This window comes from Boleophthalmus pectinirostris, unplaced genomic scaffold (genome assembly GCF_026225935.1).
Source record: "Boleophthalmus pectinirostris isolate CB_2022bp ecotype Guang Dong unplaced genomic scaffold, ASM2622593v1 HiC_scaffold_13, whole genome shotgun sequence".
Taxonomy (NCBI): domain Eukaryota; kingdom Metazoa; phylum Chordata; class Actinopteri; order Gobiiformes; family Gobiidae; genus Boleophthalmus; species Boleophthalmus pectinirostris.
In genome coordinates this window covers 24,332,351-24,404,439 of record NW_026571036.1, presented here as the reverse complement: position 1 = coordinate 24,404,439, position 72,089 = coordinate 24,332,351, and the positions used below count along the sequence as shown (strand labels likewise).

The window sequence follows — 72,089 nt, the reverse complement described above, 5'->3', positions numbered from 1 at the left end:
TACACACTTTAGGAGGGGGATTTAAACCCAGGTTTTCCATGTGAAAATCAGGGGATTTTCTAGTCTAATCAATATTATATCATATGTATACATGTTTACAGCGATGTCCTAAAGTGTGTTTTCTTACCCTGTCTGTGGTCCTAATGCTGTGATGTTGATTTGTGCACATGCACTGACAGCTCGGGCTGTGACAGCGGAGCAGACACATGTATCATATCTGTGCACAAAGAGGTAACATCAGAAACATTTATATGACAATAAACTTATTCCATAATCCGCGAGAAATCCATCTGTGTGGGACCAAACGCAGTGGACCTGAGAGACGAGAATGTGAGTGGTCAGCAGGAGCAGTGGTGGACACTCGTACCTCAGGTGAGTCCGTGGGAAGAGACTGCGGGACAGGAGCGGGAGTGAGAAAGCAGCAGGTGTGTGGGAGGGGGAGCACATGAGACAGACACTGGTCTACTGCATAATGGGAGGAAAACGAACAGATAAAACTATAAAAGGTTGACGTGTGTGTGGTGCATGGACTCACAGTGGTGCGCGTGCATGAGAGGGGTTCACGTGCGCACAGAGTGTTCTGAACACAGTTCTGTCATGGCCCATACAAAATTCTTTATTCCTGGTGCCTCTGGTGTGGACTTACATCGAGGGGTTCTGGAGCTGTTTTATTGTCACATATAGAACTTTTCCCCACACTCCACTGTGCTGCCTGTAATGAGACAAAGATTACAGACATTACCCACACGGGCAGTGTTTTTAAATGCCACAACAGTCACAGATTGGTTCACATGTCATCACCATATATGTACTTGTACCATCCCACTCGAGCCTCCAGCAGTGAAGTACAGCCCCAACTGGACACGCCCACTCCTTAATAATTGCGCTTAGCGCTAAGATCAGGGGCAAGATCAGGCCCACAAAAGTGATGATCACCTCTTTCATTGAATTTTGAGTGGTTGTTACACTTTTGGTGTTCCCAGACAAAAGTGACTGCCATAGAAAATGAATGGGTGTCCAGACTATTCATCCATCAGACAGAAAACATCCTCATATACACCACCCCAACTCTGTCACACACACACACACACACACATGCTCACTCACACACACGTTTCATTGTCTTTTGCAGGTACACATCTCTTTCCTGTGCTTTTGTGCCGATCCCCCACGTGAACCACACCTTCCACACTAATCAATGTATCATCTTCACACAGACTCCATATATAGAGCTTGATATTTGCCTTGCACTCCTTTTATCTGAACACAATGAGTAGGCGACTGACCAGTCGGTTCTGTGTTGAAGAGGTTTTGGTCCAGGTTTCTGGACATGATGAAGAGGGCACTGAAATTGAATCAGAGATAGAGGAGGATGTCTCTGAAGTGGAAGACAACACAGATTTTCATCCAGACTTTGAGGAGACTGACCAGTCAACAGATGGACAGGGAGAGGCACCTGAAGAACAGGCACCTGTGGAGACATTTCAGTCCCAGAGTGGACACTTGCTCTGGTCATCATCCACTCAGGACAGACAAGATAGAGCAAGAGTGGAAAACATCATAAAAATGACGCCAGGGCCAACACGGTATGTAACATCTCATGTATGAATTATACTGGAGGCAACAAACCTGGAGAGGAAGTATGTTTTTGGGGACACCTGGAGACGCACACATACACACGCACACACACGCACACACACACACACACACACGCACACACACACACACACACACGCACACACACACACACACACACACACACACACGCACACACACACACACACACACACACACACACACACGCACACACACACGCGCACACACACACACACACACACACACACACACACACGCACACACACATGCACACAAACAAGCACACACACCCCTTCATGTTTGGTCTTTGGTTTTCCTTTTTTTTTTTTTTTTTTTTTAACATTTTTACCTCCGCCAAGGAGGTTTGTTTGTTTGTTTGTTTGTTTGTCTGTTAGCAACATAACTCAAAAAGTTATGGACCGATTTTGCTGAAATTTTCAGAATTTGTTGGAAGTGTGAAAAGGAAGAACTGATTTCATTTTGGGGTGATCCGGAAGAAATCCTGGATTCTGGATCACTTTGAAATTTTAGTTAACATTGTGGTGAATGGGGCCAAAAATTTTGTTTCTCAATATCTCAGTTAATTATTGACCAAAGGCTGATCCGGATCTGATCCAGAAGACTGATTTTATTGCAATTTATATAAAAAATGGGGGTAGTCCTTGGCGGAGGTCTACGCTCTCTGAGTGCTTTTCTAGTTTTCATTTTGTAATGCTTTCACTGCCTGTTTGCATTTTCATTGCAGTTATTTTATGTATAATTTTACAAATTCATGTTAAACACCCCCCCTTGAACCGTCACCTTATTGTGGTGGAAGGGTTTGAGTGCCGGAATGATCCTGGGAGCTATGTTGTCGGGGGCTTCATGCTCCTGGTAGGGTCACCCAAGGCAAACAGGTCCTGGGGGACGGGTCAGGCCAAGTGCGGTTCAGAAGCGACATATGATGAGTGAGAGTCAGAGGCCAGATGGAGTTACCGAGGCCCCACCCTGGAGCCAGGCCTGGGGTGGGTGCTCGACAGTAATGACATGGACATGGAGACAAGCTTTGGGGACATGGAATGTCACCTCGCTGGGGGAGAAGGGGCCAGAGCTTGTGCGGGAGGTTGAGCGTTACCGATTAGATATAGTCGGCCTCACCTCCACGCACAGTTTGGGCTCTGGAACTCCTTGAGAGGGGCTGGACTCTCTATTTCTCTGGTGTTGGCCACAGGTAGCGGCGGTGGGCTGGTGTGGGCTCATTGCTCCACAGCTCAGCCGCCGTGTGTTGGAGTTCACCCCAGTGAACGAGAGGGTCGCGTCCCTGCGCCTTCGGGTCGGAGACAGGTCTCTCACTGTGGTGTCAGCCTATGGAAAGAACAGCAGTGCAGAGTAGGGATGGGCATTCGATGAAATTTTCTTAATCGATCGTCGGAAGAATTAACGATCGATTATCGATTAATCATTAACATTTTTATATTAAAATTATCATCATTATTATTACTATCTGCACTACTAATCTGCATAAATAAATTCAACTTTACGACATATAAACCGTAACGACTCTAGAGCCACATCAATCCGTTTATTATAATGTGTTTAATTCTGTTTTGCGCAACTCTCACAGAAACGAAACTTAAAACCGCATCGTTAATTTGCATAAACTAAGTGAAGATAAAACTACAGCTCTTGTGTCACTGATGCGGTCAATTTCTGTTGGATTAAAAGACATGACTCAAAGGAATACAGGTTAGTGTGACCAGATTTGCGTTTATCAAAACCAGGACACCGTACGGGGGGTAGGAGGTGGGGACTCGTCATTCGACATTGAGCTACTCTCACCTGGTAAAGCTTTTTCCCACTGGACACCGAAACGTATGTGCTGCTTTGTACACTGTGCACATGGCCTCCCACTTGTCCCGAACGGAACGGAAAGCGTGGAATTTCTTATACAAATCCGCGTTAAATACGCATTTAAATACGCATTCGGTACGTTGCAGGCTGACCGAATGTTTCTGTTTGCTTGCTCCTTCTGAGTGCAGAGAGCTACTTGTACGGAGCCCCATTTGGTCACGCTACGCACAGCAACCTACATTCGGTTTGTTGATTAAAATGAACGTAATCGATGAAATTCTTAATGATCTATTATCGATTAATCGATTAATTATGCCCATCCCTAGTGCAGAGTACCCGGCCTTCTTGGAGTCCCTGGGAGGGGTACTAGACAGTGCACCGACCGGGGACTCCGGTGTTCTACTGGGGGACTTCAGCGCCCACGTGGGCAATGACAGTGACACCTGGAGAGGGGTGATCAGGAAGAACGTCCTCCCTGATCTGAACCCGAGTGATGTTCTGTTACTGGACTTCTGTGCTAGTCACGGTTTGTCCATAACGAACACCATGTTCGAGCACAAGATGTGAGTTGGGTTCGCTGGCGGAGGAGGAAGCCGGAAAGACCTGGCAGGCCCAAGTGTGTAGTGAGGGTCTGTTGGGAACATCTGGCAGAGCCCTCTGTCAGAGGGACTTTCAACTCCCCCGTTGGAGGCTGGGGACATGGAGTCTGAGTGAGCTTTGTTTTCGGCCTCTATTGTCGATGCGGCCGCTCATAGCTGTGGTCGTAAGGTCTGTGGAGGACACTGGAAGTAAGGGATGTTGTCAGGCTGAGGAAGGAGTCCTATTGGGCCTTGTTGGCTCGTGGGACTCCTGAGGCAGCTGACGGGTACCGGCGGGGCAAGCGTGCTGCAGCTCGTGCGGTCACAGAGGCAAAAACTCTGAGCTGGGAGGAGTTCGGAGAGGCCATGGAGGAGGACTATCAGATGGCCTCAAAGAGATTCTGGCAAACCGTCCGGGGCCTCAGGAGGGGGAAGCAGTTCTTCACCAACACTCTTTATATTGCAGGTGGAGAGCTGTTGACCTTGACTGGGGACATTGTCCGGCGGTGAAAGAAATACTTTGAGGATCAATCTATGTTCCTACCCTCACCTATGGTCATAAACTCTGGATAATGACTGAAAGGACAAGATCGTGGATACAAGTGGCTGAAATGAGTTTCCTCCGCAGGGTGGCTGGGCGCTTCCTTAGAGATAGAGTGAGGAGCTCGGAGAAGAGCCGCTGCGGTGGGTCTTTGAATCTTCTCTCCACTTAATACTGATGTGCTCAACACTTCTTCCAGTGCTGTGGTCAGAAAAAATAAGCTTTTGAGTCAGGATGTATTTATCCACGAGCAAGGCAGCTTTCGACACATCAGAAACTTTATTTTCGTTTAGATAGGTAGCCACTTTTCCAGGAAAAAATTTAAATTCCTTCATTAATATTAGATGTTTCAGATGCACAAAGTCATAAACATTCTGTGAGGAGCACCTCCAATCAAATCTCTCTGATAAACACAGCATAAGTCTGGTCCTGTTGCATAGTTGAGTTGAGAAATTTCTGCTGATATGCCTTGGGCCCCGAACAGCCACCCTAAAATAAACCATAAAGATGTGCAGAAAAATACAATTTATAAAACTTATTACAAAAATTAAGCAAAAATAACTGAAGGTTTAAATAAGCAGAAGTGCGCCCTCAAGTCTAGCCACAACCCTAAACCCTAATCTGAACTCACTGCTCTCCACCTGACCTCCTTGTTCACTCTCTCTATTACACTTTTACATATAATCATGCCAAACCCATACTGGCCATAAATGAAAGTTCAGAGAGTGTTTCTTATTAAATACATGTTCATTTTTATGTAAATGAGTGTTGTGATGTTTGTAGGTAGGTGTTGGTGAATTAGGCTCAATGGCCATTTAAGAAGAAATGTGGCTGCTTAAAGAGTCTGGTGCAGTTCTCACAGCAACCCCTTAAAATGGAATTTATTTTTTTTTTTTCAGAAAAGATTCATCAATGAATCCAAGAATATTCTGATAGGAGAACAACGTTCCACTTTTTTTAAGGTAACAAACTATATATTTTCAGAAAGCTCTTGTGCGTTAAAATAAGCTGTGTTACAGCTTCACTGTAAATTGGAGGTCATGGTACGATATTTATTGCAATATTTTGCGGAGGCTAAAAAAATGTGAATAAGCTACTTTTTAATAAAGATTTCAAAATGCTTAATAACAGTTACTTCATCATGTAGATTGGACTGAAACAGAATAAAGGATCATGGTATATGTACAGTAGTGTTTTTTTAGCTGTTGTTGCACCATAACAATGAATTTAAGCAAATAAACTTATAATTCCATATATTGTGACAGCCCACGATATTATTGTGAGACTTTTGACAATACAGTATCACTATATTTCAGTTATTGTTACAGCCCTGTTTTCTTGTGAGTGCACTTTACTGTACAGATATGTAATAGTTTTGAGAGCTTTTGCCATGCCTCTTTTTTACTCGATTAACTGATTGGCAGCACATGTCCTTAGTCCAAGTTAGTCTTACGTGAGTTGTAGTTTTCCCAAGTACTTTTAACTCTGTCATGAGTACGACTACTTTATAATGCTACACTTACTTTAGCAGAGCTTTAGACTCCTGCCACCTCTGCTGGGGCAAAGTGTGAGGAGCAGTGTGAAGTAGATGAGACGCCAGAACAGCAGGTCTCAGTGGGAGGAGGCTGGTGCATTCTGAAGCCTGCAGAGAAGCATGACATCCTACAAACACAGAGCGCCATCTTGAGTTTGTGTGAGGTAGTTTCATCAGAATGAAGCTGATTTGGGCTGTTTTTGTGTTCAGCCTTTTTGTAGATTATTTTACAGGGACCGTGTGCAGGAGCATTAATCAGGACTGGGACCTTTGTCTCCTTTGTGGAATCTGAATCATTTGGATCCATTCACTTCAAAAGGCTGTCTCTTTTTGTATTTATTTATATGACAGAAGCCGATGTGACCAAGGTGCAGAACTGTTTAAAATGGTTCAAACTGAGAGTAGGAGTGTGTTTACCTTTTGAAATTATGCACTACAAAAGTAACTATAATAAAGCAACAACAAAAATTTGAGGAGGTCCGGTTAGAGAAAATTTCCTCAAGCAGAGGTCTGGGACATCATAATGTCTAAGCTGCATAATGATTGTAATACTAGTGTAAAACTAGTGGCCTAGTTTGATCAGTGTCTGAATATATGAACAATAGACTGTCAAATCAACAAAAATACAAGTTAAAAACTTTTCAACAAAATGTGTTAACACTAAAACACACAGTAGAACTACATTAAATATAGGGTTGCAGGGTAAAATTAATTAGAGAAAATAAATAAAATGGCTAAATTGTGTATCTTAAAATAAAGAGTTTAATTTCAGAAAAAAAAACCAACAACTTGAGTTTCCCTTTTTCTTTAGCTTTCCCATGTCGACTTAACAGTCTTAATACATTTTTCAACAGATCTCAAAACCTCTTTCCTCTGTGTCTGTGTTCAGAGCTGCGATCGTCTTGAATGCTCATATTTGATTGGCTCAGTAACGTCACGATTGGTTTGTATGTTCCATGGTCCATTAATACAATGCAGGGAAGTTTAGATGTTTCATGTGAGCTTCTAAAATGACCAAGTCAAAATGATCTACCCAATACAAAGCCAAACAAACTGTTCTGCACTGAAACACTCACTCTTTTTTGGACTTTAAGAGAGCTTCCACTGGCACTTTACACAAAAAGAAAGTGCAGAAAGTGGTTAGGCTTTTTAAAGCTGTTTTTTCAAGTTCCTACCTGGAGTTACATTCTGTTCCTGGTTTTGTAGTCAGATTTAGATTCTGCACATTTACCAAACCAAACGCACATCGTGACAAACACAGATGCATTTGTGCACTTTTATTAGGCAATGTTCAGCCACATGTTGTGGTAGGCCTGTACTGTGCTGTTGGCATCCTCTGTGCCAACACTTTAACATAAATTTAGATTAGTTTTTGCTTTTGCGTTTCGTCTTGCTTTTATAATCAGCACACTGACAAGGAGTCTGTTCGCTGTACGCAGGGAGGAGAGAGAACGAGGAGCGGCACACTGACGTGGTTGGTGACAGGTGTTTAAAAAGTTTAATCTGTCCTATGTACCATGCTGAAGGCACAGAACCTCTCGGACTCAGTCCATTGCCACTGGTCTTGCTTGCCACCATCTGGACCCAGCACATGGAGTAGGGAGCCTCCAAACCTGACCAACATGGTCAGAGCACGGCACAAGACCAAGGACCGGACCCCCAGCCCCATCCTGAGGGAGTACTCACTACTGTGAGTGTCCTGTGTCTTTAACCCTGTTGGCTGCTGCTGTTACCATAGCTCAGTGCTTCTGCTCTGGGCTGATGAGGTGAGTTGTGTACAAAGATCTACATGCTGCTATTTTATAAGTTCATAGCAATAACTCGAGATGAAGACGGCCCACGGTGTTAACTGGGAAGATCGATACCTTTCGCAAGGGAAGGTCGGGCTGACCCTGTCCAGGTCCATATGGGAAGGCGGGCCGCAGTCTGAGTCTGGACCCCGGTCCACCAGTTAGTGACCCCTGTAATAAAGCTTATTTTGATATTAAATATAATACTGTACTCAAAGCACTGCTCTGTTTCTGTGCAGATTCTTGTGTTGGTTCAATGTTATATATATATATATATTTGTGACAGTGTTAGAGTTTTGAAAGAGAATGCTGATTGGACTTGTGCTGCTTTGTAGGACAGTTTTCATTTTTGTCAGACAGAGATGGTGATTTTTTGTCCCTTAAAAAATGATCAAGATATATGAGTTTGAGTAAAATTATTTGTTGCTTTTCCCTTTGAAGAAAGAGATGCTACATCTTGGCAGAAAAAACACTAAACTGTAGTACAAGTGTTGTGTATTTTGCAGTTGCTTGCATAAGTGCTGTCGACTAAACAAAGACTTGGTTGACTAAAACATGCTCTGCCCATCAGTTAGTGGACTAAACAAATATCTATAATCTGACCAAGTATCTGAGCCAAACTACACAGGAGTTCATCCAAACAGGGAAACAGTGTATTTATATGTAAAGAGGCTTCCAAATCTTAAGCTGAATCAAGGTCCTATATAGTACACAAAATGGACTCTTGTAAACTTTAAGCCATGTTGTATTTTTCTTACCTCCTCAAAAACATACCCTAAGTTGTGTTTTGTTTCATTTACACTGTTTGAATAATCCTTCATTATAATTATTTATCATTAATTATAATTATTGTCATTCCACCTCAGTTCACCCTCAAAAACTGCAATTTGAATGCTCACATTGTCCAATTGCAAAGAAAATTGGTGTATGTGTAAGTCATAGCCAAGAAAGAAAAAAATCTCACATTTTAGTTTGATCAGAGTAAAGGCTGTTGAGATATCGCAATTTAATTTTTTATCACTTTTTTGCGTGGTCGCTGAATTTCAAATGACATTTACTCAGCAACTACTGGTTCGATATCAGAAACCAAGTGATCTCTGGAATTGGACATCATAAAGAATCCAAATCTGCATTTATTTTTGCATTTGAGTTCTTTTAAGGTGAATTACCTTTTAACCTATATTTTGACCTTGAAACTGGCAATAAGGGACACGCCAGATCTGAAATGTAGCCCCATATGTCTACTTCAACATATAAAAAATCTGGAGGGGTTTTCTTTTTTATTTTCACACACACCTAGAAGTTGACTTACCCCCATCTTAAGACATGCCAAATATTCATTCTGTGTTTACGGCTGACAATCAAAGGAACATTACAGTACCACAGTTTTGTCCCCATCTCCCTGACACAGATACATGTCACAAACTCAGTGAACAGGCAAACCCCCCTGATTTGGCAGTTCATCAAGGACATGTGAGTGATGAAGATGAACATGAAGGCCCTGCTGATATCCCTCTTGTTGTTAGACCTCAGAACTTCATATGCTGCAGCTCTGATAATCTCCCATGGATTGGTCTGGTGGAGGAGGTCTCAGAAGAACTTGGTGAAAATAAGATAAAGTTCATGCAACATCATGGACCAGCCAAGGCCTTCTACTGGCCATCCAAAGATGATTCTATTTGGATGCTTGATTCAGACATACACTGTGTGATAAACACTCCTTTCTTGAAATCATCTTCAACAAGAAACTACAGCATTTCGCGTAATGACATGTCCACAATTTCTAACCACTGTTTGAAGTGACCTGCAGATGAGGAGTAAATATCCTGATTTCATGAAACAAAGACAGTTGTGAAATTTTCTGTGACTTTTGGTACTGTGTGACTGACAATTTTTCTTAGAGTATATTAACTTGGACTCTGTGTGTATAAATGTATACATGTATATACAGAATGGATATTTGTCACGTCTTAAGATGGGGGGTAAGTCTTCTAGGTAAATTTGTGTGAAAATAAAAATGAAATCTCCAGATTTTGTAGTAGACATATAGGGTTAAATTTTTTCTATTGGCGTCATTGAGGTCATGGCCCTTATTATTAAAATTTGAAATTTTGGCTTTTCTGTCTATGATTTACCTATATATGATTTATCTATTTAGTTTCAACTAAATTTGACAAAGTAGGGTTTAACTCATTGGGTGAACTGAGGTGGACTGACTCTTCAAGTAAACAGTTCCTTTTACCTTTAGTTCTAGAAATTGGCAATTATAAGGCTGAAACATCCAAATGACTCTAGTGAAGATGTGTGGAATACTTTTTGTATTACCACATGACAGCAGAACAGACATCAACAAGAGCTCAGTCTAAATCTGCAGGGTTTGTATGTGTCAGTGAAACAAAACACAGGTCCAGGTCTGTTTTTGATGAGGAAACAACATTATAATAGATCAGAGCATAGTGTAAGAAGAGCCCTTTAACTCTCTTTTCTACTGTTGTCCCAGCTAAATCTTCATAAACCTAATCTTCATAACCCCAATAAAATATTTTGTGGACTAAGACTCCATCGACCAATTCTCAATTAAAAGCCTACAGCACTAGCTTTCATCACCACAGAAAATCATGAAGCAATCTTCTGAAACCAGGAGCTGTTACTGAAGAAACCTCAATCCAATTTGATCTGATTATATCTCATTATTTCATGTTTTGTTAATGTTTGGAAATAGCTATTTGTTTTAGCCTTATTTTAAAGATGTCACATATAGTATTGCCATAATACTATAAATTCAATTTCCACACTGAGAAAAAGACTCAGTACAGATTCCAGTGCCACAATGATAAAAAACTAAAATAAACAAACAAAAAACACTATATTTAGACAATAGAATGTTATTGTCCACATTAAATCATAATACCTTCTTTTACATTCCTATGTGGACTTACATCTGTGTAATACTTCAGTGGTCCAAGTACTTACTACTAAGTTCTACTAGTCTATGTGCTCTTATACTTGTCTGATACAGTTCAAGATCATTTTAAAGCTGTGACTGGGACTTTAATAAGATACCTGTTCAAATGAGTATCTAGTTTCTATATTAGTTTTAATATCTGATTAGTATCTGATCTTTATTTTCTATACTTTTGACAACCCTAGTCACATACTAGAAACACTTACATCTGTGCTTCAGGACTCAAAGAATCCATACTGTGTCAGGGGTTACAGCTGGTATTGCCTCTCTATTGAGACTATGAGGATTCTGATCAACTAATAATATATCAGAAAATATTCTAGAGGGGATATCTTGTTTTATCACTGACCAAAACAACAGAGTGTAGAGAAAGAGAGGCTTATGGCAGGCTTTTGTGTGTCCAGAGTTCACTAAGGTCCCCCTGGACGTTGCTATGATGCTGCAGGACACAGAGGACACAGGGAAGAGACACTTTTATTCTGATGGTTTTTACACTCCTCAAACAGCCCTGGATCTGTCCTGGACACTGGATCTGATGACTCTACCTGTTAAGCTGCACTGAGACTTTTCTATTATTATTGTATTTTACTGCTCTATGTGCTTAAGCTCCCCACGGGGGCAAATAAAGTGAGGTTGGTTGATTGGTTATGTGTGTTTTTTGAACATGAGTTATGATAACTCTGGAGTCCTGTCAAAGCCGATTTTCACTGAATTTCTCAGGCCAGTGTTTCTCAAACTGCACTATGTCTACACAAGCTCCCTCTGGTGGTACAAGGACTCCTGTGCAGTCTAGCATTTGCCTAATTTAGACTCTGTTTATGCACATTTTATTCCTCTTTTAACTTACTCCTTAGTTCAATACTGTAGCAATAGGGTTATCATATTTTAGACCTAAACTGAAAGTAGTTCTGTTATAAACCTGGTTTAGATCTGGTACAAGTACTAGGAGTACTAGGAGTACTAGGAGTTTGAAAACCACAGCCTTAGACAATGAAGCTTTACTTTGTGAAGCTATCTAGCTTGTCAGTAATTTACTATAGAGTTGTGGTGCTGTGTATGTTACTGAAGTAAATATTAACATTTTGTTAACCCCTTTTCAACACTGGTCTATAACTTTGAAATATGAGAAATAAGCTATTTAACTGTTGCAGTACACATTCAAAAAAGCATGAAATGAACTAAACTAGTACCAGTACTCAAGATGTGATAAATGAATAGTTATTATGGAAGTAGTAATACATGCTAAAGAAAATAGACGCAGGAGAAAAAATAGTCAGACAGGAACAGGTTAAGTTAATGTTTTTATTGATGCTCTTCACACATTGCACAGTGGTAGTAAAACGGTATATATTTGCAATGCCTCACATAATAAAGATGTAGCGTTCACATTTGTATAAATAAAGAGCAAAGTGAGTTCGTCATTCCTCGTTCTTTGGGGGAGGTGGTGGTAGTGTTTGTTTGGGCTCCTCACTGAAGGAAGGGGAAGGGCAGCTCAATCTCCAGGCGGCCATCGCTGGCTTTCACATATTTTTGAGCCTCCTCGGACACCTGCTGCACAGCGCTGTTCACGGTCACATTGTACTGGTCGACCACGTAAATAAACATATCTACAATGTACTCCAAGACACCATTCAGCTGTTCCATGTCCAGGGCGGACACTCGGTCTGCAATGTCCTTCACAGCGGTCACCAGCCATCTGTACACCTCGTTCACATTGGCGAAAAGGGCATCCAGGTAGTCAGACTTGATGGAGTCGACAAACTCTTGGGTTTTGTCTACAACTGCTTTCAGGGTCTCGCTGATCTTGACGAGCATAGTGTCCAGGCTCTCCATGTTGTTCACAAAGTCCACCACTTGTTCAAAGATGCCTTTGCCGGTTGTTCTGACGTTGTCGATTATCTGACCAATGGTCATCACATCTCCGATAGGCATGCGCAGCTCCACTGTGCTAAAGGTGTCCACAAAAGCATTGTAGTAGTACTCCATGGTGTCATAGACCACTTGGATGGTGGTGCGAAGAACATCAGCAACACTGGTGGTCAGATCCTTCAGGACAACAGGCAGGGTGGTCATCTCCTCAGAGCCGGGAAGACGGAACTGGGTCTCCCTGAGCACTTTGATGGCAGCATCCAGGAAAACTTGGACATTTTTCTGGAACTCAACAATGAAGTTGCGGAAAAAGATGGAGAGCTGGCTGAGCTGGGCGTCGTAGTTGATGGCAGCGTCATAGGCCTCGTTGATTCTGGCCACAATGGTGTCTCTCCACTCCAGCACGTTGCTTGTCAGCAGGTTGTTGTTGATGAAGTCTTTCAGAGAGGACAGGACAGCAGGGATCTTCGCCTTGAACTCAGTCAGCATGGCTTTGGGGGCTTCCATGTTGTAGGCCACCTGCAGAGTCATCCTATCACTGTCTTTGGGAGCAGAACGCAGCACCATGATGTCAACATCAGCATCTGGGGAGGACTGTGGAATGAAAAAGGGCATTGTTAGACAATCTAAATCTTCATTAATTCTGAGTGGTTCTAAGTAGTGATGTTTTTATTAATTTCATTCCATTGTGTCTACAGATACTTACTGGGTAGCGTCCGTAGAGTCTTCCGGTCATTTGAGTTGGGATTTTGCCATTGACCTGCAGACCCAGGAATCCAGCCGATGGAGAGGACAGAGAGGCGCTGATGCCGTTCCTGCCAGCAGCGTAGCGGAAGTTCATGTCAGTGAAGGTTGGGCTATTGATGTCCATGTTCAAAGTGTGGCGAGAGCTGCAAAAAATTTAATAAAATTAATCCTATGATCATATAATGACCAGTAAAGAGTAAAAATAATAATAACTGCATATATATATATATATATATATATATATATATATATATATATATATATATATATATATATATATATATATATATATATATATATTTGTTTTTGTTTGTTTTGTTTTACTGTTTTCACTGTACATTGTTAAGTTTTGAATTACTGCTGTTTTATTCTCAAATCTGGGAGAACTATAGATGACTCATAATCTTCCAAGAAAATGAAATCTACTTAAAGAGTAAAACAGAATGTTGATATTTACCTGTCGTCAGCCTGGCGTTTTCTCCTGAAAATCAAGAAAACAACAAATATTACTTCATATGAAATACTTTCAGTTTGTGTAATGCTTTTACATAATGTTAATTATAACGCTCTTAAAGGATCCAAACTTACCTAAAAGCCTGAGTAATAACATGGGTTACATCCACATTCATGGCAGCATGGGTCAGCACAACCTTGTTGTTCATGTTCAGGGCATCCTCATAGTTTGTGGTAGAAGAAGCTGCAAAAATACAAATAATGGAAGATTAGTAATCCAGTGCTAAAATATATTTCTATGAGTGTATGTAATAGGTTGAACTTACCATCCATGTCATACTCCAGGAGGCTCAGGGGAGAGGTAGCAGAGGCCTTGGCAATAACCTTCAGGACAGGGTATGCTCTCTCAGCTTCGATCACCAAGTTGGTTGTGTAGACAGGGCTCACAAACTTGCTGGTGGATGCAACTTTGTTGTTGTCAGCGGTCCACTCAACTGTTGCCTTCTCATAGATGCTAAGATCACCAAAGTTGGTGGGCTGAGAGAGGTCAATCTCAACGTCGGCAGAGAGGGAAGAGATGGGGGCAAGGTCGATGGTTGCCTCGGCAACATGGCGCCCCTTGGTGTTGAAGCTGAACAGGTTGGCTTCATTGTTTCCAGTGTACTTCTGCACAATGTAGACACGGCTAAGAGCAGCTTCAACAGCCAGATTCTCATTTACATCAACAGCAAAGATCTTGTTTGCGCCCTGGTTCAGCTTGGTGTCAGCGATAACCTTGGCATTGGAGCGAAGACCGTCCTTGTTCAGGTAGAAGTTCAGCTCATTGTCCAGCACTCCCAAAACCAGATAGTCCTCCAGGATGGTTCCGTCCATGTTGGCCCTGTTGGAGGTCTCCACTGACAGGTATTCAAAAGTTACCTCTGTCTTGGTGCTGTGTTCTGCCTCAGCCTTTACCACAGCATTAATTGTGGGGATGTTGAGCTGACCGTTCACCCTCAAGGTGGAAGCAGCATTGGGCTTGACTTTGTTGTCTGCGACCAAGTTCTGATTGATTTCCAGGTTGAGAATAGGCAGGGCAACTTTTCCAAGTGTGGCGACAGAGACAGTAACCTCGTAGGTCTCAGTACTAACACTAACGGTGCTGTCATGAGTGCCTTCAATGTGCTGGTTCTCCAGAGACAGAGAGTTAGCCAACTTAAGTCCTCCTCTGGTGGTCAGGCTGGTGGTGCCGTCAAGTTTAGCTTTCAGACTGTCAAATACAGATGCGGTGGTAGCTCCCAGGCGGAAAACAATGTCATCCTCGGTCTCCAGAGCAGCATTGAGGTTCAGGTTAATGATGGCAGATTTAAAGGTCAATTCTGTGACAAGGTTGCCAAGATCTGGAACCTGAATCAGACCCATAATGTCAAAAAGTCGAGGAGCCATGCTTTTCTGGTAGGCAACTTTGGCATCAAGGCTCACAGACTGCTCAGTGGTGGTCAAGAGGTCCTTCAGGATTGTCTGCTCATACAGATTCAGGTTGCTCACTTCTGGTGTGCGGAAGTCAACAAATGGAAGCTCAATCTCTGGAATGCTGATGGGAGAAGTCAGGAAGTCGAGGTTGGCCTGTCCATCAATGCCAAGAATGACTGCAATGTCTTTCTCACTGTTGTCCACGGTGATGTTGACGAAGACCATGTTCTTGTTGAAGCGTACCATGTTGACTGTGTTGATCTTTTGCATCTCAGAGCTCAGGTAGGCAGAAATTTCATTCTGAGCATCCAACTTAGCTGTGAGAGATCCGAGGAGGTTGACTTTGTTGGTACCCTTGTTCTTCAGTTCAAAAACAAACTCTCTTGGGCTGATTACGTACTTGAAATCATTAGCAATGTTGCCTTGGACTGGACCGACCAGCTCGGAGTTGTGGTTGGCAGAAATATCAACCTTCATGTCGAAGAGGTTAGCCTGTCCAACTGCTACAAGCTCACTGGACTTGAGGAAGGGTGTCTCAGCCTCGTTGCGGATGTTGAATTTAAGATAGCTAAGGGTACCAGCTTCAGCGTTCACCACCTGCTTCATCTTGAGAATTGCAGAATCAGTGTCACCATTGAAGGTCAGAGTGATCAGGCTAGGAGTCAGTGTCAAGTCGAGGTTGCTCTTGTGGTTACCCTCCTCACCATTGTAGGCAGTTTTACCTGTGTTGTCAACTGTGACGGTCATCTTCAGGCCATCAAGACGCACAATTGCCTTTTGAGCTCCATTGGCTTCAAGTTTGACATTGAAGACGGGCATATCAACGATCTGATTGAAAGTGGTCTCAAGAGAAGCAGACATGCCATCTTCAAGTCCAATAAAGGCGGTGTTCATGAAGTCAGCTGTGTATGGTGCGGTTGCAACCTTCACTGTGGTCTTAGCCTGGGCTTGGGCAGATTTGCCATAGAGGTTCAGAGATCCCTGATGTTCAACTCCTAGAGCAACATGTTCGAATTTCACAGTCTCACCAATGACAATACGACTCATCTTGGGGATTGCAAGTCGAGCTGTGGAATCAATCTTGTAGTTGAAGATGTCAAAAGCTGGGGACACACCCTGAGAAGTGATGAAGGCGGTCAACTGAGGACTCTGCTCATTTTCAGTGGAGTTTTGCAGCTCAGCAGTTGTCTTGGTGGTGTACATTGGGGTCTGCACTCTGAACTCTCCGTAGAGCTTGCCAAAGCTTGGGATGGCAAATTCGCTTGGGATGGTTGGCAGTTTGATCTCGGGCAGTTGCAGCGACTTGACAAACTTCTCCACAGGCACCTCTGGGATGGCTGGGAAGGAGATGTCAGACAGAGTGAATTCTGGGAAAGCGATCTCTGGCATGGGGGGGAGGAAGTTCAAGCTCAGTTCTCCAAAGAAAGCATCCACATCCACCATCTGGAAGCTGAAGTTCATGACGTATTCAATCAGCTGGAAGATCTTGTCCTTGATGTCTGCAAAGGCAATTGTGGTGGCAGGAACAGTGTACTTGCCCAAGACTGTGAACTCAGGAAGGTCAATCTGGACTGGGATCTCAAATTCCTGGAGGGATGCCAGTGTGAACTTCATGGTAGGCACTTCAAGATCAGTCAAAGGCACAGTGAATGATGGAGTATTCAGCTCTACCTGTTTCAGTCCATCCAATATTCCAGTGACCATCTGTTTCACATCTTCCAAGAACTTTTGGTCTGGAGCATACTGGCTGATGAAGTCAACAGCACTGACGAGCACTCTGTTACCTATTCTAAGGACTTCTGTGTAGATTTCACTGACAATCTGCAGTCCAGATGTGACGTAATCTTTGATTTCCAGGCCTTCAATTTGCTGCTTCACATAGTCAACCAAGGTCTTACTGTAATCGACAGCTTGAACTGCAATGCCTTGAACAGATTTTACAATTTCTGCAACCTTGACTTCTCTCAGGCGTGCGCTGATGTCCTTAACAGTGGTGAAAACATAGTTGACATAATCCCTCAGCACCTGGAGTTTCTCTGGGAGTTCCAGTGTCTTGATAGCATCATTGATGTAAGTGGTGTACTGAGCAATAAGCTGGTTGAGGTTGTTCACCCATTCATTGTACTCCATAGAGTTCAGCTTCTGAACCAGACTCTCAATCAAGGCATTCAGGTTTGCAATGATGTCCTTCATCTCAGTTGTTTTGATGTATTCAATGTAGCTCTGGGCAGTTTGCACAACTTTAGTTGGGATGTCAGCATCTTTGACCATTTGAACAACAGCAGAGATGGTTTCCTCAAGTTTGACTTGTTTGATGACCTCAACAGCTTTCTCCAGCAGAGCCTGCACCTTCTGGTCAACTTCAAATTGCACAAGGAGCTCTCTTACTTTAGCATAGACAGCGTTGAATTTGCCCACAACATCAAGGTCCTGAATGACTTTCCAGATGTAATCGGAAGCATCGCTGAACATCTCAGTGGGAATCACATTCATAAGTTCGTCAATGTGAGATCTGATGTCAATGGATACAACAATGTCTTTCAACTGCTGGTAGATCTGCTGGACATCAAATTCCTGAACCACTCTCTTCAAAGTGTCCAAGGCCCAGGCTACTGTTTTTGTGACATCAAATTGGTTGTCAAGGTCGATAAGGATCTCAAGCACACTTCCTCTGAGTTTTTCCATGTTGAACTGCTGGATCATGTCACTCACGGTTTCGATCACATAAACAATCAGAGGTCTGATTTCATATGCCTCATCAATGGCCAAGAGCTGCTCCTGAATCGTCTGCACAATGGTGTCAGGCAGGGTCATGTTCTCCATAATCTCTTTCATCTTGGCAACAAACTGACTCACATAGGAACTGAAATCGGCAAGCACATTTTTCACTGTCTCGTTCAGGTTTCTCAAAAGGCCTTCAACATCTTCCATGGTGATTGCATACTCCTGAGTGAGGTCGCTAAGGAATTGCTTGAGCCCATTAATCTTCTCTTCAAGGTTCAGCTGAACAATGAAGTTGCTGACATGCTGAGGAATGGCTTCCAGTTTAGCGCGCACCTCCTCGTTGTTGATGAAGTCCAGGACAGCCTCTGCTACATAGACGATGGCACCCTTCAGGTTTTCCACAACAATGGGGAGTGACTCAATGAAAGGAAGCTGGATGACCTGCATGTTGGTGCTTTTGTCATACTTCACAAAGCCAGAGATGCTGAACTCCTGGTTTTCTGCATTCTCCTGGTTGAGGAGGTTTGTCAGCAAGGCACCGGCCATCTCAACTCCCATCCTCTCAGCTGTGTTGTACAGACTCAAGTCCTGGTTGAATGCATGGTTGTTCATCTTTGACCTCACTCTTAAGCTTGTTTTCTGTTCCTCCAAAGACAGAGCAGTGTCCCACTTGTTGTCGAAGGTGGTCTCAAGAGCCATGCCATTGTCAAGGGCCTGAGTCATTGAAGCTCTCCATTCCTGGGTGTTGGCAAAGGCAAGAGGCTGAGCTTTGACAAGGAACTTGCCGTAGAGCTGAGCAGAGTGCTTTCCATAGAGGGTCAGGTCACCATCAGCGTTAAAGATGGCATCGAGGTTGAAGTCAAAGGGAACAACGCTGCTGCGGACGGTGTAGTCAAAGCGCGTGGGCTGGGAGTTGAAGCGGGCATCATGGGAGAAGCGGGCAGCCAGACCAATCACCTCGAGCTCAGTGTTCTGGTTCATGTGGGTACCGAGCACCTTGCCTGTGGTGCTGCATTTGGCATTGGCGGCCATATCAGCGTAGTTGATCTGATAGATGTGTTTGATTTCTTCCTCACCATAGATGGCCTTCACACTTCCAGTCAAGTCAATCTTGTACAGCTCTGCCTGAAGCTGGGCCTCATTGATGACGTTGGCTGACAGGAGTTTCAAGTTGTTGTTAACATTTGCAGAAATAGTGTATGGTTTCATGTTGAAGGCAATGTCATGAGTGTAAGTGACATCTTCACTTGCCAGAGCTTCAGCCGTTGAGGTGAATTCAATGCTGGAAAGGGTGACGGTCAGGGAATTAGCATTGTCAACCTTCATGTCATACAAAGCAGCCTTGTTGATGATGGAAAGAGTAGCCTTGGAAGTGTCGACTACACCGTTGAAGGTGTTCTCAACAGAGAGTGGGCTCTGGAGGGTGTTGGTGCCGCTCACAACCAGACCTTCCTGACTCAGTTTGATGTTGGCCTTGTGGATAGCCTCGTTGTTCAGGAGCTTAAGGGTAGCATCATTGTTGACAGCAAGACCTTCGGCGTTCAAAGAGGCGGTCATCAGGGAGTATACACGATTCTCAGCATAGTCAGAGTTGGTCTCCATTCTCATAACAACCTCACCAGCACCGGCAGCGGCCTCGATTTGGTTCTTCATCTTCAGACCCATAACTTCAGCGTTAGCATCAGATTTCACAGTTAGTTTCTGGTCTTTGAAGTCGACTGAGGCAATATGCACAACGGTACCATCGAAAGCATTAGTGTTGGACAGCACTGAGAGGGCACCATCAAGAAGCTCTGCATTGAAGGTGTTCTGGGCCTTGACAAAAGTGGAATCGATCTCTACTGAGGATTCGATCTTAGCTTCTGGGGTGAATGGAGCAACGCTGGCAGACTGGTATGAGGTTGCTTTCGCATAGACAGCGCCAGCCTTGAGCAAACCATCCAAGTTGCTGTCAATGGTGAGCTTCTCGGTGTTCAGTCCAGCAACACCATTGTGCTCAACTTTCACACTGACTCCAAGGGGGCTAGTGGCATCAGCCTTGATGTTAGAGCTGTAGGTCAGTTTGTCAGCCAGACTTGCCTCCTCAACAATATTCACATTGGCCTCAAGGAACTTGTGCACGAGAGATCCCTTAACTTGGGCCTTCAGGGCATCAGCAGGGACTACCATACCCAAACCTAAAACAAAAATAAAATGGTTATTTATTAATAAGTTAAAGAAGGAACTTCAGATTGCACTAGAATTTTAAAAAATGTCCAATGTTACCTATCATTTACACTGTCAATATGTCTTTTAGTTATATGAGGTTAAGCCTTTTTCAAATGTGTCTATGCTTTGCTAGTTTGGACAGAGCTATACTGCAAAATTATAGAGAATATTTTTGTTAATTACCTTCAAATTTAACTGACAGGACATCAATTGGAGAGGTTCCAGTCACAGCGACAGTAGCAGAGTAGCTTGGTGTCTCCACAATGTCTTTGCCGGCTACCACTGTAGCATCCATGTCATAGAGGTTGCTTTTCAAGATGGCGGAAACCTCAGCTTTACCGAAGAGAGGGACGTAGAGAGTGAAGCCTTCGGGCACAAACAGCTCAGGCACTGGGATCTCCATGGACACAATTTCCAGTCCGATCTGAGGCACAGAGATCTGGGGTGTGTTCAGGACCTCGGGGAAGTTGAAGTCCATGGTGGATTTTCCTCCCAATGGCATGGGGATGAACACGGACCAGCGCTCGTTGTTGAAGTAGTACACAGCCTTGGTCTCACTGTAAGAGAGAAAACAGGTTGTGGGTTAGATGTTGTTTTTGCAGTTACCTTATTTACAGACTGTTTGTTTTGTTTATATTTATGTCCCTATAGCTTAATCTTTAGTTTTTTCAGGCAATCTTTGCAACTATTATTTGAATAATAGGATCTGAGGGAAGACTGAAATCTGATCTTCACACAAAAAGACACTAAGCCACCTCCCCAAACTCAAGGAGAAGTCAATCACAGCCTAAATCAGGCAAATTCTCCTGTAGTGTGTGGTGGCCCTTAGATTACTTAGCCTTGATCTTTAGATTCAATATCAGTATGGAAGACTGGTATGGAGAATAGTAGAGTAGGATAAAAACAATAAATGAATGTAATGTCTTACGCATTGAGGAAGAGTCTCTCGGGCATGGTCATCTCGGGCATATCGGGCACTCTGAAGTTCTGGATGTATGGGAGATCAGCACCATACTTCTCCATGTAGTTGTTGGAAGCCTGTAATGTGACAAATGAGTTTAGAACAAGGCAAAAACTAAATTTATAAGTATAATATCTACATGTTCTTGTCCTACCTCCACAAGTTTAGTGAAGATGTGGCGGACCTTCATGTCGGTCTGTCCAACCTGAGTTTCCAGGACTTGCTCTCCGTACGTGGCCAGGATCTCTCCCAGAGGCAGGTTGGCTGTCTCAGCATTCATGTCAGACTTGATCTCAGCCTCGACTTTGCTGCCGTCTGCAAAGATGTCAAAAGATGTTTTGAGACTTTTATTCCTTATTTAGTCTTCAGTGTTTCCCTGCAAAAGGGTTTTTATTTTTGGTGTTTCTGATTTTGATTTTAGTTAACAGTGCACTATATAACTTTTCTGGTACCTGGCCCTACACCTGTTGTTTTTATAGAGAGGTCATTGCTACTCCTGAATTTATAGCATTAAACTTTTACTATCTCCATAGAAATAAGCCAGTGATGCAACCAGACCAAGTTACAGGTCAGAAAGAAAGGATTGTCACTATAAGCATTAATGTCTTTCAAGGTGTTTCTGAGCAATAGAAACTCCTGTAACTGAATAATTACAAGGTAGAAAAGTTTAATGGCATGCTATGGAATTTTCCAAGCGAAGAAATAAAATCTTCATCTCTCAAAGTAACATAGTGGACCTTTAATTCATATTTTAACATATTTGAGTTAGATATATACTCCTTTACTTTAAAGCCATTTACCGTATTTGAGAGTGATCTTCTGCTCGGATTTGGCCTCCAGGACCTTGATGTTGCTCTTGAGCTCCAGCTGGATCTCCTCGTCGCGCTTGAGGTTGGCGGTGACAGTGGCATCGGCGTTCAGGGCTGGCACCAGCATCTGCAGCTGGAGCATGCCTTCAGTCATCTCCCTCAGCCTGAGAAGCAAAACAAGTGCACACTTTAAATACATCGAAAACTGTTGTATGGTTTGACTATAATATCTTTAGGAAAACACAGATGTAACAGTTACATACTTCTTGAATCTATTAGTGTAAGAAGACAATAAAAGTACTATATATAGCAGTTGTTCAGAGCAGAGTTCAGACTTCAGAGGAACATTTTACTACAGAGATTTAAAACACTTTTATTGTTATTGAATTATATGAAAATAAATAAGAAAAGTTATACGTTATAAGAAAGTTATATAAAAAAAAAAAAAACAGCAAAACATTTGGATTGATTAATATTAGGGAATTTTTTTCTGCCATGTTGTCATATGATTGTGCAATATGACTGTGCATGGACATGCTAATGCTGTGATATTAAACATATCTATCTGGTATTTATTTGCCTCTCCACAAATCTGCCCCATCACTTGGCCTCTGCTTGCTTCCATGGGAATGAATAAGTTTAATGCTGTACTGCGGAGACATTGGAGACAAGCAGGTGGCAGAACATCCACCTGATACATTTGTGTATTGTAGTTGACTAGTTCTTGAGTTGACACTTTTCTATGTTAAGTCAGTGTTGGTAATTGGTAAAAGGTAAAATTTAAAGTTGTCTTACTTGGCACGTCCGACCAGAGACAGCTGTGGGATGTTCTTGTTGATGAGGTCCAGGGAGATGGAGTGGGTTCCTTTGCCCTTGGTGTTCCCATCCACGATGCCCACCCTAAGTCCAGCCTCCACATCGAGGTCTGGGATCTGCACCTCGGCTGTCACCACGTTCCTCCTGCGGTTGTACTTCAGGATGGCACGGGCCTCTGTGGGCTCAGCTCCTGAGAACACAATGGTTGAACAGTGTCAATAATGTATCATCCTTATCACTGGTGAGTCATAAAATCTAAATGTGGGTCTAAAATTTGTGTTCCAAGCCTTTTTAAAGTCTTGGAAAGTGTGTAAAATGCATCCATCTGAATGATCTGCTCTACTGATCCAGTTTGTGGTGTTCTGCATCAGATGTTTCAATATGCAGCACAGACTGAAAAAAAGTTTGGCCACCCCTGTTCTAGTACATACTGTCAGTGTGTCCTTAGGCAAGACACTTAGCACTCATCACCTAGTATAAATGTAGTAATCGAGTGATTGGTGGTGGTCGGAGGGGCTGTTACCCCGACTGGCAGCCTCTCTTCCGTCTAGGGCAGCTTTTGCTTCAGTAGTATCTTACCACCAGTGATTGTGGAGTGAATTAATAATAATAACTGTAAAGTTTTTCTTATGTCTTCTGTATTTGTAATTGATTTAGACAGTATTGAACTAATAGCATCTTTGTGTCATTGTCATCGTTTTCAGATGTGTGGCGCTACCTTCAGCTCTCAGGATGAAGTTCAGAGCGTCGACCTTCTGCTTGCCCTCCTCTCCCTCACGCAGCAGCTCATAGGCCAAAGTGGCAGTGTACTCAGTCACCTCACCAGTGGGCATCAGCTCCACAGCAAACCTATGGGAACAATACAACCATTAGCACCATTTTAAACACCCAAACTGACCTTTAACATTATCACTGCTCGTATTTGCACCGCCTGATGTGTTACGCACTTGCTGTCTCCGGTGAAGGGGAAGTAGGGGGTCCTCTCTACGTTCCAGGCATCATTGTACTGCAGAGCGTAGCAGTATTTCATTCCAGAGAAGAAGGGAGTGCATTCATCTACGCTGACAACGTCCATGGGGACAGGAGGGATCACCATGGTCTCAGCTCCAGAGCGGGCCACCAGGCTGTTCCTAAAGGTCAACCAAAGAAGCACGTTTAAAACATGCTTAGAAGATGTTGAATACTGTATTGCCTAGTATATGTATATACTGAGTGGTGATATATAATCTACAACACTGTCAGATTCACATATTATTAAAAGATGTTTTATTTATTTGATTATTTTACATATTTGAACCTTAACTAAGAAATCTAAGGCATGTTTTAGTATTGTTCTGATAACTATAGCTACTTGTTTGTTCATTCTGCTGTTTATTTGTTGGAGCTCAGGCCTTTGAATGATACTGCCTATTTAAATATTGGTTTACTGGCATTATCCAACTTTGTGTCAGTGGCATAAAGTTATCAGGAGAATCCCCTCAAATGTTCAGATCATGTTCTGAGGCCTTACGTGATGTGGACGAGCTTGGTCTTGGTCTGGGGGGCGGGCAGTCTCAGCTGGACCTGTCCCTTCTCGATGGTCACCTTGGCGCTCAGTCCAGACTCATGGAAGATGTTGGTGTGCATTTCCAGACCAGAGTCCACATAGTCAGAGATGAAGGTGCCAACCTGGGTCACAAATTCGATGCCAGCAGAGGGCATGAAGGCTACCTCGCTCTGGGGATACAGACAGATAGGAAAGATAGTTAGCAATACAATAGGTTAAGTGATAAATAAAATGAAGGTACTGTTATAGAAACTGTAAAGTTGATACAGTGAAGTGGTCGCATTGTTGCACTGTATGGGCTCTAACAGATTTGAACTTAGAATCATCTGGTGCGAAAGAGAATGCTTAAAATTGCCCCACTAGTTTAAAGTGATAGTACGCAAGTTTCTGGAGGTGGAAAGTCACCTGTGTGATTCCATAGAAATAGAAAATTCAGAACATTCTCCATGGAGATATGCAAGTTTTATGCCATACTGAGAAAGACTAAAGCTACTATTTTAGTCAGAAATGCAGTCTTGATCTAGTCCAGGGTTAAATCTATACATAGTCCCCAAGTTTAGTCCCATAAATGTTGGTTCTCACCATCTCAGGGGAGATCTTGAGTCCTCCCTTGATGCCAGGTGCGAAGGTTCCGGACAGGGCGATCCTCAGGGGCACACCAGTCAGAGTGGGCAGGAAGAACTCATTGTCCATGAAGATGTAGTGAGCGTACAGAGAGGTGTCGGTCATGGTGGTCAGGGCCTTCACAACCTGCAATCACACAATACTATGAATGAATGTGTGTGGAAGTGAATACATGTGCGAAGTACGTAGAAAAGTATTGTGCTTTTGTGTTATAAATCTACAATGATGGATCTAAATATATTACAAACATTACTGCGATTAAAGAGCCTATAACATGTATATGAGCAAATGTGACAGATCTATTGTGTAAAAAGCTCTTAGGAACTCATCGTGCTGAATAGTTACGCTTTGATTATATAAGGTAAGTGAGGAATAACTTTGAACCTGTTTAGTCCTGTTTTGCACATTTTTAAGGTAGTGTAATCTAAAATCTGTTCTATCTTCAGTGTTAAGCCAAATGTCATGTGAGAAGGTGAGAATATTTTGTGCTTACGTCGACAGGGAACATCTTGAGCATGGAGTCCACAAACATGGCAGCGGAGTAGGCCATCTGCTCCATCTCGTTGGTCTTCAGGTATCCCAGCTCATTGCCGAGGAGACGCAGGTAAATAGTGGCCTCGGGGGCATCAGAGCTCTTCAGGTCGTTCACGAGTTTCTTCAGGTTCTGGCTGAGGTCCTTCACCAGGTTCTGAGAGGCCTGGAGATAGGAGGAGAAATGAGTATTCTGTTCTATTTTATTTTTACTTGTACATATACATTTATATAATTATGCCTTATTTGACAGCAGTTTCTTGGCTTTTACCTGTCTCTTCTTGCGGTCGCTCCTCAGGCCGGGCAGCACGTTCTGGAGCATCTGGGGCACATTATCTGACACAAAGTACATGGTCTTCAGGGCTGTGTCGGGGAAGAAGCCATTCTCTCCAAACAGGGCGTCCACGGTGGGCTCGAAGCCTTTGCCCTGCATACCAACCTAGAAGCAACATGGGACAAAGAGACCTGGTTTAGTCTAACCTTGCACAGCAAGATGTATTTGTGATATCTATGATATTTATAAACTCCCGAGAATCCATCGTAGTGGAGCTGTTAAAGACCAAAATAGTGCCCAATTGTTCATTTTTATGGTACAAGCATGAAACTTTGCCAGATTATTAACATCCCTGAGATTTCTGGATATTGAACCAAGCCCAAGTCGTCCCTGGAGCCGAGTACTGCACATGTCACAAAATGACTGACATGGAAACAAGGCTGGGAGCTAAATTACTGCTTAAACTGCTTTTTTTGGAAAATAATGTTAAAATATCATATAGGTTATAAAGAAGAATATGTATTCTCAAGATACAAGCTACTGCAAAGTGGTTTTCAAAGCTGTTTTTAAAGTGAAAGTAAAAATTAAATCACAACAAATATTTGCTATTAAACTAATGGTGTTTTTTAAAGGTGCACTGTGTAACTTCTCTGGTTGCCATGGAGATGTTATTAATTCATCTGGAATGTTTCACAGTATGGCATTAAACCTTTCTGTCTTCATGGAGGCTAAACCAGACCAAGCTACAGGTCAGATCTGTGGAGAGGCGACCCGCTCACAGTCACAATGTCTGTTTTTCTAGGTGTTTTTTAGCTCTAAAACCACCTGTAATTGAATAAATGTGAAGTAGAGCTGTTTAATGTCACACTGTGGAACATTCCAGGCAGAGCAATGACATCTCCACAGAAATAAGCAGGTGGCGGACCCCCAGTCAAAAAGTTACACAGTAACACAGTTAATAGTATCATTTACTGTTTCTAGTGTTTTGGGGTTCTTTTTTTTTTTTTTTTTTTTAGAACAAACTAGGTACGTTTGTAAAATAATCTGGCCAATAATGCGTAAAAATGAGCTTCCATCAGTTTGCCCCAGGGCAGCTGTGGCCACAATAGTAGCACATCATCACTGGGTATGGAGTGAATGAAGCTCTGTTCGGCATCTTTGCGACATGTGTCTGTGAAAAGCCCTATATAAATTAAGACTTACTTTTACAAATTACAAGTGAATTTATCCCCCGAAAACACATCACAGTATCATAATAACAATAATGACAAGAGCAGAGGTGGACGGCTCATTCTAGTAATCCCACACTAGACTGAGAACACCTTTGAAACTGTGGAGAGGCTGATTTGAGATTATGACCAAATTAAGGTGAGATTCGACCTGGTTTTAAAATGGTGTTGTATTTTCATTGTGATCTCTCAATCTGGAATGATCTGCAGATGTTCAGACTATAATCTCATCTAAAGAGGGAGGCTCTGTTCACACTGTACTACAGTGAGATATGGATTGTAATAAAGATATAAACCCATTATTAAGAACACAAATTTACTATGTTTTAGCTTCAAATGTTAAAATTAAAGTCAAATTTTTGTTTTTTAAAAAAATTCAGTTTAATTTTGTGCTTAAACTGCTGAAATAATGTTTTTTGCTTCCAGTAATGTGAGATACAGACTATGTAAAAGGACAATACAATTTAAGGTCTTTAAAGATGCACAATGTAACATTTCCGATGGAAGGTAAAATACCTGCTTGTTTCCATGGAGATGTTATTGCTTTGCTTTTACAGTATGACATTAAACTTATCCATCTCCCTGGTGACAAGGACGAGACCCTGCTAAATGGAAGAATGTCTGTATTTTATGTATTTGAGCAAAACACATTTTCAGTCCTTAACTGAATAAACACAGACTGATATGTTTAATGTCATACAGTGGAACATTCCACGCAAAGCTATAACATCTTCATGAAAGAAGCAGGTTGGACCCCCCACCAGAAAAGTTATAATGCACCATTAAGAATTTTAGTATTTTAAGACACCAGATCTCTCCAGGCCTGCAGACTGGGGATGGAAGCGTGATGGCAGTCACTGATTAATGTTATGGACCATGCTCCCCCAGCAGGACACATGCTATGAACTTATCAAGTGTGGATGCAGTGTCGCCTGTGCTGGGCAATGCAAAGACAAATTTGGCATGTACAGATTCATGCAAATGTGGCAGCAGCTGCACTTAAGAGCACTTTGAATAAGTTTAACGATTTAAGGTAAATCTCTGTTAAGTGTTTGGGGTTAAGCCTCACTTACAGACAAAATATTGTAATAACTTGAATTTCAACCAGAGAGAACCCACACAACTCATACATTCTGGAGGAAATGACCTCCTTAATGCTTTGGAGTTTATGAAAAATAGTTGTTCAACATTATAAAATGAATAACTAAGCAAATTAGACTGTAAAAACAATATTAACTTGAACGTCCTACCTCCATCATGTCCAGGTCGAATCCAAAGGCCTTGAGGGTCATCTCCAGCATAACTTCCTTGGGCAGGTAGCTGACTCCTTCGAAGATCACGTTGCTCTGGAGCACTCCCAACTTCAGGTTCCTGGAGACCTTCAGGCTGTCCTCCACAGGTCCCAGCTGGTTGTCTCCGGTGGCGTCAAAGATCTTCTGTCTCAGTCTGGATAAGAGAAAATCAATATGCACTAGTTAGCAATGGGAGTTTTCCCCCTAAAATAATCACTCCTAATAACTTTTACTATTGAAACATGACTGTAAAATAAAGATTGTAGACAACTGAAAATATTATTTACATTTAAAAAGTATCACTTTTAGACCATTTTGTTTTTTATTCTTAGATTTTGTGATTGGCAGATTAAAAATTAGATCTCGAGTTGATTTGTGTTGTTGTATTTTGTTAGTTTACCATTACGGTAAAACTATATAAATGGATTTAAAATGGATCCAAAAACATGAGGTCAGCTGTATTTTGTTCTAGACTAAAAGACTAATGTGTGGTCAGGCAGAAGCAGGACTTACTCCTGAGTGGCGGGCTCAGTGGAGGTGCCAATGTTCTTGATGTGGGAGATGATGAAGTTCTTGATCTGAGCGTCCTGCTCCGTGGGCAGGGCGGACATGAGCTGGGCCAGTTCACTGGGCTGAGGGTCCCTCATGAGAACCAGGTAGGCGGCGATTCTCTTCTGAACGGGAGCAGAGCTGTCCAGGAGCACCTGCATCAGAGTCTCTCTGCCCTGGAGGAGAGGAGAGAGAGCACGGGGTCATTTTCATTTATTTTATTTATTTGTAACGTGGTTAAATGCAAAAATTTAAATGTCAATTTTATTTTTATATTATTTTGAAATTAGGAGCAGTACATTTACGGTTCATTTACTGTTTACTGTACATTTGTTGGTAGTACTTTTGAATGCTTTAACTTGAGTATTTTTAATGCCTCTTTCTTTTAGGTTTGTTAAAACAGATATATTCCATTTAATTATGAATAAATCTGAAGTGACTGTACAGCCCGGTACTTTCCAGATGCCAAAGTTAGTGCTGATGTTCTCCACCAGAGCAGTGGCAGGGCTCTTACCTCCTCGGGCACGGGGGTCTGTCTGAAGACCTGAATGGCAGCCAGTTGAATCTCAGGAGCAGCCTCGGGTTTGTTGACACACTCCAGCACAGCGCCTCTGACTGCAGGGCCAGAGTTAGCCATAGCAGGGGCCATGTTTCCAATCACCTGCAAACAAGTTTAAGTATGAACTCATTTGATAATAAAGAATTGACCATTCTTGTTATAAAAGCACAAAGAGCAGAAATAAAGGAGCTAATATTCATCTGTACATCATAATGTGTATATTTGTCACATTTGACAGAATGAGCAGTTTTTATTTGAGATGTTTTTGGTGCAGACAGCGTACCCTGAGAGTGAGGAACGTCTGGTCTTTGTCTCCAGAGCAGTCTCCGAGCTGACCAACAATGAAGCGAGCCACAGAGAAGATCTCAGGCACCAGCTGACGTTCAGCCTTGTAGAATCTGGAACATGAGACAGGCAAGTATTTAGAGGTTACTCCTTATTAATATTAAATTGTATCTTCCCTCTTATTAAGGCTGCCACATTACAGCAGTCACAGAGTATACTGTGACTGGAGTGGGCATCCCGCCCAAGTCTTAACTGACAACAGTCTAGCTGGAAATAGAATATATTGTATTCTACTGTTTTCTTATACTTATATACTTTTTGTGTATAGTTTTAGTATTATTTTGTATTTATAGTATTTATTATAGTATTTTGTAATAACAGTTACATTAACTCTTCTTTTTGGTACTATACATAAGCACAGTTATGTTGGTAACTACAGTTCTATGAATCCTGGATGACATCTGAAAGCACTGAATGACTCCCTGTGCATGTGTGCACGAGAGGTGAAAATCCCTGAGCTCAGTAATAGTAGTTGTAGTAGTCGTATTAGTAATAGTAGTAGTAGTAGCACAGAACACTCACCTGTTGACCACGTTGCTCAGGGCGTACAGCACTGGTTTGCTGGGTCTCTGCTGGGCCATCTGCAGCATGTCGTTGATGAGGACGGGGGAGGGGTTGGACACCAGTCCCAGGGCATAGACGAAAGCATCAACCTCGGGGCCGCTAGTGGGGCGGGACCTCAGGAGCTCCATGATGACACTGCTGCACTCGGGGGTGCCGCACTGGGCCAGGACCTGGTAGGTGAGCATGGGGGAGATCTCCATGGCCTCGGGCAGAGCGGGGCTCAGGGTGTCCAGCTTCATGCCTCTGACCATCAGCACCAGTTTGTGGAAAAGGTGGGCTCTGGTCTCTCCCTCGCTCTCAGGCAGAGCAGCCAGTTTCCTCAGCAGCTCCAGACCGGCGTCCCTGTCCTGGGTCATGGTACGATCCTCCACCATGTCGACGCTCAGGTCCTTCACGATGGGGCCTAAAAGCAGCACAAAATAAGAGTTTCATCTGGGGCTGTGCAATTATTATTTATTATTACGTTGCCTGAAATGTTCCACACTTTGGCATTACATGTATCAATTGTCATGGAGACAGAAAATATCTACAGAGAGGTGACTTTACTCACACTGAGAAGGTCCTATTTCAAGGTAAACCAAAAAACAAAAAACCCTACGTATATAATTTTAATGCCATAATATAATTGAATGCTGTAACATTTGAAAGCAATAACATCTAGACGAAAACAAGCAGGTGGCACTACATTAGTCGTCCCAGAACATTACCAATAAAACGAATACAATATATCAGATCTACTCTTTCTACTAAAGCACTTTCTACTAAAGGAAGTCAAAGTATGGTGGCTCACCAAGGTCAAAAACTCTGTCGTTGTGGGGGGCGACCTCGATCAAAGTCACTTCCTGCTTTCCAACATTGGTTACTCCGTATTCTCCCCTGTTCACAGAGAAGTCGTGGTTAAACAGCAGCAGTGACACATGTCACCCCTTCATTCATACATGGATGATAGATCCAATAAACATAAGATGTTACTGACTGGGAGGAGAAGGGCACCAGGAGGTGTTTCTCAGTGCAGGTTCCAGACACGATGTGGTTCTGCTCTTCATCATACTTGTAGTTGCAGGTCTGAGAGCTGCGCACCAGCTGAGCCAGAGGGTAGTGCTGCCAAACACACAGCCAGGTTTATTCTCTTTACTTCAGTACTTTTATTCAAGTTGATTTGAGACTACAGGGCTTTGAATACAAACATAGCTGACTTGTTATTTGAAACGGTATGCCCTTTTTTGAGGGGCTCCTACATAATCTCAAAAGTAAATACAAATGCAATTCAAACTCTACATTAAATAATGAAATAGCTCCTCGCTCCAACCTAACCACTGTATCCATGCTCTTACCAGTCCAGTGAGCAGGGCCAGGGGGCTGGTCTGGTCTCGGAGGGGCACGAAGCGGTCACATCCGGACAGGTCTCTGGTCAGGGTCATCTCTGCGGGGCTGGACAGGCTGTAGGAGTTCTTACACAGGCCGTGGATGGTGGGCTGAGGGGCACCAAAGACAGTCCCATTTTAACTTCATACTTCTTATTACAATTGCAAATATGAACGTTTTTCAGACAATATCAGACATCTGATATCTGATTTTCTAATACTGATAATATACTTTTAAAATGAATTACAGTGAAGTTTACAAATGAACTTTTCTCTTATATTAAATACAATACTATACTGGTATCAAATTTCAGCGTCAATGCTGAAAAATGAGCTGGATCTGGTATCAGTTCCATAATATTGATTAAACCGATATCATAGTTTGTGCTTATTCCAGTTGACGTACTGTGTATTTGTTGTCCTCCAGGCCAGGGGCAGCCAGGGCGGAGATGATGCCTCTCTTGATGTTCAGGATGGTGGTGGTCTCGCCTTCCTCGGGGTAAAGCTTGATCTGGTTCTTCTCGTTCATCTGGACCTTCAGAGCATATCTGTGGAAAAGACAGATTCTGAGTATTCTGTGACTAAAGGATACTGCAAATACTAGTGAACTCTCTCTGTAAACTACGTGTAATCCTGAAAGCTACGTATTTCTCTGCATTTTAAATTAGGTATATTATGTAAAATCCACGTTTATGAAGTTCAGTTAACTTACTCAAAGATGTATTTTGAGTGATTTATGCATGTTTGAGTAATCCTGTATTGTCCTGCTTTTGAGGCTTAGTGCTTACTTGTAATGTCTTGTAACAATTTTTCCACCATAAAGCTGTGTTCTTGTAAATCTAGTGCTTGTTATGGTGAAACCATTTTGAAAAGATGGGCCTTACAGGTCTATAGTTTTAAACAGGACCTATAAATATTATTAAGTTTTTTTAGATCAATGTTGCCATCTTAGAATTAACCAAATGTACTAAGTAGTTGAAAATCATAATGTGTCTTTTCTGTAATTCTTATCGTACTTCTCCATCTCGGCGGCGAAGGCATCGGAGCTGGCAGCTGCTCTGAACACCACGTTGCCGTCGGCGTCCACAGAGTCCACCTCGCTCAGGCTGCACTCGCTGGTCCTCACGATGAAGCTACATGCCTGGGGCACCTCGACCTCAACCTGCCGGGGAACACCAGCAGGTCAGAGTCAAACACTACAGGCCAAACACACTTTCCAATAGATGCACAAGAGTTTGTTTATATCTAATTCTAAGCCAGACTCTTTTATTGCTCTGCTTTGTCTGGAATGTTTCACAGTATATCAGCAGTAGATCATCATATAGAAGAGTTGGTACCTTGCATGATCCCTTGGGTCCGTTCTTGAGAGCAGAGGCTCCGCTGATGGCGTTCAGGGATTCGGCTTCGTACTGGTACGTGTACTTGTGCAGGGTCTTGTAGCGTTTGGCCACTGAACACACACCCACACAAAATAATAATTACTCATTCAATTCTGTCAACTGGACAAACATTTTAGAGTGAATTCGTTTATTAGTGTCTATATTATAATATTCTCCTGTAGATGTATATTGGGACTTACGCTTGCAGGTTGGTTCTTCTTCATCTTGGGCAACTGTGGAAAGAAAACAATCTTTCAGAATTGGAGGAGTGCAAGAAGCTGCACATTAGGTTACATGTTATATGCTACATTTTGAGGACTTTTCCCAGTCAAGATATTCATATTTCGTTTTAAATTGTTAATCACTATTAACAGTGAATTACACTGAATAACTTTGAATAACTCAAATAGGTCAAGACAGCAAATGTTACCAATACCTCTACATGTATGTTAATGTATGTACATTAGCATTATTATTATTATGAGAATTATGGTAGAAAAATGTAACTTTAGCAAAAGCAAAAATCAATGAAAGCAATGAAACTAGAAAGCTCTGATCAGTGAGGCAGTGTCCAAAGGTCACAGACATATACAGCTGTAATATACAACTGCAGTATACGGCTGCAGTATACAGCTGCAGTATACAACTGAAGTATATGGCTGAAGTATACAACTGAAGTATATGGCTGAAGTATACAACTGAAGTATATGGCTGCAGTATACGGCTGCAGTATACATATGCAGTATACAGCTGCAGTATACGGCTGCAGTATACAGGTGCAGTATACAGCTGCAGTATACGGCTGCAGTATATGGCTGCAGTATACATATGCAGTATACGGCTGCAGTATACGGCTCCAGTATATATGTGCAGTACACGGCTGTAAAGGGCCTATGGATACACTAGAGAAGTTATGTAACTAAGCCTAACCAGAAACCCCACAACTTCAACTCAACTCCAAAGGAAAAATATGAAATAATATTTGTAGTGAAGGTTACTCCATATATCATGTTACACTTGTGCACTTGTGTTGTCAGAAAGCAATGGATTATTGAAAAGAAAAAACAATCATTGTATTATTTCTACAGAATAATTGAGCAAGACTTTAAGATTTGATTTAGCCACAAAACAGAGACACCACGGTAGTTAGCAATGGTATGTATTCTACATGAAGCAGGTTGGAATCTCAGCTCCTGTTAAATAACATGCTGCTTAAACATGTATGTAGGATTATGTTCCCTAGATTTTTAAAGAATTAACAACATTTTGTAAAGAAATATCTCCAGCTTTTTCTGCGGTGACTAACTCTAGAGGAGATATTTAAAGTACTTTTTGTGAACCTTATGAAGCCATTAAAAAGTATTTAACTCTATTTGCATGCAGGCCTAAGTCTTGAGCGTGAGCAGTGCAGAGCCGCTGTGGTACTCACAGGTCAGGGATGTGCAGAGCAGCAGCAGAAGGAAGAGCTTAGTGTCCCCCATGGTGGGTTCTCTGAGCTCTCTTCTTGGGTTGGCGAGTACTCAGACGAGACTGCAGGACCAGCGCTGGAGCAGCTCTTTTATAGTCCCCAGACAGAGCCTGGACCACAGTCCAGAGTCCAGAGCACACTACAGTGTGGAGGGACAAAGGCAAAAGGTTTGGCTCCCTTACAAAACTGATACAGAGCGCAACATGTAGAATGTATATGATTTAGATTCACATCAAGTGTGTGACATCTCCATAATAACATCTGAATACATTTAAATAGTCTGCAGCTTTAATTAAAAGAGAAAATGATTCATTCATTAGAATAGTCTGTCTATATGTCTGTTATTGTAGAGGTGGTCCCACTGCTACACTATGCAGAGATTTTGCAGAGGTGCTTGAGTGGCTGGAACTCAGGCCTCACAGCAGACAGGTCTCATACTGATGATCTGAATGTGGGCCTTATGGTGTGGAGTTTGCATATTGTCCCTGTGCCTGGATGTATTTCTTCTTGATTCCCCAGTTTCCCTCATTAACTTTAAAGGTCAGGTCCAGACTCAGATGTGCAGATGTGTTCTAACAGAACACATGTTTCCCAGTGTGTTTTACTTCATCTACACTACTGTACTAACTGAAAGCAGAACAGTTTCAAAGGCAGTAAAAAATTCACTATAGATTCTACTTTGGTTCATGCACATCAGATGTGTCCATGTTTCACAATAGACCAAATGAACATAGAACTGTGTGAATAGTAGCTGTGTAGAGGAAACACATTACATAGAAATGTGTTGCTTTATCACAGAAGCTGTTGTATTAGAAGTTGCAAAATGCCTGTTTAAGCTGAACTGCAGTGGTCTATCGTTGGAGATAGGACACATGATAAGATTACCTGTGGGACTTTGTGAGGAGCACACCTTGATCCCTCTCTCTCTCAGTCTTAGGACTTATCTCTGGCCTAATTAAGCTGCTGCACATTTCACTTTTCTCATGGACAGTTTCCCAAAAAAAGAAAGAAATGAATCAAATGTACAGGAAATAAAAGCGTCACCTAAAGCTTTTTTACAAGTGAAACTTTTGCCACAACTTTAGTTCACAACATGTGCCACAGAGCTGTGTGGGTAAACCACTTTACTCTGGTACAGGATGCTGGATCACAGATCAGTGACTGTCAGTGCTCAGGTTTATAATGGGACTGATGTATGATTATTATGAGGATTATTATTAGGATTATTATGAGGATTATTATTAGGATTATATGATGACACATCCAGTGTGGTGTGGACTACTTGTATACATACATACTCTTAACTAGAGTAAACTTTTCACACTTTATCTAGCACTATATATAATATATATATATATATATATATATATATATATATATATATATATATATATATATATATATATATATATATATATATATATATATATATATATATATATATATATATATATATATATATATTATATTTATTTATTTATTTATATTTATATTTTATATATTTTTTATTGACGTAACAGTAGTCTTACTTAAGGAAACGTTTTTGTAGCATTTTGGTTAAATCCATAACTGGCAAAAGCTCTTTGGCGTCAGTTATATGAGACACATTTGCATATGCACATAGCACATTTCCTTTAGATAGATTTATTTATTTATTTATTTTCAGCTTTGATCCCCAAAATTTGCTGAACAATCAATTTGCTGGTCAGTAAGTGTCAGCGCTGTTACACCATTGGTCAGTAAATGTCAGTGCACCACTGGTCAGTAAATGTCAGTGCTGTTACACCATTGGTCAGTAAATGTCAGTGCACCATTGGTCAGTAAATGTCAGTAGTAAATGGTCACATTTTTATAGTGCTTTTCCACCTTCAAGGGAGTCAAAGCATTTTACAACAAGGAAGCACTCTCCCATTCACACACACATTCATACACCTGTGTACACAGACACTGGGGATGAGATGAGTAAAGTGTCTTGCCCAAGGACACAAAAACAGCATTCATCTGTAGGAATGGGATTTGAACTGCCAACCTTTAGATCAATGGACGTGCACTGAATCAAGTGAACTACTGTTGCCCTACAATTGTCAGTGCTGTTATGTAATTGGTCCATAAATGTCACTTGTGTCACACCGTTGGTCTGTCAGTGTCAGTGCTGTTACCACTGGTACATTCTAAAGTATGGCCATATCTTGCACTGTAGTTTAGTGCTGTTAACATCTATTTACTGTAGCTTATTTATACTTCATGTTTACTAAACAAATTCATCACCACCTCCAGATGCTGCGGATCATGTACAGTACAGCTCTCGACAAGTCCCAGCTCATAGACTTCCTGATCGATCATGGAGATTGTGAAAGGGTCTTTTGCAACAGAGGCAGCCCCTGCAGTCTGCCAGATACTAGTGTTTGCTCTGAGACCAGTACAAGGGTCCAAAGGGGCTCACAGAACGCTGCATTCTCCAAGGGTTATTCTTAATATCACTTAGGCCTGTCATTAGGGATGCTCCAATATGCTCTTTATTTTATTACATTTTTAGCCAATACCAATATCTGATATTGGATTTTCTGTTGTGGCTGATAAACAATATTTGAAAGTGATATTAAACTTTTCAAATCTCTACAACAGATCAACTTCATGTTATGTTGATGTTATGTGTTTACAAACGATATAATCATGGCTTTTTGTAAAAATCATAACATGTATGGGATATAAATGTATATTTTCATTCATAAATTCATAAGAATCTGCACTGAGGACAAACTGGAATTGAGACACAGCACACACACTTGGGCAGTGCACATAAAATGTTGGTGCCAAATATCTCTCAGTACTGGACCAAATCCTCAGATATCACCAATATTATTGATAATTGATATACTATTGGTTGAACATTCATTCAATACGTGATACAAAGATTTAACAATATTGTGGGGTTTCATTTATTTCCTTTTTTTTTGTATGTATTTTATGTATTTTTTAGAGTACAAAAACATTTGAGGTCAAATAAATAATATCTGTGACTTCTAACTACTAATTCATTGTGATTTTCATTTCTTGCAGGTCATGTTTTTTACAACATGTTTTCTTTTGTGGAATTATGGACAGTGGCAAAAGTTGTTTCACTATTCTACTTTATCATGATATTGGCTGTAGCAATAAAACATTTCAAACTGTGTTACTGTGTCAGGGCTAATATCAGTGTGTCACTCTTCTTGGTTATTTCGGATGTAGCCAAACCAGCATGCTCTGTCACGATGAGATAATCTGAACAATTCTTCAGATCAAATACAACAGGATTTGCTGCCAACCCTTATCGATGGCACGGTCGTATGACTGATCTGATGTGCAGCCAGAGTCATATCTGCTGTTTACTCTGCCATCGCCAGCTTCAGCCACAGCAAAACAAGTTCACACTTATTTGTCATCTTTGTTAAAGGTGCAGTTTGGAACTTTTTCTGCCACCTGCTTGATTTCAGAGATGTGTTGCTTTGTCTAGAAAGTTCTACCTCGTGTCATTAAACTTATCTCCACAGAGATAAGCAGGACGCTGCCGGGCCAAGTGCAATAAAGCCTCCTCTAACTGAAAACATGCCAGATAGATGCACTGAATGCCATACTGTGGAACATTCCAGGTGAAACAATACCATCTCCATGGAGACAAGCAGGTGGCGAAGCATCTGCCAAAAAGTGACATGGTGCCCCTGGAAGATTTTAGTGATCAGGTTTTCATGTTTTTCCAATTGTTACTAAGAATCCGTCTACCCAGGAGTCAGAGTGAGGAAACAATTTGGACCATTGCCATAGCAACTATTCATTTAAAACTAAATGTATCTTTTGAAAAGGCATAACAGTGGACATTCATATGGGTTGGTACAACATGACTCCCTCCTGTTTATTCATCATTTGAGATTGTTGAGAGCTAATGCTAATGGCTATAGAGAAAAATACAGGGGACTGGCTCCAGTGTTTCAAGATCTTCCCAGACTAACCAAGGTGCTCCTCAAACTGGGACTTCGAACAAATGAAAATCTTCTGTACAAAAATTCCATCTAAAATGCAAAGACTTTTTTTCTTGAATATAATTTGTCCTTGCTCATCTGTGCTATTAATACCCTTCACACTGTACTTTGTGTCCCTCTGGAGACAGTAAACCCGATGACCGCTCCTCTCGGACATGTGCCGTCCTGTCCCCAAAGAGACGAGCCCTTAACCAATCAGAGCCAGGGTCAAAGGGCATGTGTTGATCCAATCAGAGGAGCGTGTGCCTGCCGCTCCGAGCATGTGCCTGTGGTGTATGGGATGTGAGGAGCTCTGATGCGCTGGATCATACATGTGTGATAAGGTGTCATGAAGTGCACAGATACTCTATCAGACTATCTGTGTGCACCTCATGCTCCGGCTGCAATCACCACTATCTCATTTCCCAACCCTATAGATATTCAGCACTGCACGGCTCCAGCTGCTGCCTCATCACTACGAGCAATATCGGACACAGGGTTCATCTGCAGAATTATTACCATTACCCAGAAACATGAGGGCTGTCAGAGAGGCCTGCTCCCAGTGGGTTTGATGATCTCTTTTCTGCACTTATTTGCAGAATGATCAGATTAAAGGAAACATTTTCTGTAAAAATGACTAGTCATGTTACATGGGATTGCCCTCATCATCTTGTCTCCCTGGTGAAGAGCTGTAGCTAACTGTGGTAATAAAATTAAAAAAAAAGGGGGTAGTAAAATCTCAATTTTATTCATATTGGGAGGAGAAACAATGATGTTTTTGGATTGTCACTGTTATTGAATGGTTACTCATTTATAATGTAGAAATATCCTTTTTGTACAGAGTTGTTGAGCAGTGCTGCCTGTTTGAATTTCAAGTCTATTTCTATATTATTGCAGTTTATAATGAGTGTATGTAGTAGTTAGTGAAAACCAGACTAAAGTATAACATGTATTTTAAATGCCATATTACACTTTACTTAACTTTTAGTCACAAAATACACTGACATGTTTTTTTTTCTTCATTTTGTTTATTTTTATTGTTGTTTATTGCACTGAAAAACACGCAGGCCTCCTCCTCCTTGTTTCCATGGAAATGTTGTTCTTTTGCCTGGTATCTTCCACAGTATGACAGAAAACTTGATGTCGCACTAGAAAGTCTGAAGACTTGTGAGGCATTAGTGGTGTGAGCAGTGGCTCAGTGGTTAGACTGGTGCCTGACGACATAATGACTTTCCCATAAGTGCAGTCGTGCATTCAGTCAGTCAATCCATCAGTGTCACTTCATTTGCTCCTGTGGGGCAGTGTCAGCCCTCTGAGCAGGAAAATCCAATAAGAATAGAACAAACGAAAGTGTGAGTGCAGCTCCACAGGTCGAGTCATCAGATCTGTGGCTGTGTGAGGAGACCAACAACCCTCAGAACAAAACTCCCCTCCTCTTTGTCCTGAAGTGTCACAGCGGACTCCAGGGGGCGCCAGGTGAACTTGGTCGATGATAAGACAAGACCTTCCATCTGGAACATCTTCTGCCATATCTGGTGTAAAAGGTCTGTAGCATGACATGGCACAGTCATCTCCAAGTGGGTTAGACATGGATCCAGGAAAAACACACAACAAACTAACAAATAAAATAATCCTGTACAAGCTTCATAGTTTGTCACCACCACCATGGCAACCACAAAAACTAAAAATGCTTAAACTTGAATGTGTGTTGACTTGGAATCCCAGAACAAAAGGCAGATATATTCCTGTTATTTTCCTCTCCAGATGTATGGATTTTTCAGTGGGTCATATGTCAAACAAGCTGAGTCTTGGTTTACTGGGAACTAAATCTATAGTAACACAAAATCTGCTTGATACGACACTCTTATCTGTCCAAATATATTACTTAAGAGTGTGGATTTTCAATATTCAAGAGTCATTGTGAGTGACAGTTCAAAATGACGTAAGGATCATTTGACCGGAGCAGTGACCTGTTCTTCACCTGCTGCAAACACAGACACACAGACACAATGCAGTCACGGCCAGAGTCATAAAGCTGTGATTAGGCCTATCTGCAGCTAATAAAACGACATTAGTCTGGATCAAAGTTTAACATGGAACACTAGAGAATATATCAAATGTGGATATGTCCACCAGCATGTGATTAAAGCTGTTGTATATGTTTCCAGGTATTTCAGTTCAGATATATTGTGTATGTAGCTCTTGAGGTCAGAATAAGTCCCCTGCTGTCTGCAATTAATTTTAAAGCATTTGCAATGTTCAATAATGAGGAAGTGTGTGTTAGCATTCTGGTTGTTCTCTCTGGTCTCTGAAAGTTGTAAAAAGTGCTTAAAAACTCACTGTAGTGAATCATTTGTATGCTCAGAATGTGTCAGTGAGAAATACAGGGTTCCCACAGTCATGGAAAATCTGGAAAAGTCAGGGAAATTGAAAATGTCTTTGAAAATGTCCTGGAAAAGTCTTGGAATTTCAGTATTTCTTTTACAGTGTTCTGTTAAGTTCTCATGAGGCTTTTTATTAGTGAATGTCTGTGCCTTTTGTTTAAAAGAGACGACAATAAATGCACTGACAGGATTTAGAATGTTCAAAAACTATAATCCCAAACCATAATGTGAGTGGAAAGAGTTCACATTTCATATTTAGCTCTAAAATTCTGATCAGTTCTACACATGTAGAAAGTAATGTAAAGCCATGAAAAATTCACTTTAGCTCATGAAAAAGAAAAAGTCGTGGAAAAGTTTTAGAAATTTTGTCAGTGAAAAAGAGTGGGAACCCTGGAAATAACTCTGGCCTCTTCAGACTGTTTAAAATGAACTAGTTTTGTTTTCACACTTTAAAGGTCATAAAAATGGTGTACAACAGCACATTTCAATCTGAAGTGCAGAAGACAGACTCAACTACTCTTTTAGCTCAAACATAGTTAACATCTTTAAATTAGGGCTGGGCAAAATTTTAAAAAATTTATCGCAATTAATCGCATGAGTTTGAACGATTAATTGCGATTAATCACATGTTATATGCAAAACCAATTAATGAATTAAAAAGTAGAGTATAGTGCACTTTTATTAGAAATGTAAATGAAAGAGCCAAACATTTGTTGTGTAAACAGCATTTCTTTCAGAGGGGAACCTCAGAGCCTTCAAGGTTTTCAGTGAAGGCTCAAGAAAAAATATTGAATGGACTTTTGTACTACTAATATATTTTTTCAATATTTTTTATGCAGTGAGTAATAAACACGACACTAGTAATAATTTCTAGATCATTGTTATAAACTTGGACTGATATTTCTTGGGAAACAAAGGGTTAATATAATGGAAAGGAAATGGACCAATCACATTGGCCGAAGCCCATGGCTGAACCCGCGGCCAAACCCGCGGCCGGGCCCACGGCTCACAGAGGCAGAGACAGAGACTGACCAAGAGTCCTGCACACAGAAAAACCACTATTACCACAAGTAGCTCCTCTTCACTCTGTGTGAACATGTTTTGGTCCTGGCAAGTTTTGAACACAGTGGTGCATCACAGTTAAGACACATCAAAAATAATTTAAGGTTATTAAAATAAAACATTTCAAAGTGAAATAGTTTATGTTTCTTTAAACTGTCACAGTGGTGCAGTGTCTGGGCTTTTGTCAAAGTGACTTTGTGATGAACAGAGAAGTCTGAGTGGAGCTGAGGAGCCTGTCACCATGAGGTGATACAATAAGACCAAAGCAAGAAGGTCATTGCATTTATGAATAGTTTTGAAGTCTGGAGCGTAATATATTTATTAAAATAGATGCTTTTGTACATACACTGAAATCTTAAGAAGTATTAACAGCAATGAATATAGATCCCTAAATTAAAGTGTTACCAAAACTCTTTAGAACCAGATGCAACAGAACACAGTGGACTTGTACAATATATCTGTACTGGGGCAAGACACATTTTGATCAAATACATGAGAAAACATTGGGCACAGGGCTTTAACTGAAGTAGAAGTATTCTAAATATTGAGCACATGTACTAGTCCATCAAACCAAGTCAGAAGGAGAAAAACTGTGCAAACCTCTTTAACCTTAACCCTACTTCTGCTTGCAGACAGTGTGGGAGTTCTCTGTAAACGTGCCTATGACTCTGTACTCGAACACAGTGTCCACACTCTGCTCCAGCACACCACACTACACATATGTCATGTACAATCACTGCACACTGGACTTTGTATAGGCAGACTTCCACCTGCACTACTGCTCCTTCTCTGATTAAAGTGCATGCCAAGGCTTTTCATGGTTTTCTTTTTCTGACCTGGTTAGGAGGGACAGTACCAGTGCTAATTATTTATCATAGTTTACTTTTTTGGCATGTTAGCGGCACAAAGGTGTTGTTATCCATTTTATTTTTATTAGTCAAAACTATTATAACTAGACATCTTTTAGCCCTTCTTTACATTATGGGTGCTACAGGTAACATGTCAAGATTATTTGATTAATTAATAATTGTGATCAGGTTCCAATATAATCAAAAGTACAAAAACATAATTAACAGACAATTTTAGCAACAAACGTAAGTCATTTTCTTACAATTTCTGTCTTTTTCTCAGGCTGTTCATGTCAGATTAACCTGAGCTTCTTCAACAGATACAGCCATTTATTATGAATGAAATGAATGTGCAGGATTTTTGTCACAAGAATTGTGCTGGAGGTGGAGAGCGGGGCACAGAATTCATATTTGATTAGGTCTTATTTGAGTGGAGAAGTGGGAGGTGTGATGAAAACAATCACTGTTTTGGAGATAGGCACAATTACAATATTGGAGTATATTGTCATTTTGATCATGTTGTGGTTCAAAAATCATACAAACTGGAAAAGTACAAGCTGTTTTGGGTCATTTGGTTTAAAGGTCCTATCTTGCACAAAATTGACTTTTGTAAGATTTAAGTGAGCTACTGTATAATGTTGTTACCTCAGCAAAATCAGAGCTGGAGTTGTGTTGTTTCCTTCACATGTTTGAGTAACACTTTATTATTAGTCTGTCTACATCTGCACAGCATAAATGTGCAGGTTTGTGTGTTAAACATGTGTGAATGAAACAAAACACAATTCCAGGAAACAACATTAGAACATAGATGAGAAAATAGTGGCAGAATAGCTGGAGATTTGCTGCCTCTCCACCTTGTGTCCATCCTGTCTTCCTGATGTCAGCTCCTTGTACACATGACTGAGGTTGGTGGTTGGTGCACGTTGCCCTGTCACGTGCCGCACTGAGTCCCACCCTGTGCCACTATCAGTGGGTGCATGTTCAGTGTGTGTGCTGTGTATCTCACACATCGTCCATGATCCCTACACCTGTCTGTATACTGCTCCTGCACTGAGTGTCACAAAGGCCAAAATGACAATCTGGGTCTAAGTCATGGGCCAAACAACAACATCTGCCTGTTTTCTCTTCTTCTGAGATATGTAATGTTAAACCTTTTCTTATTAAAATAAATATCATAAATATAATATAATATAGAATATAAAATAATAACATTTTAAATAACTCATCTCTCTATAGCCCACCTGAAGACGGCGGTCAGCTCTAATACATATTTGATATGATCTTGCAGGCCAAATCTAATTACATCACAGGCCTGACATGTCTGCACTATACTATACTTCTTATGGGTAACTTTTATATCATATTACTTGAGTAACAGTTAAAAGAAATTGTAGTCTTGACTAAAAGTTGTGCTTCCTCTTCCCACTGAGAGTAAGTCTACAAGTGACAAAAGCTTCATGTGACAATAGAAAATGATTAGAACATTTGTGTTTCTGGCTCCTTCAGGTGTGATTTAGTTTGTGTCAGTTTTGGGTTTGCCCTTTGACAGTAGCAGATTCTGTGCATTATTTAATGGTTTGTCTTTTGGATTACATTCTTCAAATCAACTCATGTCTTGACAGTTACTCTTCTAGTTTCTTCTAGTAGTTTCGCCAAATACTTAATATTATTTTTTTTTACTTCAGCAATCTCTTGGACCCCTCCTGCAGTGAATAATTAGAATGTCACGAATGCTTTAGGAAAGTGAAGGTAACTGTGACATATTAACTGCAACACTTAACATAGCAACAATATTTATATCACCATGTTTCCTTTTGTTTTGTTGACAATATTATATTAGCCAAATGTATTAACATATTTAATATTAACATATGAATACATGGTATTAACATACCATGTATTCATATATTTTGTTAGCTTCAGTTTCATCTTTGATGCTCCCCTTCCCTTTACTCCCCCTTCAGAGCGCTCTCATGTCACACCGTGTGTGCATCCTGCTGCTGAAACTACTGCACATCACATCAGGTTTGTCAGCTGTGGACACTTTTGTATTATGCTTTTGTATTTTTATGGAGAACTGTCGTGAGGGAGCATGGCTGATGTAGGATTGTGGGCGGAGCCTTGTACAGGTTTTACTGCTAACTGTAAGGAGGGTTTGAAAAGGGCCCAGGAGAGATCACTGTATTATTCAAACATGGATGACATGTTAAAGCTCTTCAGGCATGTTCTGATGAGAGGAGAATGTTATAACTTTCTACAGCTACAGCAAAGTGCAGATGGTTTTCATATTTGCTTTGGTGGGACAGAAGCTGATGGAAAACACTTTTCACACTTTTGCATCTGTTGCCAGGCAAGTCCAGACTGATTTCTCATTGTATTTTTAAACAGAGTGCTATCAGTCTGGTCACCACTGCCCCAGTACCAGTCTGACACATCTGAAACAACATTTCTCTCCCTCAGATGAGCAGAGTTAAATGGCATTCATTCATTCATTCATTCAGATCTTTTTCAGTTCCCTGTGCCCCATTTCTTTTTTCCACATAAGCTGCCATATTTATTTGATATGAACAGACCATGTGTGTCCCTGATTGGTTTATCCACCTGTCAATCACACCAGAGATTCACTAGTGACCAAACTCACATCTTTGTAAAGTATTAGAGAAGTGTGTGTTCTGGATCCTAGGTAAGGTAGTTTTTGAAGAAAAGTACAATATGAAAAGTAGCAGAGAGAAAGAGAATAGCTCCACCTACACCATCAACACCAACAATTCTGTTCAAAATGTAGGGACAATTTATGAGCCGCAAGGAAACAGATTAAACATATATTTAACTAAAGAAATACTTCAGACTTGAACATGATGTTTTTGGCTGCTGTAGCACCACTGGTATTAGTAGTGTTTGTAGTGGTAGTAGCAGCAGCAGTATTAGTAGTAGTAGTAGTAGTATTAGCAGCAGCAGCAGTAGTAGTAGTAGTAGTAGTAGTAGTAGTAGTAGTAGTAATATTAGCAGTAGTAGTATTAGCAGTAGTAGTAGTATTAGCAGCAGCAGCAGCAGTAGTAGTAGTAGTAGTAGTAGTAGTAGTAGTAGTATTAGCAGTAGTAGTAGTAGTAGTAGTAGTAGTAATATTAGCAGCAGCAGTAGTAGTAGTAGTAGTAGCAGTAGTAGTAGTAGTAGTAGTAGTAGTAGTAATATTAGCAGCAGCAGTAGCAGTAGTAGTAGTAGTAGTAGTAGTAGTAGTAGTAGTAGTAGTAGTAGTAGTAGTAGTAGTAGTAGTAGTAGTAGTAGTATTAGCAGTAGTAGTAGTAGTAGTATTAGCAGCAGTAGTAGTAGTAGTAGTAGTAATATTAGCAGCAGCAGCAGTAGTAGTGGTAGTAGTAGTAGTGGTAGTAGTAGTAGTAGTAGTAGTAGTAGTAGTAGTAGTAGTAGTAGTAGTAGTAGTAGTAGTAGTAGTAGTAGTAGTAGTAGTAGTAGTAGTAGTAGTAGTAGTAGTAGTAGTAGTAGTAGTAGTAGTAGTAGTAGTAGTAGTAGTAGTAGTAATGGTGTTGTTTTGCTGCTGCTCTGTTTTGGAGAGTAAATGGGTCAGAAGTGAGGGAGATGGTGACCTCTCTATGACACAGTGGAAGTAACTGTGGTGAGAGTAGTACTAGTAGTACTGGTAGTAGTAGTAGAGGTTGTAGTGGAGTAATAATAGCAGTAGTAGTAGTACTAGTGGTAGTGGTAGTAGTAGTAGTGTGTTGTTTTGCTGCTGCTCTGTTCTGGAGAGTAAGTGGGTCAGAGGTGAGGGAGATGGGGCCTCTTCTGTCACGTATCCACAAAAACACAGGTTTATCTTCGGCTGTGGCTCTGCTCCTGGAGAATGTCACTGCAGTTCAGGTTGTTCATTGCAAAATACAATTTTATTCAATAAAGTTTTATCTTGTGGGGGAAATGTCAGGAACAGTTTTTCTTTTTTTTTTTTTTGATGGTCCATACAACTTCACCAGAGTCACTGTCGTCATTGTTTTTAGCCTCATTATTTTCTGGTAAAGAGTCTGTCCCGTACTCGTCTTGGAGATGGTTTTCCTTTGCTTGCAGTACTGGCATTAAACATATACACTACCAGTTAAATGGATGCACACACCATCTCATGAAGTCTGTGTCCTTTGTTTACTACTTTCTACATTATAGAAACAAAGAGGGGGAATGATTCAAAATGGACTTTTCTGAGCGTTCTGTCCTGTTCTAACATTGTTCCCTCATCAGAAATATGCTTGAATAGGTTTGAGGTGTCATCCTGACTGTTTGAGTAATCTTGTGATCTCTCCCAGGCTCTATCTGTGCCTTCTATACAGTTAGCAGTACAATCCCATACAAGACTCTTGAGTTCCAAGAAGTGCACATATTACCATTATGGGAAAACTCCACTGGTCTCTGAGAGTTGTGGATAGTGCTATATATAAAGTATTTCTGTTTTTCTTCTTGTTTTAAGAAAAGAAGGTGCAGTGCCTCTAATATGATCATTTGTGGAGCCAGTCCCTGACAAACAATATAAGGATTTTCTGATCACGATGCATTTAACAACATATGAACTAAAACATGAACTACACAGAATATATGTCTATTGTGCGCCCTTCTCCACATCACCTTCACTTACAGAATGTGTTCTATAAATATTGACATTAAACTATAGCAGGGAGCACTGGCCTCAATGTAATGCAAAGACAGACGGATCAATACACCAGGAATGTGACCTGCTGGCACTCTTCCACCAAAGACCAGTATTACAGTAGCAGTTCTAGTAGTAGTAGTAGTAGTAGTAGTAGTAGTAGTAGTAGTAGTAGTAGTAGTAGTAGTAGTAGTAGTAGTAGTAGTAGTAGTAGTAGTAGTAGTAGTAGCAGAATACTTAGACTGAATACATTTCATTGATCCACACATCACAAAATATTATATATAATAGCAAAGTGGAATTATAATCTTCACAGACTGAAGCAGGGGCGTAGGGCAGCACTCTGGAGGCCCATCGTCACCCACCCCCCCAATCTCACAGTTTATTTGAGGGGGGGCCCAATGCCAGACTTGCACAAATACTTTACATACATACCTCGGGGAACATGCTTTTTTATTTTTTTATTTAGATTTTTTTTTACTGTCCTAGAATAAAGTGCAATTGCACGTCCACTACATTAGGGGGCAGTGGCGCTCTCATTGGCAGAGTGTGCGCAGGGAGCATTCGCTCGGTGGTGTAGGAGTTTTGTTTGCACTGAGCATGTGCGCTTTGCACACAGCACAGAGTTTGAGTATGAAGTGTAGACACGAAGTGTAGCAGACCCTCAAGTGACACCATGAAAAAATATTTAACAGGGATGAGAAGACAGACGGAGAGAGACGGAGATAAAGAGACAAACGAAAATCTCCCGAAAGCTAAGACGAGGAAATATGACGAAGCGTATGTAGCGCTTGGCTTCACTGTGACTACGGTGGGAGACGAGGAAAGACCGGTGTGCTTACTGTGTCTAAAAATGTTGGCAGCGGACAGCATGAAGCCCAATAAATTAAGGCGTCACTTAAATACATTACACCCCAATCACTCTGATAAGCCGCTTGAGTTTTTTCAGTGAAAACGTGCCGAATATTACCGACAATCATCCCGCTTTGTGACTGCTACTTCAGTAAACCAGCGAGCGTTGTTGGCATCATATAAGGTGGCGGTGTTATGCAGAGGTGTACTTATAACAATTTTATAGACAAATGATACTATTTATAGTCACGCGGGGGGCGCGAGATGTTTTATTCTTCCTAGGGGGGGCATGACAGAAAATAATTGAGAAGCACTGGTCTACACCAATCTGAAATGTTTTAATTAGGCTCTTTTAATTAGGCACCATTCCAGTGAGCAGCATTTAGAACCATTCTGAAGAAGCATTGGTTTTCTTTTAACTGTGTTAAAGTGCTTTAACCACACCATGGTCCTATACACTGCTAAATTTCCATTTATTGATTTTGAAGAAAATAGTTGTTGTTTACTTTAAGATGTTTAAATACAGTATATGCAGATCAGTCAGTCAAGTCACTCTTTTTATGAAACATGATTCAAATTTACTGCTAAAGCTTTGTGCTTATCTGTTTGTCTTGAAGAGGGGGTATTCTTGTTGTTTTTGGAGCTCTCTACCACGTTATAATGTTGTCCCCACCACAGAAACATACACCCAGTCTCTCCTGGACTTTATTTACACTCTCCTTAGCTCCTCCACGTTAGCTGTACAGTCCTGTCCAAAGCCATTGGCGTCGCCAGACAGATTTCACTGGGACATGTGCCCCGGTATTGGTGTGTAGTGCCCCAGTATAAATTTCACCAGTAAACTTTAGAGTTTTAAGTCTACATGGCGTAATCTACAGAATGCACACACAGCTAATTAACATGGAAACTCATTGCTACTTTATTTACTACTCATTTCCTACTTAATCACGCAACTTTGACTGTGATTGGAGTCCCACTTTCACTTCAGAAACAACTTCAGGACATAACGTTTAACAGCAGTGTCTGGGTGCTATTTCTTTGCACCTGTCTTACAGGTTAGTACAGGGTAAACTGCCCATCAGTGTTGTTTGTTTTCACCTGTGTGTCGCCATTTCCATGTGGATTTAAAAGTTAGTTTACTTTTTACGTCTAATGCATAAGGTAAACTTTCAGCTGCCATCTTGTGAGCAGCTCTGGCTGTAAACAGAAGTTCTACTGCAGATATTAACTTTTTAGCTCACTGGCTTCATAGGCTAGGGCGACTAAACGTCCGTTTTCCCCTGACATGTCCGTTTTTTGCGTCCTGTCCCGGGCATCCATTTTTGTTGTTTTTTTTTTAAGTGGTGCAAATGTCCAGGTTTTCATTATTCATTGGGGCCATTAAATTGAGTGTCTCTCGTAGCTCTGTGACTCTGAAGGAGCGAGACACAAACAGTCGGTCAGTCTGCAACATGCTGAAGCACAAATGCACGTTTAACAATGACTTGTACAAGAAATTCTCCATTTTCCGTCTCGGTTGAGACAAGTGGGAGGCCATGTGCACAGTTTGCGAGGTGAGAGTAGCTCAGTGTCGAGGCCCCAACCCCGACCCCCGGTAAGCTGGTTTTCACAAATGGAAATATGGTCACCCTATCATAGACATATTATGGTTGATTCATGTAACGGTTAGCCTAGCACTGTGAGCTGCCACACTTGGTTTCTGGAGATTGTTCTTACATCTACAATGTTTGACGAGCATATTTAAAGTTAAAACACAGGCTTTGTATAAACAGATAATTGGCTCATTGAGTATTCTGGTTACGAGACACTGAGGATAACAAAAAAGAGTATAAAGTGTTGATGAAGGTTTAAAGATACAGTATACATGAGTGAAGACACAGTTTTAAAGAAACATTTTAATAGTAAAGATACACTGATTAAAACATAAAGATTCAGTTCACTGACTGATTGATTGACACCTTGATGAAATGGTTTATTTGAATTACACAATGAATGTTCAGCCTATAATGAAAACTACAATGAAAATGAAACATGATTTGAATGAGTCAGTCGCCTGTGGTCTTTGCACACTGTGTGCCTTCATATGGTCGTGTTTGGTCTGTTTTCATCTGTGTGTTTGTACAGTATGGATCATTTAGTGTTGTGGTCTGCCAGGCAGCTAAACATGCAATTTATATTTAGAGTCATGGAAGAGCTAGTTCATGTTGTACAGTTTTCTGGAGGCATTTTATTATTTCTTACCTCTGTCCCTGTGATTGGGACCTGTAACATAATGAATTATTTTCATTTCGATTTGACTCAAACAGCACTCTTGTAGATGGATATCAGAAAGTTACTCTTTTTTTTTTCCAAGTAGACCAAATGCATCAGTTTATTTCAGATGGTTATTCAATGATCCTGACGACAACATAATCTGATATGATTATATAGACCAATCCCGTGCAAAATCTACAGGCGCCGCCATCTTGCCTGCAGCCATTACTGCATGTCTGTGGATGTGACCTGCCAGTGACCTATGCATTTTCTTTGTATTTTCGATGAAGGGAGATTCTGCTCGTGCAAATATCAGGTGACAGGTAGATTTGTGATATAACTATGGCGAAGGAAAGGGAGCATTGGGTAGATTACGTCAGACAGTGGCCAAAACTTACTAATGCAGGTCATTTATTGACAATAATGTATGAAAATGTGCATTAATGGATGACAACAATAAAACTGAGCTGTGTTGTATATGTATATGTATGTTCACACAAGCTTCACAAGTGGAAAACAAATATTAACCACGACCATTTGTAGCAGTAGAATAAATGTTCTTACAGATATTCAGGATTATTTTATTAATCGTCTGGCATGTGATGATAGTGAAACCCGAAAGTACAGGGCCCTGATAGAAGGACAGGACTATCTGCGGTCCGGGTGGATTGGTCAGATTCTGCACACCATCACAGAGAAGGTCATCACATTGAAGAGTTTCGTCAGGTTCTCGCAGGCAGTGAACTCTTACCACAACGTGTCAGTGACAATACAGATGGTTTGTGAATTTCACATGTGGTCTTGTTCCAGGCCTGTAATTTCGCACAAACACACAAGATCTTCCTGGAATTACTGAACACATGCAAAAAACTGAATTTGTATGATAAATAAGTGCTAAACATTTTTTTTGCTTGCTCGCTTTGGGTGCTTGCATTAATTGTCTCTGCCCCAGCTGTGCCCCAGTACAGTAATAGGTCTAATGACGCCCCGAAAGCTCAGCCCACAAGTCTATCCCCTAATTCACACCAAAGTGCAACAGTGTGTAAGCGCAGCAGCACACAAGCAGCTTTCCATTCTAACCGGTCTGACAATGTACACCATCAGTGTCATACGCACATCCAACGACCGTCATGACGCTGATGTGTTGCTCAAGATAGGTTGGAGTTCTAATTTTACAGCTCCATGGTGCATCTCCAAGGTTTTCAGCAGAAGAAAAGCAGGAAATAAACATGTGGTGTCAAAATAAACTGCCGGTGCCCTTTCGAAATAAGTGAACTAAAGTCAAGACAATGACGTAAACAACGCGCACTGCATCCAAAGAAAGGTTCATGATGGATGTCGAAAAGTTAATCCTCGAAGTGGAGAAATAATGACAAATTAAGGAGAAGGCATGATGTGCAATTGCCGAACATTTGGGTTATAACGGTAAGTAATTACTGCATATAAGCACGAAGTGTGGTCCATCTTGCCTACTTTTGTTTTGTTTTACGTGCTGTCACTGCTGTGTATTATCAGTATATAAACGTATAGGCCTTATAACTTATACATACAAAATGTTTTAACACTCTTAATGTATGTTATGTGAACCATTAATTACAGGTTAATTTACCTTATTAAGGAAAAATGAGGTGTTTTAATAGATTTAAACCTCATTAAGCCACAAATACAAAGATGAAGTAGAAATGTAGCAAACTTTATTTACAATATTTACAATAAAATCAGTAAAGCATAAGGACATTATTAGACACACTGCCTTAGGGGGAGTTAAAATACCCACAGTACATTTCCCTCACACCTGGGATGCCGTGTTCCCAGCCATATTCCTGACACCCCTCATCCTCCTCACTAGCTCATCCAGCAGTCTGTGGTTCTCATTGAGATTGTTGAGAAAGTTGTGCAGAATATAGACTGCCACACATTACATGTAGCTCTGCTTTGTATTTTATACCCACTTGCATGTGTCATTACTGAGAGTACTACATGTTTAGGAAGTGTATATAGAAATATTCTTTTTCAGAATATTTTGTTTTTATTAAAATGTGACATAACTATTTTACTGTCATATTTTTAACAGCTCAAAAACAAAGGAAGAGCAGAGTCGAGCTTGGACCCCGACTCTAACAGGACAGTCTGAAGACTTGTCAACGAGCAGTCATCCTTTATCTCCATCACAAACATCTCCACCCACACTATCCTCATCCACAGGCAGCATCAGAGCCACACCCTCCAACATCTTCAGTTTCACCATCTACTGGGCAGGGAAAGAAGGCTCAAAAGAGGCCACAGTCAACATCTCCTGTTGATTTTAGAAGAACCAGCACCCAAACAAAGCCCCAGAGAGTGACTTAGATGAGTCGGATCATTTTGCCTTAAGCCTAGTTCCAATTTTAAACAGAATGGACAGAAAAACAAGACAGGACGCTAAAAGGGCCGTCAGACACTGCTTGGGAAACTTTGCTGAAAGACAAGTCCACCGTCCCCCACTAACACCTGGTCCACCTACACCTCTCTCTTATTCACGTCGCCCCATTCACACAGAACCAACACCTTTTCACCCTGCCTCCCAACCCCCTCAAAGACAGTCGTTTATGCAAATGCTGTCATCAGACATGGACACAAGATGATAAAATTTCTGTGTGTGTTGGTTTGTTTCAGTTGCAGCTCTGTGGTTGGTGCACTGTCTGGTCATTTCAAGGCCCAATATACGACAGGAGATCCATTTGTTGAGCACATTTTAAAGTACTTGTGGTTAGAGTCCTGCACAGGTCCATTTTTGGAGACCTGCACTGGCACAGTACAGCACCACACCCTCCTGTTAACCCGTGATTATATCAAAGTTTAACCTGCACCCGCCCGGACCTGTTAACATTCAACCCGTTACCCACCCATGCCCGTGATAAATCAAACACAAAACATTTTAACTGAAGCATCCATCAAAACATGAATTCACAGACGCAACTCGACTGTCAACACTCAACAGGCATTATTTACTGAGCAGAAGAAACACTGATCGAGATGCTGGACGCTCCAGGAACTGAACCAGGACTAACCCAGGACTGAAGCAGGACTCACTGTCAGACTGGCTCAGAGGTGCGCCCGCGTAGACTGTCGGGTGACCACAGGCGAAAGGACCGGAGCAGAGCTCCTTACCTCACGGAGGTAAGCACAGCTGTCACCCGATCGCACTTTGCAGACACCCTTCTCCGTGGGCTCGGGGTTTTCTCTCTCTCTTAAGTCCAAGATTAGTCCTAGTGTAGTCCTGCTTTAGTCCTGGTTTATTCCTGACCCGCCCGTGTGAAATTACGACCTGCCCACAAAATTCCAGAATGTTAATACCCACCTGTTTCAGTAACCATTTGCCCATACCCGTCGGTGCAGGACTCTGCTGGTGCTGCCATTGGCTGTCTAGTCTCAGTTTGGCCACAAGGTGGTAGAAGTCGCCCTCTCCTCTCCAGAGCTGACTGATGGGCCTTCTCTCTGCACGTAGCACATCTTCAACCAGGAGAAGAAAGGCAAAGGTGTGCCTTTTACTTGGTGCTGTTTGTACAAATTAATACAACAATTTTGATTTAGAATTCTCAATCTATGTTTTAAGTGCTTTTCTTCTATTGCAGTAACCATCTTAACTGAGTCACAGTTGTACACTTAATTCACAATAAACCCAATACACATTAACATAAAAAAAATAAAAAAAAGTTAGGGTTAGGGTTACAGGGTTAGGGTTGCTCCATAAGCGTTTTTGTTCTTAACATAGGTACATACCCATGTTAAGATTTACTCTTCCATCTGCCATCTAAAACAGCCACACGAAATAGTAAACAGATACTAATAACTCAAGTTCCTCAAGTCAAGAATCTGGAAGTCAGCATTTTCTCGTGCTCAGGGTTTATTGGAAGCTCTGAAGTGCTATTGTACATAGAAAAGCTTGGGTGCTTTCAGGCAACACTGTGCAAAATACAACTTTGGCCTGCTTTGATCGAGGAGACCTGAAGAGGAACAGCATATTGTGTATTTACTGCCGCCCTATGCCCTAAAAAAAGTTCCTCAAGTAAGTGTACTACTCAGTGTAAATGTACTACCCACCTCTCCACAATGTGTGGCTATATTTAACCCCAACTACAGGCTGCATTTATTTCTGTGATCAAATGTCCTCTAAAGACCAATATTACTCTAGTTTAAACTTGAACAAACGTGTGCAGAGGTGGTCAAAGTACTGCATTTCATTACTTAAGTACAAGAAAAAAAAAATGTGTCAACCATTTGATTATGTAAAACAACTGGGGTGGGACATTATAAGTTTTTTCTTTTTTTTTTCTTTTTTTTTTTTAACTTCATCGTACTCCTTTTGAACACCAGGTCCCACATATGTACATGTACATATCCTTGTTTTTGTTTTGTAAAAAAATAAATAAATAAATAAAAAAGTTAAATTAAAGATATACCTGGTCAAATATTACTTCACTACAAGTGAAAGCACCCCTGTCAAATGATTATTTGGTTTAGAAATTACTTTAAAAATGTACTTTTATTTATTTATTTTTATTTATTTTTTTTTTACAAATAATGTGTCATAAATGATAACTTTGCTGCATCCAGAATAATAAAATGGGTAGGTTGAGGTTCATCCAAAGGGAGGATGCAAATTGTATTTTGGTCTTGCTTCAGTCCAAACTGTTGAATTGTTGTCAAAGATTATTAAATTAGAACAAAAAGATTTGGCTAGAATGGGTTATTTGCAAACAGGAATCAATATAGTCGATATTCTGTATATGTCCTGTACCTGCAAAAAAAAGCATAAGAATAAGAAATTCAATGCTTAAACCTGCACGTATGATTAACAAGCCCTAAAACAGACTAAAATCACAACCAGCTGAGTCATCAGTGACTCTGCACCCCCAAGAAAAAGTGTTTTTTATTAACATCCTGGTATCGGAATCAGTATTGAGTATTGAGTCTATTTCTTAGCACTGAAATGGAGTTTGACATGTTGGTGTGGTGACAGCACGTAATCAGTGTTAAGACTGAGTTTCTAGATGTAGAAGGAGAAAAAGCCTGAGTCAGAAACATCTCCAGTGTTCATGACTCCGGCTGAAAGGCCCAGATCACATGATTTCTGCTCTGTTCTAATGTCGTTTCCTCATCACAAACAGACTTGGAGTTTTGTTTTATTCACACATGTTTAACACACAAACCTGCACTTTTAGGCTGGGTTCTTTTCTCAAACAGAAAACACTTTTATGATGTTATGTGATGATACAGGAAGTGTTCCACTGTGTTTTTAAACTCCATACACCTTCATTAGAATCATGTGGATGATTTCAGCCCTGGATTATTCAATCTCTCCTGAACAGCTAAAAGGTAGCTGGGAACTTAAAAAGTACCACTGCATGACATCATAAGGTGGAACAGGGCATTTTAAGCTTTGGAGATGCAGATTAATAATAAAGGATTCCTCAAACGTGTACGTGAAGCAAAGTACAACTCCAGGTACTGACGGGGTAGCAACATTGTATCATGGCATAAGTTTTGTGTGATTTTGGACCTTGAATGTTGTTAGGAGCAGTTCTGATTCTGTCTAACACACAGAGAAGTCTTTTTAGTACCGGCAAGATCCTCTTTGTTCACTGTAGATCTCTCTGTGTACTGCAGTACTGCACATACAGGCTGTCACTGCCTCCTGGTGGAAAGGTGAGGAGATGCAGACACTTACTGAGATGAATACTGATGGGACAAAGTTCACTGGAATAGCCACAGTCTACTCCACTGAAATATGAAATCAAAATCAACCAAATCATCAAATCAGTGTGTTTTAGTTTCTGTTCATGTGGTAAATCTAATATTTCAAGAGCAAACAACTGAGCAAATAATCAGCTGGACTGTTTGCTGTTAGTGGAGACTTGGTAAAGTGTGATTCAGATGTGATTGTTGTACTTGAAGCTTGTCCCCCCAATACAGTTTTGACCAAATAGTAAGGGAAGGTAAAAGAGGAAGAGGCGTGGCTGCAATATACAAAAGCAATTTGACCAAACTGATGTGACTTTGGTGTATTTAGTTCCTTTGAGTAACTTGACTAAAGGTCAGAGTGAATCTGCTGCTTTCATCACGGTGTACAGGCCCAGATCATCAGCCCACTGGGGGCACTGTCTCAAATGCAGAAAGTGACCTCTGTGTCTGTGACCACGAGGGGTGTGTTTGATGTGAGATGCTTCTGTGTGGGCTCAGACTTGGGAATATCATGACCTCAGTAGAGCCACTCGTTGTTGAAGGCTCCTTAAATGACTCTCACAAATGTTTAAGCTAGTGGCATCTTTGAAAACCAGAAAACAATATACAATCCAAAAAACATCCTGGCTAAAATCAGAAAATGTAAAATGCCAAAAGAGCAGAATGCCACGATACCTGCAGATCTTCTTCCATGTTTCTAACGGCTTTTTATATTGTCCTTTAGACATTATTAATGCGTCACAGCAAACTGGGATATTCCTGAGGATTTTAACAGCGTGTTCATAAAAGCCCTAGACAATCTAGACACATGACCTTTGAACATTTCAAACCTGCTTAGCAAGTTTTGAAAAATAACATTTTAAAAAGTATTCCATAAGCAGTAATACGGTGTCAGTACTTCTTTGATTAGACTTTGATGCAACAGACCCCCACATCCTTATCAGGCATTTACAAGACACTGTTGGTAATGTTTGAAACTGGCCGACATCTTACAGAAAGGGCAGGGCATTTTGTGTTTCTCTTCAGGAGTATGTGTTCATGAGAGAAAACTTCTCTGGCGCCTCTGCTTTTCTCTATATGTGCTGCCTCTTGGCAACATCAGAGAACATGAGCTGATGACGCTGAGCCACTGTAGATCTGAACCGAGCCAGACCAAACCAAAAACATCTCATCCATAACAGACCGCTCATCATACTGCCACAAATAATTGTTAAAACAATGTTTCCTGCACTGCAAATGATGCACAATACAGTTATTTCATGGTACAGTTAAAGCCCCAAAAAGATGGTTTTGTTTGTAATTTGTAAATAACATGTAAATATGGTTTAAAAGATGAATGTCATTGTTCATATTAAACACTGTTAAAAGTCCATCCATCCATTTTCATCCGAGGTCGGGTCGGGGGGGCAGCAGTCTGAGAAGGGCCTCCCAGACTTCCCTCTCCACACACGTCCTGCAGACGGTTCACAAAAAAACCCTGCAGTGTGAGTTCAGGCACCAGCCAATCAGTGAAGAGTCATATATTTTGTGTTGTCAACAATTCCCAAGAGTGAGGATTTAAAGTCAGAATAAAGAGAATGTTTGGTGAATTTTATCAAGGGGAAAGACGTTATAGTCGTTCTTCCTACAGGATTTGAGAAAAGCTTAATACACCAGTTAGACCTTTAGCGGTGCATTACATAAGTGACTACCAAATAGCCACGACTGGTTAAATGATAAAAAGTACCTGCCTACCGTTGAGTGAATGAATCCTAACACTGCTGAGGTCAGACGGTTTACAAAGTGAAACTGGCAGATGAATCAGGCTAACAGTTTGCTGCAGCAAAACTTGAATTTCTCGTAGGATCAATAAAGTATCTGTCTCTCTGTCTCTCTCTCTTTTTAAAAGCACTTTAAAATCTGTTCTAAAATATAAAGGTAACCAGTGTACGGATGTGAAAGTGGGAGTTATATGCTCTGCTTCTGGTGCAGGTTAAGTCATTTGTCAATAATTTGTCACTTCTCTGGTTCACAGTGTGGGAGTAAATCCCGTTTACATACAGAGTGAGATAAAGCTGCACATTTACTCCCAAAGTGCTTTTAATGAATGACAGTGTTTGGGTCAGTGGATCTTGGTCAGGTCATGGGTCTGTTTGTGTCACTCCCAAATAAAAAACCTCCTGCCCACTGACAGGAGATGTCCACACAACACAATATAGAGCACAACACACTGTTCATCATATAACATGATCCAGTCATATGTCATCAGTCAAAATAAATATAATATTATAAGGAGTGTTTCATTTCATATTCTTGATTTAGGCCACTAGGGGCCAGCGATTTTAAGGAATAAATATCAGAACTTTGTAAATATTTGTATATATTTGTTACATTTGGCAGGCTTGCAGCATCACAGATACTCAGTATCTGGTTTCTTAAACTGGATGATGGACTTTCCCCACTCAGAGGAGGACCAACACCGGGCAGTTTCTCTACATCCTGGACGGGAGCAAGTGTCAGAGTGCTGCTGCTGTGGACAGACCAAGAAGAGATTTGTTAGTCTGGCAACAGCTTGTTTAATTCTGACAATCATTCAATTATTACCTCCGCCAAGGAGGTTATGTTTTTGCCGGCGTTTGTCTGTTTGTTTGTTTGTTTGTTTGTCTGTTAGCAACATAACTCAAAAAGTTATGGACCGATTTTGATGAAATTTTCAGGATTTGTTGGAAATGTGAAAAGGAAGAACTGATTTCATTTTGGGGGTGATCCGGAAGAAATCCTGGATTCTGGATCACTTTGAAATTTTAGTTAACATTGTGGTAAATGGGGCCAAAAATTTTGTTTCTCAATATCTCGGTTAATTATTGACCAAACCCCATGAAATTTGACTCAGGGATGGACAATGGGATCCTCTTTCATATTCCAAAGGCTGATCCAGATCTGATCCAGAAGACTGATTTTATCGCAATTTATATAAAAAATGGGGGTAGTCCTTGGCGGAGGTCTGCGCTCTCTGAGTGCTTTTCTAGTTCATTTCAGTTATTCATTTCAATTATTCAGTTCAATTCAATTGGCTCATTCTCTCCAAAATCATATAATTAATAAAATGATACATGGCCATAAATAAATAAACAAATACTTGGGAATAGACAATAAAATAATCTGTAAATTCACTCAAAAAACAAAATAGAAAATAAAATAATCCATGAAGTTCAAATAAATACATAGACATACATATTTTATACATCAAATAATAAACATACATTTATACTTCCTCCTTTACCATATCTGTTCTGTTACATAACTGCAGAGTATTCATTACTCTCTGTATCTCTCCTACACACACACACACACACACACACACACACACACACACACACACACACACACACACACACACACACACACACACACACACACACACACACACTTAAACTGATCTTAAACTACAAGAGAAATACAAACAGCGGCTTTCACTTGGATCTGAGTGTATCTGTTCTCGGTGAAAACTCACGGTGAAAACTGACTGAAGCGTGTTACAAAGTATTTCATCTAACTTGAAATATGTTACTACTGCTTAACTACTTCATACTGAACATGGCGGACATTAGAAACTGGACTGTATCATGCAGTACAAAGATATATTGGTAAAGTTGCCTAAACTCTGAAACTTTCTCAGTTGGTTTAAAACCTTTACAGTTTGAGTTAATATAAGAACAGTCCCATCTACTGGCCGAGATGTGTACTGCACCCAAAGAAATAATACAAAGAAATAGAAGGGGCGTCTGTTTCCATAAAACTTCAATTATAGCGTTTTGCAACCTATGATTACCCACTAAGTACATGAAAGGAAACCAAGAGATAACCAAGAGAAAATACTACTATGAACGAAAGTTTCAGATGTACACCTACAAACTCATTAAGTGCTCCTTTAATGTGCATTGTCACTACCAAATCAAACAAATGAACAGTTTGAAATGAATTGTCTGTGTAGTGAGTGTGTTGTATGTATAGACAGCACGCTGATGTTGCACTTTGGTGTGGTTGTTGCTGTACTTGTTCTTGTCCTGTAAATGACTTTACATCAACCTGCCAAGGGACTGAGGATGGAAATCAGCCATGTTGGCTATAATTTTTACATATTTACATTTTGAATGTTCATTAATATGTGCTCTCCCTTTACAAATAAATAAAATAAGAAATAAGAAACCAATAATAAAAATAACTAAATATGCATTATCAGGAAGAGACAACACAAACTCAAAGTAAATAACTGTAAACTGGTCAGAACTTTGATCAGGATCATTATTTTGAACCAAGTGTCATTTCTTATGATGAGAACAATATAAGTGAAAACAGCAGGAGCAGTTCTTCCCTCCAAACATCAGCAGAGACAAAAAGCACAGCAGCCACACTCATTAAAGTCATTACAGTCATTTCTCTGTTAATCCTTGAGTGCAAATTGCAGAACATTTCTTCCTATTTTTACTAAACCCAAATCAAGTATGTTTCCCACACCTAAGTGATGAGGTCTTGTAAATCCACTGTTGGGGTTATACACTTCTGTTAAACGTGTGAAAAACTCTTCAGTGTCTCTTTCTTTGCAGAACTGGATTTTGTCAATATCGATGGAGGCAGGAAAGACTTTTGTGCAGATGTTTTTCACAGCTTCTCAAATCATTCGAGTCATGTTTCCAGTCCACATAACTGCACTGCAGTTCAATGTTCTGAAGTTGATCGGCTATTTTGTGTCATTCAAGTAGGTTTCATTTTCATGACCAACACTCTCCTCAGTTCACTCCTAGTGGGCTTGAAAGCAGATGTTGAGATGCTGCAGATATTTCAGAAGAAATCGATGGACAGAAAACTACTGTTGGATTGTGTGGACCAGAGACTTGAACCACTGTCACAGTGAGCGTTGCTTCCTCAGGATGGTGGTGCAGTCTCTGAGCAGTGGATGTACAGTCCTGTTATGATGGGGGGATGGAGCTTTGACTTGTGAGAAGTTACTTTCAGTTGGATTATTGCATTAATTCCAATTGTATCTTTTACTTTTTCTCACTTTTCAGCTCCAATCTCACATTATTTGTTTTCCAATGTAAGAACATTCTAAAAAGTGAATGCACCAAGTTCTGAATATTCTTATCTCCATGTTTTCTTCTCAAAACAACAACAACTGAAGTTTTGCTCCCCATTTTTGTTTTATCACTTGTAACTTTTAATAGTTTAGTTTCAGTTCACATGTTAATGCCTGTTCTGGTCTTTCTGGTGCAGTGAGGTTCATTTGTTCTTCTTATAATTTATGTTATTATTAAGTTCTTCTTTTAGATCAAGAGTTTGTTTTCAACAAATCAAATCTCTTGAGTTCAGAATACTGCCTGATTTGGAGTAGTTTTGGCTCATTTTTCACACAGGTTTAGGTTTCATGGAGAAAAGCATTTGACAGATCCTCCACCAGAAATGTTACACAATGCACCTTTACGTATTTCTTGCTGAATTTTCTTGCTGCTGATACTTTGCAGGTGATGTCATTCCCTCGGGTGTGATGCTAACTTTAGGCTCTACTCTGTCTGAGTCTCTGTTACTCAAGTGACCCTTTAATCAGAGCTTGGTTTTAAACGTGCAACATTTCTGGTGGAGGGTTTGTCAAATGCTTGTCTCCGTGGAGATGTTATTACTTTGTCTGGAATGTTCCACAGTAGAGTTTAAACCTGTCTATCTCAAGGGAAAAAACTATAGGCTTATGCATTTGATGTTACAGGTCAGATCTGTGGAGAGGCAGCCCTATTCACAGAAAGAATGATTTTTGAACAATAGAAATGCCCACAATGAATAAAAGTCAGACAGATGTGTTTAATTTCACACCAAACTGTAGACTTTAAATTCTGACTTCAAGTGCAACTGCAAACATCAACAACAGAGGGCGCCACAACACAACCCAACCCTGTCTGAGACTACAGCTACTGCAGTACTACTACAGCATGAGTACTAGTCAGGTATTAGTTTAGGAAAAATAGTTAAATAATAGTTATTGCAATAAGTAGCAGTAATAGTAGCAGTAGTAGTAGTAGTAATAGTAGTAGTAGTAGTAGTAGTAGTAGTAGTAGTAGTAGTAGTAGTAGTAGTAAAAGCAGCAGCAGTAATAGCAGTAATAGTAGTAGCTGTAGTAGTACTAGTTGTAGTACTGGTAGCTGTAGTTATAATAATAGAAGTAGTAATAGTAGTTGTAGTAGTAGTAGTAGTACTGCTGGCTGTAGTAGTAGTAGTAGTAGTACTGCTGGCTGTAGTAGTAGTAGTAGTTGCAGTAGTACTGCTGGCTGTAGTAGTAGTAGTAATAGTAGTAGTACTGCTGGCTGTAGTAGTCAGTAGTAGTCAGTAGTAGTAGTAGTACTGCTGGCTGTAGTAGTCAGTAGTAGTCAGTAGTAGCTGTAGTACTGTAGTCTCGCCGCTTTATCTTTTTCTATTACAATGGAAATTCTCTGTTCTGTTGAATCATCAGTTTACATTCTTCTGATTAATTTCCAGTTTATTTGTTGAAGGAAAATAGGAAACCTGATCCCGGTGATCCCGTTTCACTAGAATTTTGTCTTATTTTGACTTTGATGTCAGATGTGACTGCGTTTTACTGGAAAAAGAGTAAGTAGCAGTAGCAGAGTCGTATACAGGACATAGAAGGAATAAGTAGTAGTACTAGACCAGCTCAAGATCTGGAGATAGTCCCACTGCTCCCGAAAGGTTTAACCCAGACACTGAAGCACGGGTCAAATGCAGGTTTAACCCAGAGACACTGAAGCACGGGTCAAATGCAGGTTTAACCCAGAGACACTGAAGAACGGGTCAAATGCAGGTTTAACGCGGAGACACTGAAGGACAGGTCAAATGTAGAGGATGATTTTTTTTTTTTTTTTTAATGACAGAGTACATGTAAACGACAGCAGGTGTGACATAGGCTGTGTACATGTTCGTAGAAAGTGTAATGTTTACAAGGGCCAAAGTCGTCATGATTCAATAAATAAAACATACATGAGAACACCTTTCATTTGTTAAATCAGTGCTTAAAGATTCATTGTGTAACTTTTCTGGTGGAGGGTTCGTCAAACGCTTTTCTCCATGGAGATGTTATTACTTCATCTGGAATGTTTCTCAATATCTCATTAAACCTTTCTATCTTCATGGAGACCAACACAGGTAAAGTTACAGGTCAGATCTGTGGAGAGGCGACCCTCTCACAGTCACAATGTCTGTTTTTCTAAGTATTTCTGAGCTGTAAATCCACCTGTATAGAATAAATGTAAGGTAAAACTGTTTAATGTCCCACTGTGCAACATTCCAGATTAGAGCGATAACATCTCCATAGAAACAAGCGGCACCCTGCACCGCAGTTACACAATGCAAAAAAGTTACACAATGCACCTTTGAAGTGTGAGAAAAAGCCTTTGTTGTGCGTAAATGGTCTTTGTATTTTGGATGAATGTGATGACAGTTGGTGACGTTCGCAGACGGATTCTGTTTTAAAACCTAACACTGTTTAGTTGTAGTTTAAAACTTTTGGTTTTCTTCTTTTCTTCAAACTGCCACTTCACTGATGTAAAACTGTGATGTTTATTTAGCAAGTCAGAAAACACACCTGGAGTTGTGTTTTGTTTCATTCACACATGTTTGAGTAACTCTTTATTATCAGTCTGTCTTCATCTCCAAAGCTCAAAATGTTCTGCTCCACCTTGTGATGTCATGCAGTGGTATTTTTCAGGTGAACAGCTGTGTACCTTCTGTTCCTTTTGTAGAGATGGGCAATTCCAGAGCTCAAATTATTCAAATGTTCCTGGTGAAGGCGTGTGGAGTTTTTTCAGTTTGAGAGAAGGACTCAGCATAAATGTGCAGGGTTTGTGAGGTAAATGAAACAAACATCGTAATATGGGACCTTTAATTTGTCAAATGCAACTTAAAGGGTCGATATTAGGCTATTTCCTGATCTACGTTGTGTTGTTTTCTTGTTTAACTCACAAACCTTATGTGTAAATGAAATAAAACGCAACTCCAGGTCTGGTTTTGTTGAGGTAAAAAACGTTTATCATGACTTAAAGCTCACAAGAGTCCATTTTGTGTAACGTCGGATTTTTAAATAATGGAAATGCAGTTTAGGTTTGCGATATAAAATTCTTTCAAAATTTTCCCCGAGAGGTTTGAGGTGTGATTGTAAAAGTTTGCAGGGGAGATTCCGCTCTAAATACACAGGGAGCAGTCACATTAAGAGCTGCTTCTGCACGAGGACTTTTCATTATTAACTCTGCGCTGTAGATAGATTACAGGGGATTTTGAGAACATAGAATTTGGTTCCTGGAGGTGACTCAAACATGATTTCACTCCATCTGAGAGCTCCTTTTATGGTCGTGCCTTATATGGTCATGCCTTATATGGGCACAGAGCCCACAGACGACACAGAGGGCACAGAGGAATGAAAGCGGCTCACACAGAACACTACAAAACACCATCGATTGATTTAAATGACACTTTTGATGCACTGAGACTCTCTTTGTACAATATATTATAGAAATGTTGTGCTAATTGGTTGCTGTGGTTGTAAACTTACAGCTTCATGTTATGTGCAACTTCGTGAAGACTTTGTAGGTTTAAATGTAAAAATTTAAATTCCTATATTAAATTGTGTCTTGTGAGCTTTAAGTCACGTTACATTGCAATAGAAAATGTAAATGAAAATAAATTCCTCGGAGTTGTAATAGACGCTCAATTATCATGGAACGTTACATTAGACATAAATCCGTGTGTCATTCGTTCATTTGTTTTTCAAAATAAAACCAAAAATGAAAAATGAAAAAACTGATAATGATTTTGTGTGTAAATAATGAATAATGGAAAAATCAGATAAAGGCCGTTTCCTGTTTTCGTGATTTAAACTGCAATGACTGAACCAGGACTGAACCAGGACTAAACCAGGACTGAACCAGGACTAAACCAGGACTGAACCAGGACTAAACCAGGACTAAACCAGGACTATACCAGTATACCAGGACTATACCAGGACTATACCAGGACTATACCAGGACTATACCAGGACTATACCAGGACTATACCAGGACTAAACCAGGACTATACCAGGACTAAACCAGGACTATACCAGGACTAAACCAGGACTGAGCCAGGACTAAACCAGGACTGAACCAAGACTGAACCAGGACTAAGCCAGAACTGAGACCAGTTTAGTCCTGGTTTGGCCTTGGTTTAGTCCTGGTTCAGTCCAGCATCTGCAGTTTAAGTCACGTAAACAGGAAACGTCCGTTTTTTAAAAACAAAATTGAAACCTGAAAAAATAGATTGTTATCTTTTTTTTGTTTTTTTTTGTTTTGGGTTTTTTTTTGGTTTTGGAGACAAATAATGAAGAAATTGTTTTTTCTTATTTTTTGTTTTATATTGAAAAACGAATGAAAGAGTGATACACAGATTGTCATACAAAAACAAACATTTCCAAAAGTGTTGCTCTAGTAAACAAAGTGAAATATGACCTTGATCAAAATGTCCTTTGTACATTCGACTGTTCATTGTTTTGTTTTTTTTATTTCACACACTGTGTTGAAGTGTGAGGAACATTTACCAGTAAGTACACTTTCTCATCCATTCATTAAATTACAGAAACGAGCTTTGTGAATTAGCCAGTTGAAAGTTGAATTTTTAGAACATACCCATCATCTTTTTATTCCATCCAAGCTCCTCAAGATTCCTGACCTTGTCAAATACTACACACTCGTCATTTTACTTAGAGCATGCAACAATTTACTACCAAGTCAACTGCAAAACTTTTTCAAAATGAGAGAGAGAACTCATCTTTTTAGAGGGTATGGACATTTCAAACTGCCCATGATCGAACAAGTTTCTGTGTGTCTGTGTGTGGTGTAAAACTGGTGTCAATTCAAGTAGTTCTATAAACATAAGGTCTGGTCACAGTACAGAGAGAGTGAGTCTTAATATTAGAACACACGGGCTTCTGTAGAGCTGCTTTATGCTCGTTGTTTCCTGTTTCTTGTATCTGTTCCCATTGTTTCTCTGCTTATGTATTACTGCAGTATGATGAAGCTCTGACTGTGACTCGTGTCCACATTTGTAAATAGTTCATATAGTTTCATGTCAAATGTCTGAAAAATGCGAAGAAAGTTTATGTTCAGTTAGAAGAGGGGGTTTTCTTCTTCCCACTCCCTTTTGTTTGTGGTTATTTCTATTATGATTTCACTAATGTTACATGTGCCATTACATAAGAATGTAAATCTAACACTTGCCCAAAATAAAATAAAATACAACAAAAATAAATAAAATACAATTAAAATAAAATGAAATGAAACACAATTAAAATAAATAAAATACAATTAAAATAACATAAAATGAAATGATACAGTAAGTCAGTGGAAGATTTAATTTTTTTGTTCCAAGCTGCAGCTATAAATTCTGTTATGAGATGAATTAAAGGTGCACTGTGTAACATTTCTAGTCGAGGGTCCACCACCGCCTGCTTGTCTCCATGGAGATGTTATTGCTTAGTCTGGAAAGTTCCAAAAACTGTCCTAAACGTATCTATCTTGCATTTGTTCAACTACAAGTGGTTTTATTGCTTAGAAAAAATGCTACCTCTCCATAGATCTGACCCGTAACTTGGCCTGTTGGCGTTACCTGCTTGCGTCCATGGAGATAGTTCAGTTTAATGCCATACTGTGGAACATTCCAGGCAGAAATTAACTACATCTCCATGGAAAGACCCTCCACTAAAGCTACATTCTGGTGGAGGTTCCGTCAAATGCTTGTCTCCATGGAGATGTTATTGCTTACAGTTACAAGTTACAGGTCAGATCTGTGGAGCGGCGACCCCACTCACAGTCAGAATGTCTGTTTTTCTAGGTATTTTTGAACTTTAAAACCACCTAGAATTACATAAATGTAAGTTATTTAATGTCACACTGTGGAACATTCCAGGCAGAGGATTGACAATAAGCAGGTGACGGACATCTCAACCAAAAAGTTACACAGTGCACCTTTAAAGGGCATTTATTTTTTGCAAAGAAGTGAAGTCTGAATATGGCCTTTGATCCACAAACCTCTGACCCAACCAGTTTCACTTCTGGTTGCTGGTTCTATTCTTAGTGCTTTTGGTGGTTAAACATTTGCTCTGGTTTTCAGCAAACAGACTCCTCCTCCTCTGTAATGTCGCCTTTGTTTGATACAGGTATGACTCATGTTCACATCATCAGCACATGACATGGACTCAAGTTCCCACAATGCCATAGGAGCCTCAGTTTCTTTGTTCTTTTTTGTTTTGTTTTAAATTTTCAGTTTCATTGAGTCATACTTTTATGACAGTGGCAGGTATTTGACTGGGAGCTACAAAACTGAACTCCAAAGGTCATGTGTGTCATCTTATGCATGATGAAGGAAAGACTGAAATGATCAAACTTCTCAGAACCACAATATAAAATGTTTTGGATCCTGGTTCAGGTTGTGACACCGGGTGCAGTTCCTCAAACACCTCTCTCTTTTTTTCTAGACCAACTCGCTTTATAAATCTGTGTATTATTCAAACACTCATGGTAAACTGTAGGGCCATGCAAAAATATGGAAATACTGATATATCGTACCATTTAATTTGATGATACAGTATCGATATTGTGGACTTTTTTTGTTGTATATTTGACTAAATGATTTTGTGAAACAGCTACAGTTGTGTTGTGTGTTTGTAGAAAAGAAACGTGTTTATGGAAAACATTTCCACTGTTTGAGTAAATGAGCATTTTTCATATTAACTTTGTAATAGTAGCAGCAGTAGTAGAAGTTGTAATACTAACAGAAGTACTAGCAGTAGTAGTAGTAGTAGTAGTAGTAGTAGTTGTAGTAGTAGTAGTAGTAGTAGTAGTCGTAGTCGTAGTAGTAGTAGTAGTAGTAGTAGTAGTAGTAGTAGTAGTAGTAGTAGTAGTAGTAGTAGTAGTAGTAGTAGAAGTAGTGTAATACTAGTAACAGTAAGTAGTACAGTAGCAGTAGTAGTACAGTAGTAGTAGTAGTAGTAGTAGTAGTAGTAGTAGTAGTAGTAGTAGTAGTAGTCTAGTAGTAGTAGTAGTAGTAGTAGTAGTAGTAACAGTAGTAGTAGTAGTAGTAGTAGTAGTAGTAGTAGTAGTAGTAGTAGTAGTAGTAGTAGTAGTAGTAGTAGTAACAGTAGTAGTAGTAGTAGTAGTAGTAGTAGTAGTAGTAGTAACACTAGTAGTAGTAGCAGTAACAGTAGTAGTAGCAGTAGTAACAGTAGTAGTAGTAGTAGTAGTAGTAGTAGTAACAGTAGTAGTAGTAGTAGTAGTAGTAGTAGTAGTAGTAGTATCATCAGCTGTAGCCAATCATTGGTCCTGTTTGTGATGACATCATCTGTCTCCTCCTCAGCATGAGCTCAGTCTGACATCATCTTAACGAGGGGTTCGACCGCCTCCACCAATCACGGCGCAGCGTTCTGGTGAGCTAACGAAGCATGACCAGAACCGACCAATCATCCGCAAGCACCAGAGCAGCTGATCAATAATGCACCGAGGGTTTGAATTACACCAGAGGGAGGGCACTGTAAAAATATGAGAGCATGCTACAAGAAAAGGCTGTAGAGTAAAGGTGCACTGTGTACCTTTTTGGTTGGGGATCTGTCACCTGCTTGTTTCTATGGAGGTCATTGCTCTGTCTGGAATGTTCCACAGTGTGACATTAAACAGCTCTACTTCACATTTATTCAATCACAGGTGGTTTTACAGCTCAAAAATACCTAGAAATATAAACATTCTGACTGTGAGCGGGGTCGCCTCTCCACAGATCTGACCTGGAACTTATTCTGGTTTGGTGTCCATGGAGAGAAGCATTTGATGGACCTTCCACCAGAAAAGTTACACAATTCACCTTTACTTTTCATATGTGACACTTCAAAAAATAAGAGTAATACAGTGAAAGTTGTGCCATTATTTTTGAGCGATAAAAACACTCATAATTGAATAAATGCATCTTATGTAAGTCTAATACCATATTGTGGAACATTACAGGCAAACAATAGCACCTGCATAAAAAGTTCCACAGTGCATCTTTAAGAGAGAGTCAAGAGATTCAGAGCAGACATAAAGGGCCTGTACACAGTTTTTCCATGTATTTGAGCAGCTCATGAGGTTAAAATCTAAATCTGCTGTACATGTCTAAAAAAAAGAAAAGGAAGTGTTAGGAAGTGTTACCGTGACGACAAAACTGGGCTCTGCGTTTATGAACTCACTGTGGTCATAGTAATAATAACCATAAGGGAAGTGAGGAAGTACATTTGACCAGTGCAAGTAGGAGCAGTAGCAGTAACAGTACTAGCAGTAGTTGTAGTAGTTGTAGTAGAAGTAGTAATAGTAGTAGTAGTAGTAATCGTCGTCGTCGTCATCGTCATCGTAGTAACAGTAGTAGTAGTAGCAGTACTAGTCGTAGTAGTAGTAACAGTAGTAGTACTAACAATAGTAGAAATAACAGTAGTAGTAGTAGTAGTAGTAGTAGTAGTAGTAGTAGTAGTAGTAGTGACAGTAGAAGTAGTAGTAACAATAGTAGAAGTAACAGAAGAAATAGTAGTAACAATAGTAGTAGTAGTAGCAATAGCAGTAGCAGTAGTAGTGCAGTAGCAGTAGCAGTAGCAGTAGCAGTAGTAGTAGTAGCAGTAGTAGCAGTAGTAGCAGTAGTAGTAGTAGTAGTAGTAATAGTAGCAGTAGTAGCAGTAGCAGTAGCAGTAGTAGTAGTAGTAGTAGTAGTAGTAGTAGTAGTAGTAGTAGTAGTAGTAGTAGTAGTAGTAGTAGTAGTAATAGTAGTAGTAGTAGTAGTAGTAGTAGCAGCAGTAGTAGTAGAAGCAGCAGCAGAAGTAGTAGCAGTAGTAGTAGTAGTAGTAGTAGTAGCAGTAGTAGTAGTAGCAGTAGTAGTAGTAGCAGTAGTAGTAGAAGCAGAAGCAGTAGTAGTAGCAGTAGTAGTAGCAACAGTAGTAGTAGTAGCAGCAGCAGTAGTAGTAGTAGTTTTACTTTGAAAACAGTAAAAATCCAGCTCTAAAATGGATAAATAATGAAGTACAGCTGAAATAGTGAAAGTCTTCTTATTGAGATTTTTATGACTTATTTTTCTAGTTTATTTTCACTTGTACATTTATGTTCATATCATTATGTTTTATTTGACACGTGTCTCCTGCTCTTCTTGCTGCTTGTGTAGAATTTACTATTACCATTTATATTTTTATTCATTCTTATTATATTGTGATGTGGAGCTCCTGTGTCCAAATCATTTCAACTATCAATAAAGATAAATAAATCCAATAAATCCAATAAGTAAAGATGAATAAAGTTTGTCTAAGTCTAATGACCAAAGCCTGACAGCTAAATAAGTGTGGATTTATACTTATAGGTTTCATACGGTATTTTTTACAGTGCTGTTGTTGCAGAGAGAGATGGAGAGATGAGGAGAGAGCTGCAGAGATGTGAAGAGGAGAGAGGTGGAGAGATGAGGAGGAGAGAGATGGAGAGATGAGCTGGAGAGAGATGGAGAGATGAGCAGGAGAGAGATGGAGAGATGAGGAGGAGGACAGAGTGGTGATCTAAGCATGATTCACAGCCTGGACCTTGGATCTCAGATGTCGTTAAAATCAGGTAATCGGTGGCGTTGCTGCAGCTCCACGGTGGAGCTAAAAGCTGCTCCCACCTCTGTTCTGTTCTTAAAGCGACAGAGCACCAAAGAAGAGGAACAAGATTTAATAAAGATTAAGATTATTACACAGTAAAGATGAACTGTGTAACTTTCTGCATGTCTCCGTGGTGATGTTACTCCTCTTCCCAGGATGTTCCACAGAATGATATTAAAATATTATATATATAGTAGTTTTGTGGCCTCCTGGCCAGGACACTCTTGAAAAAGAGATTTTTAATCTCAATGAGACTTTTTCCTGGTTAAATAAAGGTTCAATAAATAAATAAATAAATATTATTTAGTTTAGTTTTCTTTGGTCAGTCACATAATCATGAATCATATGACAATGATGTAACAGAGAAATTATGTGTAACACTGAAGTGACTCTACACACTGAAGGTTTTTAGGCTGAAGTTTGAACTTATTTTGCCAAACCTTATAAACATAAAGAACAGGAGACAAGACGCAGAGCTATCCATGTGTAATTTATTTATTTATTTGTTTTTCAAAATAAAACCAAAATAAGAACAAAACAAAACAAAACTATTTTCTTCATTATTCGTCTCCAAAACCAAAATGAAAAAACGGATAACGATTCCCGTTTTCATGACTTAAATTAAGATGCGATGCCAGACCCTTGCGCTGCATATGGACTGAACCAGGACTGAACCAGGACTAAACTAGGTCTAAACAGGGACTGAACCAGGTTTAAACCAAGACTAAACCAGAACTGAACCAGGACTGAACTAGGACTAAACCGGGACTAGTCTTGGACTCGAGAGAGACAGAGAACCTGTGGAGCCGGGTGTTCGCAAAGCAAGATCGGGCAACAATTGTACTTAGCCCCGTGTGGCGCGGAGCTCTGCTCCGGTGCTTTTGCCTGCGGTCGCCCGATGGTCTACGAGGGCGCACCTTTTGGCCTGTCCCAACACTCAGTCCTGGTTCAGTTCTGGTTCAGTCCTGGTTCAATCCGTATGCAGCGCAAAAGTTCAGCATCGCAGTTTAAGTCAAGGAAATGGGAAACGCTGTTATCATTTT

At 40.4% G+C, this 72,089-nt stretch overlaps 1 protein-coding gene across 1 annotated transcript; it reads right to left on the bottom strand.

Annotated features, from left to right (window-relative positions):
* Positions 1 to 12,149: 12,149 nt before the first annotated feature.
* On the bottom strand, positions 12,150 to 34,639 carry apobb.1 (apolipoprotein Bb, tandem duplicate 1). Its single transcript, XM_055149691.1, has 29 exons — positions 34,559 to 34,639; positions 33,330 to 33,362; positions 33,088 to 33,200; positions 32,767 to 32,912; positions 32,157 to 32,298; positions 31,721 to 31,861; positions 31,363 to 31,487; positions 31,177 to 31,262; positions 30,345 to 30,789; positions 29,761 to 29,875; positions 29,433 to 29,579; positions 28,883 to 29,094; positions 28,328 to 28,523; positions 25,846 to 26,013; positions 25,537 to 25,740; positions 25,002 to 25,169; positions 24,384 to 24,589; positions 23,821 to 24,003; positions 23,592 to 23,722; positions 22,853 to 23,063; positions 22,049 to 22,221; positions 21,403 to 21,563; positions 21,216 to 21,325; positions 20,471 to 20,844; positions 14,230 to 20,256; positions 14,039 to 14,147; positions 13,908 to 13,931; positions 13,410 to 13,593; positions 12,150 to 13,297 (listed from the first exon to the last, which is right to left on the bottom strand). The coding sequence occupies exons 1-29, from the start codon at positions 34,608 to 34,610 to the stop codon at positions 12,302 to 12,304; spliced, it is 11,382 nt and encodes a 3,793-aa protein (XP_055005666.1). The 5' UTR covers positions 34,611 to 34,639; the 3' UTR covers positions 12,150 to 12,301.
* Positions 34,640 to 72,089: the final 37,450 nt, after the last annotated feature.

Coding starts and splice junctions, on each gene's coding strand:
- apobb.1 (XM_055149691.1), bottom strand. CDS start 34,610: ATGGGGGACACTAAGCTCTTCCTTCTGCTGCTGCTCTGCACATCCCTG. Junction 24,004..24,383: donor ACCAAGCTCGTCCACATCAC/GTAAGGCCTCAG, acceptor GTTGACCTTTAG/GAACAGCCTGGTGGCCCGCT. Junction 20,257..20,470: donor CCTGTCAGTTAAATTTGAAG/GTAATTAACAAA, acceptor TTTTTGTTTTAG/GTTTGGGTATGGTAGTCCCT.